The sequence below is a fragment of the Alosa alosa genome, chromosome 22 (genome assembly GCF_017589495.1).
Source record: "Alosa alosa isolate M-15738 ecotype Scorff River chromosome 22, AALO_Geno_1.1, whole genome shotgun sequence".
Taxonomy (NCBI): Eukaryota; Metazoa; Chordata; class Actinopteri; order Clupeiformes; family Clupeidae; genus Alosa; species Alosa alosa.
Window position 1 is genome coordinate 6,021,962 of NC_063210.1, and position 70,977 is coordinate 6,092,938.

General features: G+C 41.9%; 6 protein-coding genes across 8 annotated transcripts in view; 3 read left to right on the top strand and 3 right to left on the bottom strand.

Moving 5' to 3' along the window:
• Positions 1–8, bottom strand: part of sun1a (Sad1 and UNC84 domain containing 1a) — a 24,195-nt gene extending 24,187 nt beyond the window's left edge. Inside the window, exon 1 of the mRNA XM_048234108.1 lies at positions 1–8. This exon is cut by the window's left edge and continues 350 nt beyond it. The gene's annotated coding sequence lies outside the window, so the exon portion shown is untranslated.
• A 1,656-nt stretch (positions 9–1,664) lies between these two features.
• Positions 1,665–38,989, bottom strand: LOC125287354 (myoferlin-like). Of its 3 annotated transcripts, XM_048233074.1 has the most exons (54): positions 38,763–38,989; positions 38,228–38,283; positions 37,715–37,806; positions 32,988–33,096; positions 32,531–32,627; positions 31,115–31,260; positions 30,730–30,858; positions 30,448–30,510; positions 29,913–29,963; positions 29,693–29,723; positions 28,406–28,521; positions 28,150–28,276; positions 21,875–21,978; positions 21,645–21,713; positions 21,477–21,520; positions 19,937–20,019; positions 19,557–19,595; positions 18,682–18,806; positions 18,356–18,469; positions 17,795–17,972; positions 16,745–16,869; positions 16,445–16,554; positions 15,263–15,455; positions 14,485–14,640; positions 14,161–14,292; positions 13,600–13,763; positions 13,127–13,241; positions 12,149–12,251; positions 11,616–11,752; positions 11,176–11,346; positions 10,767–10,851; positions 10,525–10,602; positions 10,069–10,250; positions 9,403–9,561; positions 9,156–9,257; positions 8,584–8,745; positions 8,188–8,353; positions 7,785–7,858; positions 6,905–6,916; positions 6,578–6,676; positions 6,306–6,434; positions 5,909–6,064; positions 5,551–5,642; positions 5,290–5,460; positions 4,763–4,911; positions 4,315–4,454; positions 4,136–4,224; positions 3,963–4,058; positions 3,382–3,523; positions 3,135–3,234; positions 2,809–3,002; positions 2,599–2,708; positions 2,303–2,450; positions 1,665–2,085 (listed from the first exon to the last, which is right to left on the bottom strand). In XM_048233074.1, exons 1-54 carry the CDS (start codon positions 38,848–38,850, stop codon positions 2,041–2,043), a joined length of 6,147 nt encoding a protein of 2,048 aa, XP_048089031.1. In that variant the 5' UTR covers positions 38,851–38,989; the 3' UTR covers positions 1,665–2,040. The 3 variants fall into 3 exon arrangements, with proteins under 3 accessions (XP_048089031.1, XP_048089032.1, XP_048089033.1); XM_048233075.1 differs by lacking the exon at positions 19,557–19,595; XM_048233076.1 differs by lacking the exons at positions 32,531–32,627; positions 32,988–33,096; positions 37,715–37,806; positions 38,228–38,283; positions 38,763–38,989 and adding an exon at positions 32,386–32,468.
• Positions 38,990–39,733: 744 nt separating this feature from the next.
• cep55l (centrosomal protein 55 like) lies at positions 39,734–46,156 on the top strand. Its single transcript, XM_048234004.1, has 8 exons — positions 39,734–39,847; positions 40,227–40,429; positions 40,694–40,966; positions 42,344–42,388; positions 42,673–42,823; positions 43,145–43,233; positions 43,830–44,153; positions 45,463–46,156. The coding sequence occupies exons 2-8, from the start codon at positions 40,241–40,243 to the stop codon at positions 45,646–45,648; spliced, it is 1,257 nt and encodes a 418-aa protein (XP_048089961.1). The 5' UTR covers positions 39,734–39,847; positions 40,227–40,240; the 3' UTR covers positions 45,649–46,156.
• Positions 46,157–49,562: 3,406 nt separating this feature from the next.
• Positions 49,563–59,716, top strand: pde6c (phosphodiesterase 6C, cGMP-specific, cone, alpha prime). Its single transcript, XM_048232475.1, has 22 exons — positions 49,563–50,230; positions 51,937–52,089; positions 52,508–52,597; positions 52,877–53,017; positions 53,207–53,281; positions 54,023–54,087; positions 54,206–54,272; positions 54,410–54,457; positions 54,567–54,716; positions 54,955–55,098; positions 55,526–55,591; positions 55,725–55,871; positions 56,086–56,193; positions 56,550–56,659; positions 56,818–56,905; positions 57,217–57,317; positions 57,786–57,890; positions 57,979–58,042; positions 58,326–58,400; positions 58,643–58,726; positions 58,970–59,120; positions 59,400–59,716. Exons 1-22 carry the CDS (start codon positions 49,769–49,771, stop codon positions 59,444–59,446), a joined length of 2,541 nt encoding a protein of 846 aa, XP_048088432.1. The 5' UTR covers positions 49,563–49,768; the 3' UTR covers positions 59,447–59,716.
• Positions 59,717–63,023: 3,307 nt separating this feature from the next.
• The window catches only part of fra10ac1 (FRA10A associated CGG repeat 1), an 11,656-nt gene continuing 3,702 nt past the window's right edge, over positions 63,024–70,977 (bottom strand). The window contains exons 7-14 of the mRNA XM_048232480.1: positions 70,729–70,813; positions 70,490–70,535; positions 64,944–65,057; positions 64,564–64,606; positions 64,298–64,446; positions 64,062–64,112; positions 63,459–63,549; positions 63,024–63,141 (exon numbers count right to left, since the gene is read on the bottom strand). Coding sequence (XP_048088437.1) covers positions 63,099–63,141; positions 63,459–63,549; positions 64,062–64,112; positions 64,298–64,446; positions 64,564–64,606; positions 64,944–65,057; positions 70,490–70,535; positions 70,729–70,813 — 622 coding nt within the window. The 3' untranslated portion in view covers positions 63,024–63,098. The remainder of the gene's footprint in view (positions 63,142–63,458; positions 63,550–64,061; positions 64,113–64,297; positions 64,447–64,563; positions 64,607–64,943; positions 65,058–70,489; positions 70,536–70,728; positions 70,814–70,977) is intronic.
• Positions 68,316–70,977, top strand: part of lgi1b (leucine-rich, glioma inactivated 1b) — a 12,541-nt gene continuing 9,879 nt past the window's right edge. The window contains exon 1 of the mRNA XM_048232477.1: positions 68,316–68,488. The gene's annotated coding sequence lies outside the window, so the exon portion shown is untranslated. The remainder of the gene's footprint in view (positions 68,489–70,977) is intronic.

Sequence of the window (70,977 nt, forward strand, 5' to 3'; positions counted from 1 at the left end):
AGCGACTCAGGTTCGGTCCTTAATTAATGACGTCAGAAGATTAAAGGTGACAGTAGCAGCCAGATAACGAAACAAAAGTCTGCATGGTCAGCTTATTATTTTTTTTAAATGTACTCTCATTACTAAGTTCCTTACTTCTGGGCAAAGCAAAACCAAACAAAAATCCAAACCTGTTGTACAAACTTGGGTCCACAAACACTAATGTTTCAATGTATGTTTTTGGTTTGATTTGGGTTTGATTCTTAATTGGTTTTAGATTAGATTAGATTCAACTTTATTGTCATTTAACAGATTACAGGTAGGCCTACAGAGCCAATTAAATGCAGTTGACATCCAACCAGAAGTGCAAAAAAGCATTAAATACCAAGTGCAGGTAGAGTATGGTTGTGTAGATTAATAATGTACAGTGTATAGTTGGATAAATACAGGTTTTCCAGATGACATGTCTACAGAGATAAATATGTATACAGAGTATATATGTTGAGTATAAATATACATTCTATATAACTAATATATATATATATATATATATATAAATATATATATATATATATATGTAATATATATAGATACATAGATAGATACTTTATTGATCCCCAAGGGGAAATTCAAGTGATATTCAATAAGTGTCATCATAAGTGTCAATCAAGTGTACATTCAATAAATGTACAGTATATAATATGTGTGTATATATATATATATATATATATATATATATATAAAATAGTATGGGATGTTAGCAGTGCAAGGACATAGGTAAAACAGTGTAGGAGTAAATGTAATCAGGTAAACAGTGCAGTAGTAAAAAGTAAACAGGTAAACTAGTAACAGCTAAAGTGCAAATGCTAGACAGGAGGTGTGGTTTTGTTCAGCAGTGTTACAGCCTCTGAAAAGAAGCTGTACCTGAGCCTGCTGGTGCGGGAGCGCAGGCTCCTGTATCGCCTGCCAGACGGGAGTAGACTGAAAACACCATGGTGTGGGTGGGTGGGTGGCATCCTTGACAATGGATTTGGCTTTGTTTGTACAGTGTTTATGATACGTGTTGTGGATGGAGGGGAGTTGGGAGCCAGTAGTCCTTTGGGCAGATTTTACTACTCTTTGTAGTGCCTTGCGATCAGAAGCGCTGCAGTTGCCGTACCATTCAGAGCTGCAGTTAGTGAGTATGCTCTCAACGGTACAACAGTAGAAGTCTGTTAGAATCCTAGGACATAGGTGTGCTTTCTTCAGGGTTCGTAGAAAGTTAAGGCCTTCACCAGACTGGAGGAGTTGAGACCAAGAAAGATTTTCAGTGATGTGTACCCCAAGGAACTTAAAGATAGACACACGTTCCACCTCAGCACCGCTGATGTGGAGGGGGATGTGTGCCCTGCTCTTGGCCCTCCTGAAATCCACAATGATCTCCTTGGTCTTCTGGGTATTGAGTGCCAGGTTATTGTTTTTGCACCACATAGCTAGGTGCTGAACCTCCTTTCTATATGCTGCTTCATCCTCCTCTCTGATCAGGCCCACCACTGTGGTGTCATCTGCCAACTTGATTATGGCACTGGAGCCATAAACAGGGGCGCAGTCGTGGGTGAAGAGGGAGTAGGGAGGGAGGTCTACTAAATTGCAATCTGTAATGTAGGCTATTTACTGTATATGTAATAAAATAGCAGAACATGAAGTATTTTAATTATTCATTTATTTCATTAGGCCCACATATAATTCCATATAAAAAAGTATGAGACAACATTTCAAAGTGCAAAACTGGAAAAAGGTGCTCAAACTTTCCTTAACCTTAACAGACAGATGTGTAAGAACCAGCATGAGACCATTAAAAGGATGTGACATAATGTAATTGAATATAGAACATTTAAAACCACTGAAGTGACATATTTTATAAAGATCTGCAGACAAATGTTAATGTTAAAATACAAGCATTCCATAACAGTTTAAAAAAAAAAAAAAAAAAAAAAAAAAAAAAAAAAAAAAAAAAGTCGGCAGTTAGTGCTTTAAATTTTATGACGGCTTCAAATTCTTTGGTTCCTCATCTGGAACAGGTCATCTTGCTGAAAACGGCTTCACAATCTTCATTGAAATGTAGTTCTGAAAGCAGCCAGAAAATAATATGCCACCATCAGACAGCTGATCTCACACATTAGGAAACCTACCCATTACAATGGTGTGAAGGTAAAGACATAACTGTGCTTAACTAATCAGTTAACTACTGAAATGAAAACAAAGCCACATGACCTTCAAGAAATACAAAACAGAATCATGCACAAGCTGATCCTTTTCTGCTGTAACGTAGATTGGTGCTTACCGGAAGTGAATACAGCAGGATTCCAATGAAGAGCAAGACCACGATGAGCAGGATCAGCCCAATGAACAACCATTTAAACCTTCGCCACACAATGAACTTCATGGTCTTACATGGATTAGTGAACCAGAAGAAGGATGTTTCAGGACGGCTGTTAAACAGCAGAAGTAACAAGGGATATTAATTTCCTTCATCATTAGTTTCAGTATACCATTAAGATGCTTTACACTTGTTAAATAGCAAAACTAAATAGACTTGTGGATTTACATGTATTTTTACTTAAGTCATGATAATCTTACTTTGGTGGGTCCAGTTTTGGGTGCATGTTTGGGTCATCGCGGCCTTTTCCTGTCGGTCTTTCGTCTGCCTCAGTTTCAGACACTATCTCCAGAGACAACTCCACCTTCCCCTGGAGACCACAAAGCACACACAAAGTGTAACCGGATGTAACCAACTACTCCAATAGATAGCCTCTAGAGATCCCCTTTGTAAAATATAGATGTACTTACACCAAGGTCTTTTTTGCCATCCTTCTCAACCACACAGGGCCACCACCCTCTAACAGCCTTCTGGTGGAAGAGTGACTTGGTCACATCCCACTTCTGGTGAGGAATTTCACCCTCTTTTGACAGCATGTCAATACTGCACTTGTGTGACATCTTTGTTGGTGCTATGAGGTTATGCAAGTCAAGTTCAACGGAACCTGTTACAGAGAGAGAGAGGACAAAACTCCATTGATTATTGTCAATTACATCCCATGACACATCAGCTGGGGACTGAAATACATTTTGAAAATTATGCAGGACTAAAAACAGTTCCCCTCATCAAGACTCACCAAGGTAGTCATCCAGTGAGAATTTGTCATTATCCCATATCTGAATGATCAGCTTAGGCGGTATCCTAAACTCAGTCTTGTCAAGACTCCAAAAGTGTTCCTATTAGAAATAAAAATGGATTTAATGACAAAACGTGGATAGAAAGTGTATACTCAACAAAAGAAAAAACAAAATAATGTAAAAAAAATATGAATAAAGAATTCATCTAAAATATAGAATAAAAAAAATGAACGAAACAAAACTCACCTTTTTAGAGACAAGGCACAGCTGTTCAGCAGGCAGGTACTCAAAGGGAAACACATATCTCCAGTTGAAGTTGCCGTCTCCATCCAGGGAGCGGTAGTGCACATCAGTCTTCTGCTTGTCATCCTCCATGCCTGGCATCCAGCTGAGAAAGTAAATAAAAACAAACAAATCACTCTAGGTGATTGTATCTGCACTGAAGAGGTTAATTCATTCACAAATAAGTTCATTACTACGTCTAAACACAACACAGTAATACATAGACTTCAGGATTTCACACACCATCTTATTCAAACTGGCTATCCCATCTAATAGCAGGGATTTCTTTTCTAATTTGTCCAATAGACCTTTTATGCAGCAGTCGTTTTTGACACAAAACAGTAGGACAAACGCAGGTTTTACTAACAATGTGAATTAAGGTTCCGATTCTAATATAGTTCAATTGAAGAGAACGTAATTGGTCATATCTGTTCTTGCCCATGACTTCATGTCAGAATAGCAGCTCTGATAAAAGGTCTAGTCTGATACAGTACTCACAGAGGCAATATAGCTTGAATGTTCACCTCCCCGGTGGCGCCTCTTACCCTTTGACATAGATGTCGCTCATCCTCTCCCCTGTAACACTTGTCTCATCCAGAATCACATCGGTGGTGTTCCAGACGACGACACGCAGGAAATGTCTGATGCAAAAGAAGTTGTATTCAATATTCAGAAATAATGCTTTGAACAGCTAAATGAATGTTGGCTTGTGTCTTACTTTTGGGCCTTGCGGGGGGAGATCTCAAAGGGAGGTCCTGGAAGGCCTAAGCTTTTGGGGAAAATGTCCACCCACATTTGAAGACTCCCCTACAAAGCGGAAAGTATTTGAAACATAAGACGGGGAGATGAGGATTTTTAATTTCAGAACCATGAGTAAGCGCGTCTGCGCGTCTGTACCTGAGAGAGAGTGGGCTGGAAGCTGCTGTAGAGGGTTCTGGTCTCCACGTGTTCTGGAACTAGGCCATGAGTTCTAAGCACATGCAGTGCAATGCGCTCAGCAGGTGGACCCAAGTGCTGGTGCATCACCTTGTTCGCCTCTACAAACACACATCACTACATGAGACTGAAAACATACACAGACTTTCAAAGTCCAAGGCCAAGATATTATATGGAGAGGCTGTGATGCTTTTTCTAGATACAACAAACCATGTTGGAATAAAAACACTCAAACTGTTACCAAGAACACCAAAACTAAATGTATATCTGCAATATTTTTGGACTTTATAATGTACAGTAAGTGAGCATACTATACCCACTCTTCAAAAACAAATCAGGCACTATGATGTTTTCCTTAATCAATAAACTCAATAATCTCAAATGAGTGTGCATATTAGGAAAGGCTCACCAAATTCTTCCAAGCTGTGCTGTTTTCCAGCGAAGTGCAATGTGTTTCCGTTGTCCTCAGTCCGGGGCGGAGAGATGCCCTTGAGCCGGGCCAGATTCTGGAGGATCTGAGAGGGCTTCAGCTGGTCCCTCCACTGGTTAATGCCAGAGCTGCAAGAGTCAGGCATCATAGAAGTTAAGTCATGATGGGGCTTTATGGATATTTCTCCCTAAATCTAGCAGACACACCAGCAAACTGATATCAGACATGCCTTGAATACAACATAGGCATATCTGGAACTGATAGATCGTAGCTTGCTAGTTGCCTTGATAGATCTCATGGTGCTGTAAAAGCTGTTATTACTTTTTTGATTTTGTACAAGGGTCACAAAACTTTGCAGTCAATACCCTGACAAGTAAAACTTAAGAATGCTTCATCTTCTGATCAGTGATCCGTGACTAAGTTAGACCAGAACAGACATTCATTCAAACAAGGTCCATAATGTATGGAGTTCAATTGTATAAGTGCAACTGGAAAAGGGTTCTTACATGCAGTAGGTCTGAGGCAAACCACAGTAGGAACCAAAACGAGAGAGGAAGCGGTTTTCCAAGTCAATCACCGTCTCTCCGACTTTTTCATCTCGGGTCAACAGGTCATAATCATAGACAGAAATCTTCAGGTCTTTGTCTTGTGGGAGGAAGCATGATAGCTCAAACATCCTGCAGCAGACAGGGAGATTCAGTTCTAGCATGAAGCAGGTGCTTGGTCATAAAACAAACAAATAAATATCTTGATGTTGCACACATTACCTTCCAAACACAGGGCTTGTGGTGTTTGGTAAATAGTTGTCCCGGTCATCAATAGTCTTCCTTCCCAAAGATAACTTTATATATGGATCACACTGAACATGGAGGAGAAAAAAAAGATCTTTAGACACAGGACATTGAACAGGTGAAATAATCCTGAAATCTCCTGAAATAGAACAAATGGCAATAATCAGATCTAAAAATGATGCTTGATCATACAGTAGCACCCACTATACAGTATAAACTCCTGATTGAGGCCTAGAGCTGCTCAACACCATAGATGACGGTTTCTATATGCTTTAGACCCCTCTGAGCATAGATCCCCTGAGTTAAGAGAGAAGATGCTAAAAGTGTGCCTGACCAGGCCATTGTTGTCTTTGGGCTGGAGGTCCAAAGCCTGCACCACATAGATCCGCACCAGGCACTCCTGGGGCCCACTCTCCGGGAGCTCCCGAAACTGGCGGGGTGGGGGGGTGACCCCAGGGTCATCAGAGAGGGGGTACACCTTAAACGAGCCCTGAGGGACACAAGGGACGAAAGAGTCAGTGTGCCACTGGAGGAATCTTAAAAAATTAAAATTAAAAATTAAAATAAAAAAGTTCTGTTTTAAAACTCCTTCCACTTCCTCTTGGTAGCAAGCAAGTTTAAAACAATCTTTCTAAAGGTTTTCTATCACGTTTAGTTCCGATAAACGTTAAGTAAGTCAAGTTTTAGAACAACTTTGTACACATTTTCAATAACAACAAAAAGGGCCTGACCTTGAATTCTCCAACAACTGAGGGGTCATTTTCCCCATGTTCATTCTTGCCCCTTAGCAGCTGGAAGGTGCTACAGAAATCTGTTAGCCCCTTGAACTCCTCAATTTTCTCCAGTTCCTTGTCATACACCTGACAAGCCATTCAAACAACACGGATATTAACTGATGACCCAACAGTCAACCAACGTTTGTATATGAATAGTGACCAATTATATTACTTGAGGATGACATGTGACATTTAAAAGAAACACTGAAATGAAAGGTCCTACTCACTTTAAGAGTGTCATATCCCTTCTGACTGTAGGGGCCGCACTTCTCATGCTGTCCAATGGAGGCGTAGAATTTACTCCACCAGTCAACCACCTCTTTTTCCTGCAATAACATTTATGGGGTTATTAAATGGGAAGACAAACAACAGGGTAAGGGTGTGAAATAATATGGACTATTAACTGCCCAAGCCTAACAGGATTTCAACAGGACTGTCTGAAGTATAAAGTATAGTTTTAAAGTTTAAAATACTTCACTTGAGTCCTCGCTCATGTATTTACTTAGTCGACTTATCACAAAATCAAAAAATTAATTTTAAAGACAAATTCTTACCTTCTCCACACGCTGACAAAGAGTGAAGAAAAAAGAAGCAGCATTAGAATCTAACAGTTGAACAACAATTGAAATGATAGTAAATTTCATACATGCTGAATTTAGATTAATTTAACGCTGGTGCTGATTTCATGTTGATTGATAGAAATGATTATCATTGTTTTAAATCATAGATCACAAACGAACCCTGTGAGAGATGCACAACAAAGAACACTTCCAGAATTAGCATTCATTCAAAATAATGAATTCTAATTTACATAATCATTCACCATGTCATGGAAGAAAGCAAGGTCATTTACATGGCATGTAAGTTAGGCACTTATAAACTAGAGGCAAGCAGAGCAATAAATGTTTGTGTGTTTTTATGCATGTCCTGTTAAAATCACCTTTGCTAACTGCCAACTCCCCAAAGATAGCAAACAATTGTACACTTCTCCTTTGAGCCAGGAAGCATCAAATGAATTAAATGAGTCAGGAACTGAATTTCATGAACCAATTCATGAAATTGCTTCAGAAAATGAGAACCCCACGTTGGAGCTCATGTTTTCTTTACTGATTAATCAGCTACTCATGCTTGGGACTGTGGAGTACATACTATATGGTGAGGGGTGGGGACCATTTTGTCTACTGCAGCAGACATACCATGCAGAAACTGGAAGTCAGAATGTTGACCAACAAGTGAAATGAATGTGGGTTATATGACGTGTTTGGAGACCATCATAAAAGACATATGGGATATATGATGTTAACATGCTTCAAATATACACCATAAAAAGAACAAAATATGGACACTACAAAGCTTTAAGTACTGACAACGAAGGGCAAATGTCACATAAAGATAGGTGGGTTCAAAGAATGAGTATGGTCTAGTATATTATACCTCTGCTGCCAGTAGTGGTCTGCTGTCATCCATATTTATAGCCAGGTCACGAGGAGGAGACGCCATCAAAGCCACTGCAACACAAAGTATTCATGTACACTTAATTATTTATGTGTAAATACAGAGACAGACTTCATTACTATGGTGAGGCAGACTTCAGTCTTTGGACTGCTCTGCTATGGATGTGCTATGTGGAGACTGTATACTACATCAAATATTTTTGTAACGCTTGAAATCAGTGCCAACAACAACAACAACAACAACAACAACAACAACAGATCTAGCCAGCCGACCTTACAATTCCATTGGGAGATAAAATCCTCTGAAGACCACATCAGACAAAGCACAAGTCAAAAGAGGACAATAACAATCAATCACACTGATAATGGATAAACAGTCATACTTTTGGAGGTCATGGACATATCGGATGTGATTTCGAAGGGGTCACAGCGGAACCCCTCCAGGGACACGATGGTGCACTGGCCCACCACAGGCTTCCTGCCAAATGGCCGGTGGTCGATGACTTTCATCACAATGGGGGGCGTGTACATCTCCTCTTTGGGAAGGAGCTGCGGGAACACAGACAGCAGTGCTGGTCAGACACTGCCCTTGGGTGGAAGGTTTGGAAACTGAACTAGAAGATTCAACTGTTGTCTCTATTCGGAAGAAAACCTTGGGGGTTGAGGGGCGAAGATATACAGAGTCTAAGAGAAATTAGATTTCTGTGGATTATACCATTCCCACAGTGTTACGACCTTTTCTATATTTTAATTGGACAACATAAATTAATTCTTCTCACCACTTTGAGGAAGAGGACGGAGACTGGGAAGTTGGGGCTCTTCTTCATGTTCTTGATGGTGGCGGAGTGGACCACCTCGCCCCCGCACTCCACCACCAGACTGGGAGACGACACGCTGGCTAGCTGGTATGCCTTCATGTTACGTAATCCCCACGCCAAAATCTGATACCAACACACAATGGGATTTGAGCTGAGCTTTCACCTTACTTTACTTTTACACAATAGCTGGGACGGTCTGCACATTCCCCATACTAAAAGTTGACAGTAAATGACTACAGGATGCTGCAACCAATTAAATTTTAGCATTTTGTCATTTCAAACCTAGTTGTTTTTTATATTCACACTTTTATGTATTTTATATTCAAACTTATATTCAAACTTATGACAGGACTTGTGCTCAACTGATCCAACTCCATGCAGGATTTTATATCATTAGAGACAGTCTAGCACCCAGTTTCCCTATACACAACATATGATATATAGGCAGATGTGGACTATAGGCACATATAGGCAGAGCTTCTCCTACATTAAGGACAGAAAAGGCCCTTTGCTGACCATTCGACTCCTCTTACCTCAATGGCAGTGAGCTGGACCACAGGCCTCACACCCTGGGGCACCATGTACAGCTTCTCCCCCCTCTTAGGAGGGACCAGGGGCAGGTCTGTGTCATTGCCCTGCAGAGGGGACAATCACACAGTCACCACTGCTTACAATGTAGATGAATATACACTCATTTATCTAACACACACACGCACACACATACACACACACACACACACACGCACACAAACACACGCACACACACACACACACACATACCTTATCCTTCAGAATGAGCTCTGCGGAGACCAGGATGTCCCCTACGTGCTCTCCCTTCTGCATGACTGGCTTCCAGAGTAGTTTGGGGGAGCCGTCCATGCCTGGGTGCAGCTTCACCAGGGGCTTGCACAGGCTCCTGCCCAGCAGCTCATCCTTCCCCTGGGGGGAGAATCAACACTGAAGATGTACAAACAGCTCCAGTAGGCTAGATCCAGTGTTTAAAGCTACTCCTAAAGGAGTTCATGGCTCTGACATACTTTCTGTAGGAAATATGCATGCTGTGGCAAATCTATGGATGAGTCCAAACATTCACTTAAATACTGTAGGGCCAAAGTAGAATTTTAGGTAAACAAACAAATGCTGTTCTGATAGAAAATGTTTCCACATTTCTCACAATTATTCTTTAATCCACAGACCATCTGCACCATAAATATAAATATATTTCCACAATCGGTGGATGTCTGTTTATTAGCTTTACTGCTTGCTTGAGTAGAATCTTGCTCGATTCATATTTTTTTGTCATGGAAAGTCAGCGAAAAAGACATGGAATTTTATAATTGACTTAGAGTGGGAACCCTGTAGTGTTAAAATTATTTTCTATGCTGTGCCATATATGCTCATATGCAACCGATATGGCTTTGTTTGTGGATCCATGCAACTACCCACCACTTGGTCTTTATCGTAGATCTCCAGCACCACGGGGGGAGGGTTGTGCTGCAGGGCTTGCGGGTCTCCGTAGACCTCCACACTGTTGAAGATCAGAGTCTGGTCCCACGTCGGGTTCAGGGAGGACTTCACCGTCTCCGTAGTTTTGCTCATGTGCAAGAAGGACACGTGCGTGTAAGGATCTTTTCGGGGTGACAGGAGGGATGGGTTACGTTTTTTAGTAATCGCAGAATAACAACAAGAATAGCAAACATCCCCAATTGCTGTAGCATGATAATCGGGTGGAGTTATCTTCTTCATTGAAGTTCATGTTCTACAACACAGTTGATCAAATACAAACCACCCTGTAATCACACCATGATCGCATCATTGATATTGAGATAATTATTGAGCTTACAGTACATGCTAAAACTGCATGATGCTGTAAAAATCAAATTGAGCAGCATGCTCTATTACCAGAGAAGCTGTCTTTGTCCAAGGCCATGAGGTTCCTGGCCTGGTAAACATACACTCGCAGGTGATAGACAGAGGCTCCTATAAGACAAGGGGAAGAAAATGTCAACATTACTCGACCTTCATCCGTTCATCGAAACATAGCACACAAATGCATCTGTATACTGAGCAATTTAGACCCCTAAATCATATTTTGCACTACATATATGTCAGTAATGACATACTGAAAAATCAAGTGTTCTTACGGTCAAATGTACAGGAGACAGTGGGAGTGTTGGCACCGAATGCTTTGCTGGCTTCCTTAGAGCCCTTGTCCTCATGATCTATGCTCTGCAAACACAGAGGAGAGGAGAGGCATCAGCAATCCCTGGAGTTCATGCATCAACAACAGCAACACTTCACCATACCATTCATTTTCAAATACATTTATCCAATTTGACTAACATTCTTTAAATTAATAACAGAAAAATCCATGTACTTATGGTGAGTTTTACAACCAGCGATGACCGCTAAATGATACTGTATTGAGATGTTGAAATTTCAAAAATGGTCTGGTAGATTGATTGACCATCATGAGTTTCTTTGTAGCCCTCTAAAACTAGCAATAAAATAGAGATAAACAGTGTGGACAAGACCCTGAAAACAGCTACTCACCAGCGCCCCCTCCAGGTTGAAGATGGCTGACGCTCCAACACGGTTGGCTGGACCCATCTTCCTCCTCCATCGCCGTCGGCGGAATGTGTCTGACGAGCGCTCCTTCTTGTGGAACTTCCAGCCAATCAGAGAGGTGTATTCCCAGCCCTCTGGATCTCCAACATCTCTCCTCTACCAATCAGAAAAGAATATGAAAAATATCAAACAGTCAACGAGCAACCAATGAACACCAATGTTTTAAATCCTTACTCACATAAAATCAGTACACAACTAAACCAGTAACGGCCTACTGTAATTTCACTAGGAAGATTAAATTAGAGACATATCCCATTAGCCAACACATTAGACCTTTGCAGCAGTCAAACACTCATCTAAATTCATGTTTTGAAACAGTCCAATGGCAGCACAGTGATGGTCCAGAGGGCCCACTCTAAACTGACCTCAGTAGAGGGCCCAGCAGCTACCCTCTTCCTGGGCCGGATCAACCTCTTCCGCCGGTGCACATGGTACATCTTCTCAGCAGGCACCCAGGACTTGGGCTTGTCATCTGGAGGGATGGTGATGCCATACTCCCATCCTGCATACCAACATATATCACACATAGACATTAGACATAATTGGGACAAAAATGTCAAGAATAAAATGGGTTCTGTAAAGTGCTGACATTGTACTAGTCATTGTTTGCTTCCACACATTCATTATCAGTGTAAATAAAAATGAAGTCCAACTAAACTGAAATATAGAGGCAAGCGGCAATCATCAGAGCCCAAGCAGAATTGAGGACCCTCAATGTGCATTGAAGAATTTACAAACTGAGTTAAGGTGGCATAATCAGGTTCTAGCTTAAGACTGTTGAGAACCAAGATTCAAATATTGAGATATAGGCCCCTTCTGATGACTTCTCATGAAAAGAATCCTCAAAAATGCAGCTTGTAGAGTGTTCACAGTGGTCACGTGGCAGTGAGTGTCCAACCTTTCTCATCCACAGCTCGATTGATGTCAAAGCTCCAGGCGTCCTCCCACGCCCAGCCAGATGGACACTCAATCTCAGCCGGACTCTGGGCCTTCTCCCCGTTCTGAAATCACACAACACGCACAACTGAAAGCAACCAACACACACAGTGAAACGGAACACAACTTATAAACTTCACACATCTCATTGTGCTGCTTTATAGTTTACATTAAATCAGTTTAGCGGATGCTTATAAAGACATTTCCCATCCAGCAGAACATACAGTATAAGGTTTTGTGTGACTACTGCACTCATCGACTGTATATGGCTGTCCGCACAACAAACAATCTGGCTACATCATGTTGAACTAAAATTACATTTCAGCATCAACAATGGCATGACAAAACAATAAAAGCAGACGTATGACTAATTTACTTTGAAAACAACCATAACTATTATGCCTACAAAAGCAGCTTAAAATGACCAGGCGGTAAAGTCATTCATGACAGTCCTTAAAGGGGTTTTATGTTGTGTTATCCATGTTGTTACGAGTGCTTGCCATTACAGGGCCCTAGTTCATGTGTTCATGCAAAATTGAAAAAAGAACAGAGTCAAATATCTGTTTATTTTGGGGAAGAAGTAAACTACATGTAATGAAAATAGCAGTTTATCTGCATTTCAGTTTGCTGGTAGTTCCTCTTACTATATATTTGTGAGGAATGAGGAAGCTTTTGAAAGGAAGAAATCAGAATATGCAGAACTGGTAGCAGAGGTAAGAGAGTGTGGCTGACAAGCACACACAACACCAGAGGATATAGTGGCAGAACAACTGCACACAGGGCCCTGGGGCAGAAATGGATCATGGGCCCTCCCTACCCCCAACACACACACACACACAGGGGCGTGACTTCCCATTTTTTGAAGGGTATGGAGCAACAATATATATCTGAAAATGTATGGATGTATGTTGTTGTGCTTGGTTGTGTCTGAAAGGCTCACCACGTCTGTGTAGGGCTCAGACGCAGGCTTCCACTCTCTCCCTGGGAGACGGGTTTCATTCTCAAACACCTCGTCCAGAAACTCTGTGTGTCCCGCGTCAGCCTCCGTCAGAAGACTAGATTGCAGGTGCACACACACACACACACACACACACACACACACACACACACACACGTCAGTGGATATAGCTCTTTGAAGATCTGCCTGTTGTTAATCCTTCACCTCCACAACAAAAGCATTTTCATTGTGATAAGTCATGAGAAGTTTGCTATTTATAACAGCAGAGTATAATATAAATAAATCGTGACTCTAGAGGGAGCTCTACAGTCGCCAAAAATACCTAAACCTGCATAGTGTACCTCAAATCACATGACTGCACAATGCTATGCTAAGAAATCACAACTTCAAGGTTAGATTAGTACAAGTTTTCTTCCACAAACATCTACCAAACCCTTTCCCATGGGCCTCCTCACCTCCTCTCTGGGTCGATGAACCAATCTGCTTCCCACTCCCATCCTTTAGGGGGCATAAAGTACTCTTGCTTCACCTTAATTCTGCCCGTCACATCAGAGAACTTGGGCCGTGTCAACAGGCCTGTTGTCCCCCACTTGCCAAACACCTCCGCCTGGTTCTCATACTAGAAACGCACAGAGAACATGCCATGTTTGTAAATCTGTTTGATATGTTACTTTTCAGATGCTGTAACACTGAATTGAAAGAATGCAGTCTACAATATTGGCAGAAAAGAAAAAGAATTTGCATTTTCAAATTTGAAATTCAATTTGCATGATATACTGTATGCATATGTCCTTCAGAACATTCATAAAACATTCAAAACACACCGGTATGACACAATCACTGAAAATAATAACTGTATGTAGATATTCTGGTTGAGAGATTTCCCCCCTACATAATGATCAGATGTATCAAATTGCAAAGGGTTATCAATTCGAAAGGGATCACAGACACTGTACCCTGAATTCCTAATGGTCTAAAAAGCATGGGGTGGTCAAATCATGTCAATGGTAACTAACCAGCTCTGCAAACACACTGTACGTTCCCTCAGCGAAGGCGTTAAACTTCTTCTCATCAGCAGACAGGCCCAACCACATGTTCAAGCGCACCTGCACCGGGACCTTCTGACCTTTGTTTTTGTCCATGGGGTACTGGGGGTGTACACAGAAAACAGGGCCATTCATGACATTTCCCTCAAGAACTGACAGAGGCTATATGCAAACAAAGAGTGTAATCTCACACACAGACACAGACAGATAGACTCACACACAGACACACAATTTGTATTTAATGTTTCAGATGCCACAAGACTGACAGACAGAAACACTAGCCAGTGAGTGTACCTTGAGAAAGATGTTGTGGGTCTTCCCGCAGTGCTGTCCACATGCCTCCTCGCTCTGGGTGGAGTAAAGCACCTCGTGGGCAGGGATTCGAGCATAGGCCACTCTCTTCTGACCGCGCAGCATCCAGATGATGATGTCAGGCATGCTGTTCTGGGGCTGAGGCGGGACAAAAGCACATTCAAAACCAATAACATTACAGAGATAGATGACTGGCAACTCTGTAGTCCAATGGAAACTGCTATATGTTAATACTCTTGTCAGTATTTATATGAATCTTTGTATAATTACTAAACTTGAGGTGAGACCATGAGATGCTTGACCCCAATGAGTGTTGTCTGCCATTAAGTTCATTTTTTTTTATTTATTATTTTAAGTGCATTTTTTGGGCCTTTTTGCCTTTATTCGCATAGGACAGTGAAGAGTGAGACAGGAAGCAAGTGGGAGAGAGAGATGGGGTGGGACCGGGATATGACCGCAGGTCGGATTCGAACCTGGGTCCCCGATTAAGTTCATTTTTAAAATAATATTCTTGCCTATTTTTACTTAGAACCTTAACCTCAACAATATGAGAATTTCACCGGCCCACTGTCAAAAATCAAGTTGAGACAGCAGTGAAGATAATGTAGGTTGACTTAAATACTATACTAAAGTACACTAAAATAATATGAAATAATATATACTAAGTATATTAAAAACCTTTCTAAAAGGCAAAAGCTTGCAAATAATGCATATAGATTATACATTAAAACAAATGTAACGTATAGGAAGTTTCTAGAACCTCTTCTGCGAGCTCCTTGAGTTTTTCCAGCCAGCCCTCGATGGTGCCCAGCGTGTCCCGGATGTCGGAGGCCTCCTGCAGCATCCCCTGGGCACACTCCTTCATCATCCCCATGGACTGGGCACGCAGCTTCCTAATCTGGATGTCCAGTGTCGTCAGGTTGCTCGTCCCCTCCAGTTCCGGTAACTGGAGACTGGAGTAGACAACATAAACATTTAGCCACGGAGTCCTGTAGTCATGAGTCAGACATGTTGTTGTGGACAGGTTTTTAGAGCAAAAGACTAGATTTTCAGCCTCTAACTGGGCACAGTGCAAAGTCGGTCAAGAGACTGAGCAGGGACTAAAGGTATTGTGTGGTGTGTGTGTGAGCACTATGCTTAGGATCGCGATCATGGTATCAAATTAGCAAGTCATTTTGACAATACATTTAGCTTTAGTCAGATTCAAGGCTTTGCACTTTGTCATTTAAAGGAGAAATCGGTCGGTTTTTCACATAGATCTCCATTTCTTGAGGTCACCGAGTAGGCCTACTGTCGGTAGGAAAAAAAAAGAAAACAATTGGTTTTACCTAGCTCGAGCTGCTAGTTCCAACAGCTAAAATAGCCAGGCAGCTACAGCTGTACACTCTGGGGGCATGAACATGGGGGCCCACGGACATGCCCCCAGAGTGTAGCGCTGTAGCTGCCTGGCTGCTGGGGGGGGGGGGTTCTCGTACCGACAGTACTTGGGGACCTCGAGAAGCGGAGATCTATGTGAAAACCTGTCGGATTTCTCCTTTAAATCAGGGTCTGTAGAGTCTGAAGGGCAGTTCTGGACTGTTTTTCTCCAAAAGGCAACCTTGTTTGCAGTGGATTTTAAGCCTCTGACCCAGTGCCAAAACATGGATCTCTCACAGACACATCCTTTTGTTATAAAATATGCCAAGAAGAAGTATGACACTGAGAATAATAGCCTGATTTTGGGACTAGTTAGACTGCAGAGGTCAAGAATCTCTATACTGTAGGTCTTGTCTATGTATTGTCATTGGCTATTTGCTGTATTGCTATAGAGTGACACCAACAACTGGAACCAAAACAAACATGCTTTGCTAATAAAATCTTATTCTGATTCTGAAAGTCATGTTCTCAAATTAGGATTGCATATTTGAAAGTGTCACAGGCGTTTGAGAGAGGTGTATTTTACCTGCTCAGGTCATCCACCAGCTGGTTAACAAGCTTCACCCAAATCTCATCCAAACGGTTGTCTGGGACCTTGGCATCAATACCTATCTTCAGAGCATCAATGTTCTCTTCCTAAAAGAAGAGTGAATATATTAAGCTTTAAATAGCAGAATATTTGATATACCGGTAATCAGATATCACTCTGTACCAAAATATTAGCCTAGATTTCTAGTAGGCAGTCAGATTGTGTGTATTCTTCTGTGTGTAGCCTATTATGAGAGAGACTGTAGTAAATCTCCTTGATAGACAACCATTTCCTCACCAGCCTGTTAGCAATGTAGATGATTATGTTCACTGCACCCAGCCTGTGGCTGATGTCTTCCCAGAAAGAGGTGAGGACAACCACAGGCTTGGTGTCAGCCCAGGGAAGGTAGTAGTAGTGATTCCCTTAGAGATGTAAGGAGAGCAGTAGGTTATACATACAACATATGGTATATCAAAAACACAAAGCAAGAGATAGAAACGGGCCGTTTCAGTAGAGTAGCCATTAGTATGGGGCAGCCATGGCCTACTGGTTAGCACTCTGGACTTGTAACCGGAGGGTTGCCGGTTCGAGCCCGACCAGTGGGCCACGGCTGAAGTGCCCTTGAGCAAAGCACCTAACCCCTCACTGCTCCCCGAGCGCCGCTGTTGTAGCAGGCAGCTCACTGCGCCGGGATTAGTGTGTGCTTCACCTCACTGTGTGTTCACTGTGTGCTCACTGTGTGCTGTGTGTGTTTCACTAATTCACGGATTGGGTTAAATGCAGAGACCAAATTTCCCTCACGGGATGAAAAGAGTATATATACACTTATATATACACTTATACTTATCTATAGTAGGAAAATGTCTAGAAGCAGCTTCCTAAATGTCGACGGGCTTTCTAAAGACCAAAACTTGCAAACAATGCAGAAAAAGTATACATCAAAAACAAAGCTTTAGACAATCTAAAAACACAGTCTAGATAGAACCTACACCAAAGCCGTCCTTTTTGCTTGCACACTGCTCCAACAAACACCAACAAACATTTTAAAGTTGGCAGCTGTTGGAAATAGTCTTTAGAATGCTCATAAAACCAAGTGCCAGTCCACACTGTGGTGTCTCCATCCAAACAACGCCAACAAAGACAGACGGCCGGCCCACACTGAGACAACTGTTGGTGTTTGTTGGAGTTTGTTGCCGTTTGGAGCAGTGTGCAAGCTCCTTTAATTCCACTACAGCAAAGGCCATTAACACATTACCTATGGTGACATTTAACTTTACTGCATGCTGGATACCTATTGTAAGAACATGTGTCTGAGTTTATGTGTCCACATTACAACTCGTGCCTTACCATCAAAAACAGCACAGCTGTACTGGGTGGTGGACGCCAGGGGCTTGCAGGTGGAGTCCAGCTTGTTGCCATAGTTACCGATGCTGACCTCAAACTGGATAGGCTCGCCGGGTTCCTGGATCATGCAGGCCCCGTGGAACACTGCACAGAGGCTGTACTTCCTCCTGCGTTGGTATTTCTATGCAAAACACGCGTGCAAAATGTTCCCTTCAGTGGGCACTGAACAAGGCACGCAGTGGACGTCTGGGATGGTGTGCAGGCATTTGCATCACAGAGGTTTAAAGCTTTGTGCTCATAGCCCACAGAGCAACAGAACAGTCACACTACACAGTATGACAGTCTGGTGGCCGGAGAAATGCTGGACACATGTTATCTTTATTTCACCTTGAGAAAGATGTGCATGTTGAAACAAGCTGCAGGTTTACATTTCTACTATTTATTATAGCAGATAGGAATTCATTCATCAATTTAAGTGATCTGAATATTTTGTGCATGAATTTGGATTTTAATTCTTTTCACATGAAATGAGAGGTTGTTTTGAGTAAAGGCGGTCATTTTTACCTGAACAACCAAGATGTCATCACTGGATATTTTGTCTATCTCTCTGTCCACTTTTCCCTCCAGTTGAGTGGACAGCTCAACAAGCACTCTCCCTCTGTATGCCACACCTTCACCCTGAAACAACAAATGTATCAATTCATTCACTTCAAATCACAGCTCATAATACTGTATGATCCAGGTCTGTCATTTAACAACTGACAGCTAATAAGCTGCCGCTAATTCACATGAACCCATCCCAACAAACAAGTGAAATTAAGAGAAATAACATCATACAAATAAACTTAAGACATTTTCCATTTGTTTTGCTAGACAGGAACGTATCCCACCTTCCCGAGGTTGAGGTCATCATAGGGGTCAGGCAGCCCGGTGAACTCTCTGGGACTTCCGTAGAAGTTGACATAGCAGGGGCCAAACGTGGGGAGGAAGCCCACCTCCGACTCGCCAGATTGCACTGGGAGGAAGTGACACGAGAGGTCAGCCTATGGGCCTCCAGAGTTTCATCACACATATGTGAGTAGTGGGAATGAGATGTGGTGCTAGTGAGCTGTTATTGAGCTGGTGCACTGCGCAAGCTAGATGGCTTAGGTCAGCACTGTTAATTAAAGCGTGTCATTAAGAAGACTGGCTCTTCAGCATGCCTATGTCTATAGAGTTGTGATGTCTAATGCTCAGATCATAGAGAAGAATGCCAACCCAGAATGGAGAATAGAGGCCGAGTCACAGCTTGGGTTAAAATATCAATTAAGAGAAGTTATTTGCTAAGGTGGCATTCACTAATAATGCAGTGACACAGACACACACACACACACACACACACACACAAATATACAAATGAATGAACACACGCATAGACAGCTACTCTACAGAAACTGAAACATGCAAGTCAAACGATACAAATAGGAAAAATCTCGATATGTGAAGCACAGAAATAAATGCGAAAAGACAGCAGCTGACAGTAAAGATGCACGACCAAGTCCAAAAGACTGAGATGGGTTTGGACTGTTTGAGTAGAAATTACTTTATTGGCTTTTAATTATGGTACTTTAAGCTTTAGATTGTAAAATTTAACTAAAGCAGGGTTGTTCTCAAGGCTCAAGTAGTTACTTCAAATAAAGCAAAGAAATGTAATTGCAAGTCAATTAAATATCAATCTTTTGGACCCAGAGAGAGATAAACAGACACCAGAGATCAGTGATTGAACCTTCATGTGGTGATAAAGCCCCATACTCTGAGTTTTCATCTAAACCAACCAAAGGAATAGAAACAGAGAAACATTTTAATCAGCCAGCACTAACATGATCCTCAATCCATTTAACTATACTAATGCTATTATATGGCATAATTTATTATTATAGCTAATCTATTATTTAAAACTATATTTTACTTGGAAACCATGTATGCATCTTGACTATTAATGAAATGAAATGTCATAAAAAAAAAGTTAAGTTGATAGATAATGACAAATGTGATCATATTTACAATGCTTCACCAAAGAACCCCACAGACCCAAATACACCTTATGTACTGTATGGATGACTTTCCCATAGCCCTGATTGGGTTTGAATGATCTGCATGTACTACCTTCCACTTCACCACCAGAGGACGCTATTTTGGCCAAGTTCAGGTAGGTGGTGCCAACTGCATCGTTTCTTGTAAGACGATCCCTGCACAAGACGACAGATGTGGCAGACACACACACACACACACACACACAGAAAATAACCACACATGCTTTTGAAACACATAATGGGTGGAGGGCCAGCTAGTTAGCTGGCTTTTCTTAATTATGCTTGGAATCCCAAGTCTGTCCAGGGTATTCTGGGAGAATAACAGCGAGGGAGGGACATCAGGAGAGGACCATGACTCATCCAGCTGGGAACAATCCAGGAATGTGCTGGTCAACCTCTGGATCCTGCATTAGAGGAGAGCCCAGGGAGTGTGGTTCTTCCATGGAGCTGTGCAGAGCTATAGGTGTGTGTGTGTGTGTGTGTGTGTCAGTAAGTGTTCTTGAGCAGTGGGGAACTGGGGGAGGAAATCACTCTCTGGCAGCTCTGTGGGCATTGTTATATGAGAGAGAGAGAGAGAGAGAGAGAGAGAGAGAGAGAGAGAGAGAGAGAGAGAGAGAGAGAGAGAGAGAGAGAGAGAGAGAGAGAGAAAGAAAGAAAGAAAGAAAGAAAGAAAGAAAGAAAGAAAGAAAGAAAGAAAGAAAGAAAGAAAGAAAGAAAGAAAGAAAGAAAGAGAGAGAGAGAGAGAGAGAGAGAGAGAGAGAAAGAAAGAAAGAAAGAAAGAAAGAAAGAAAGAAAGAGAAAAAGAAAGACAGAAAGAAAGAGAGAGACAGACAGAAAGAGAGTGGTAGAGATAAATAGATAGCAACAGAGAAAAAAAAAGAGAGAGAGAGAGGGGAAACAGCTAAGAAGGGAACTATGAGGAGGTTTGTGGGATCATTCCCAGCTAGATGAGTCACCGTCCAGCCACCCTGCCTCCCTCACACAGGAAAACTCCCTAAAGCCTGTGACCGCTCAAGGACCAGCTGCACACAGAAACCCCAAACACAGCCCAGTCTCAACATATACTGTATACATTCAGGAGGCAACTCTGATTACATTAAAACCCTCTAGAAGAGAGAACATATAGCACTTTGTAGCTCTACAGATATTTTCTAACAAAGGAGCTTAAAGCTCATCTCATGCCATAATCAGAGGAGGAATTCTGCATGTTTTACATGTTAACATGTTGTGGGCATTGTGTGGAGATAATCATAAAACGTATCCAGTAACCAGGTCTGTAGGCTGTGCATGTGTAGACATGCATAGTGTAAAGATTACGCTCACTGATCATGTTATCTCTTGTCGTCATCATACAGGAAGACACCCTAAAAGAAGCCCCTGGTAAAGACAAAACTCTTTGCACAGGGTGGCCCCTCCCACACACACCTTGAGCCACACCTTGAGTTATGTTCTTGGTTCCTATCTGTATTAGTCACTGGGGGCAGTGGTTTGGGAGGATGTGGATAAATGAGTCAGGCATCTCTATGAGCTTCTCTTATCTTTAAGAGTGCATTAGATGTAGGAGGACCAGTTGGAGTAAGAGACAGAGACATTCCACTGCAGGTGCTGCTTACCAGTCAAAGATGGTCAGTTTGATTCTTTCACACATAGATGGGAACTGCAGAAATAAAAAAGTGAAGATCATTAACTCTTAATTACAATTAATCATGGTAAACACACAGGTAAAAACAACGTGCATACAGCACAGCTGATTATTTGCTATGTCATGACATGTACTGTACCTTGACTTGCAGATTGAGCATTTCGTTCCATTCTGGGTTGGCATTCTTCTCTATGATCTGAGTGCACAGCTATGGACACCAGGTAAAGTGAATTAGAGTCCAACAAACTAATAATGACCTGAGAGGAGCCTTGCAATCACATACCAAACACAATTTAAAAAAGGCTGTTTTAAAATCCAATGGAATGAGGTCAGTACCACACACACACCCAACAGTGAGCAGCAGAATACCTTTTTCCCAGCAAACCATGCTTCAACAAACGGGTCCACGAGATTCTTCTTGTTCCCCTCACCGCCAAAGAGCTCCTTGACAGACTGGGCAAAAGCATCGTCCACTGAAACACAAGTCCGACACAACTCCATTCAACGACTGAGCTACCGAAAGATGCTCGGTCACGTAATCAAGTAAGTGTGAACCAGGAAACTGCACACTCAACAATACAATAGATTGCTGGATCTCAGAGACATTCCAGCTGGATCTCAGAGACATTCACAGAAGCCAGTCACAGCTATTGATATGATCAAACGACACGGTTTAATAGAAGTTAAGTCACTCCAATCACACCGGGTCCCTCATGTCTGGAAAGAGTCAGTGATTGTGCCTGTGCCTAAGACCAAAAGACCTAAATCACTTAATGCATTTAGACCAGTGGCCCTCATTTCCCTCATTATGAAAGCTTTTGAAAAAAGTATTAAAAAAGGAGATTTTAGCAACAACACAGCCGACAACTCGACCCCTTACAATTTGCCTACAGGGCAGGAAGGGGAGGGTCGAGGATGCTACAGGCAGCCTCCTCAACACAGTTTTTAACCACCTGGAAGGGGCAAAGAATTTTGTACGACTACTATTTATTGATTTTTCATCAGCTTTTAATTGTATTCAACCCCACATTTTAGCAGACAGACTTTCAAAGATACACAACATTAACCCAGGGCTAATAGTTAGTTGTTAGTAAATGGTTAGTTGACTTTTTTACCTCCAGATCCCAAAGGGTTAAAGTTAATGGTGTTTTATCTGGCAATCTTTTATCTACCGGCTCCCCCCAAGGATGTGTCCTCTCCCCTCTCTTTGTTTTATACAAAAATGAATGCTGTTCACAATATGATGGAAGGTTTTTAAGTTTGCAGATGACTGTCATTGAGTCTCTCTTCAGTGGAACCGTGATTAACCATAGACCAATAGTGAAGGATTTTAATGATAGGTGTAAGCGCTCCTTTTTAAACATAAATGTATCAAAGACTAAGGAACTAATTATTGACTTCAGGAAGCAGTGCCCCCCTCTTCCCCCCACTATCATTGAGATCTCTCTCTCTCATTGATTGATACTCCATGCCCAGATGCAGGTCCAAAAGACTCAGAAACTCTTTTATCCCGACTTCCCATTTCCATTTTAAACAAACCTGCCAAAACTGTTTCAACTATGTTTATTTTTATTATTATGTTTTAGATACTGTGGGTATTTTTATGTTATGTATTGTTGTGCGTCTTGTCCTTATGTCTGTCTGCTGGCTGTGCAAATAATTGCCCCTTGGGGACAACAAAGTTACCTTGACCTTGAAGTTACTTAGTAAGTTAATAACACCTGTTATTGAAGGAAACTTCTATCTAAAACAATGTAATGATTACAAAACCAAAAACAAATGCCCTTGCAGCTACAGTAAGTTCAAAAGTCCATAAACATTAGGGTGACCAGATTTATCGGAACTAAAACGGGACACTTTGTGCGTGACCGCGTTTAACGTGAACATGTGGCAGTTCAGACAGACACAAACATTTTGTGGGGCAGTCGTGGCCTACTGGTTAGCGCTTCGGACTTTTAACTGGGGTTACCGGTTCGAACCGCGACCAGTAGGAACGGCTGAACGGCCCTTGAGCAAAGCACCTAACCCCTCACTGCTCCCCGAGCGCCGCTGTAGCAGGCAGCTCACTGTGTCAGGATTAGTGTGTGCTTCACCTCACTGTGGGCCTGATGTACGTACATTTGCGAACGTAGCGTTATCAGCGTCATGGACAAACCGCAGATTGCAAACGCTGTCAGACCTAAGTTTCCGTCGTATTTATCAAACTAGTGTTAACTGCGCCTTTCTCTGCCCATAAACGCAATTTACGAACGTCCACAACTGATTGGCAGAGCTTATACAAGTGCAGTTGAATGAAGTTAACTGATGAGAACACTAAACGTTTGATTCTTTTTAATGATCATGAAATTATACCATACATGATAAGATGTCAACAAGCAGGGAGATAATGAAGATCAGTAGTTTTACTCAAAGTACTTGCACACGTAGGCTATGGAAAATTGGTCAAATCTAGCAAGTAGGAAAGTTTAAGTGAATGACGTGAAAGTAAGACATTCAAAAGGCCAACGAAAGTTAAGGTTGCTTTTGATAGTACAAATATTTACAAAACTGGTGCTCTAAATAGCGATTCTGTTGTCTTTGAAAAGGTTCTCTTATTGACGCATTGAACTGCAATTTGGATTAACACCTGCTTTTACAAGGCGGAAGTATTTAGGCGCAGAATAGACGTGCGCCTTCAGGAGCAGTCTTTGTACATACCGCAGAATACATAATTAAGCGCTCTTTACGCTTCCCCTCCCATCTTTTTACGCTAAACTCCCACATGTTCAGCTGTCGCGACAGGCAGTTTGTGCCTTTACATCATTGCGGCCTGTTTGTACATACCTCGCAATGATTTTACACGCACGTTGCGAAACAAATACGCCTGAAGTGGGCGCAAACACGTTAGTACATCTGGTCCTGTGTGTTCACTGTGAGCTGAGTGTGTTTCACTAACTCACGGATTGGGATAAATGCAGAGACCAAATTTCCCCTCACAGTGTCAAAAGAGTACAGTACCCTCCAGAATTATTGGCACAATCATTAAAACAATCATCCAGATCAAAACAAATATGGTTTACTGAACACAAAATCAAGCTTCGGCCATTGCCATCTCAGTCCCCTGATCTAAACTCCATAGAAAAATAGTGGGGCGAGTCAAAGAGGAGAATGCACAAGTCTGGGGAAATTTTGTAAAGACTAACGGTCTTAAATCTCTGGCTTTGTATTCTCCAACTTTATGGGGTGTCATAGGTGAGTATTACAAGCGGTTGTATTGGGAGGCTTAAGAAGGTTTTATTGGTTTTAATTAACTGAGCTAATTGTCTCTGGCAAAACCTCTCCGGCCTTCTCCACCGATGCCCTGGGTCCCCTTGCCTCTAACATCAGGCCCTCTGTCAGAAATCTGGGTGTGATTTTTGACAGCAAATTCAAGTTCGAACAGCAGGTCAGTGCAGTAGTTAGGAAGAGCTTTTTCCACCACAGAACCCTAGCTAAGACCAAAGCCTACCTGCCCCAGAGCGATCTTGAGAGTCATCCATGCATTCATCACATCACAACTGGACTACTGTAATGCTCTCTACACTGGCATTGATCAATCCCAGCTCCGCCGCCTGCAGTCGATTCAGAACTCAGCCGCGCGACTCCTCACCTGCACTAAAAAACGTGAACATATCACCCCAGTTCTGGCTTCACTCCACTGGCTCCCCATCCGCTACCGCATCAATTTCAAACTCCTCTTGTCTGTATACAAATCTCTCCATGGTCTGGCCCCCACCTACCTGTCTGATCTTCTCCACCACCATTCCCCTTCCACTACGCACTACGGTCAGCAGACCAACTGCGGCTGGAAGAACCCAGGGCCAGGCTGAAAACTAGGGGGGACAGAGCCTTTTCAGTGGCAGCCCCTAGACTCTGGAACTGCCTCCCCCTCCACATCCGTTCAGCTCAGTCTCTGAATGTTTTTAAGCCCCTTTTAAAAACCCACCTCTTTTCACTTGCCTTTGGCTAGTGTCTCGCTTTATGCCCCAGTGTTTGGTTTTAAATGTTCTTTTCTCTGCATTTCTTATTTTAACTGTAGCCTTTTTTGTTTTTGTGCCTTCCTGTATTTATTTATTGCACTTCACTGTGAAGCACTTTGGTGCGTCTGCCATCTGTAAATGCGCTATATAAATAAAATTGACATTGACATTTATAAGCAGGGGTGCTTTTATTTATGAGATTTTCCTTTTTCTCAAAATAAATTTGCTTCCCTTCAAGGTTGGATTTTTCCTATTTTTTTTTTCATTGTGAGATTACAATAAATCACCAACAGATAATTTTTTATACCGTTTTTTTTTTTTGGCCTTTTTATGACTTTAATGACAGGACAGTGAAGAATGACAGGAAGCGAGTGGGAGAGAGTCGGGGTGGGATCCGGAAAGGACCACGGAGCGGGATCCGAATCCGGGTCGCCGGCATACGGTGCAGGGGTGCTAATAATTCTGGAGGGTACTGTATACTATACTTACTTACTGACTAGAAACCCTGTTGTTCAAATAGGTCCACATAACTACATAATTGTTCTTTGGGCATTTTGCGCAAATTGAAGAAGGCAAGTGCCACGCCTCCTGTCATGACTACATTCTACAGAGGGACCATCGAGAGCATCGTCTCCAGCAGCATCACAGTGTGGGGCGGAAGCTGCACAGATCAGAACAGGAAGACCCTCCAGCGCACTGTTAACACAGCTAAGAGGATCATTGGAGCACCGAGCACCACTCCCCTCCCTGCAGGACATTTACACCACCACCTCACCCGCAAAGCACTAATGATTGTCAAGGATACAACCCACCCTGCACACGAACTGTTCAGCCTCCTGCCCTCTGGAAAGCGGTACAGGAGCCTCCGCTCCCGCACCACCAGACTGGCAAGTAGCTTCATCCACCAAGCAATCAGGATGCTGAACACTCTACCCACTCTCCCATCACTGACAGCCCCCCCCACCCACCAGCCAGCCAGGAACCTAGGATCCTGTCTACCCTAACCCCCCCCCCAAGCCTGATATACTTGAAATTACTGCATATCAATGTAAATATACAGGTCACACAAGCACAAGTTTAAATTTCATGTAACTGTTAAGACTATATAAATATACAACACAACTACCTCTATTTTTTTTATATATATATATGTCCTATATTTCTATTTCGATACATACATGTTCTATATTTCAGTCTTGCACTTTAATTTAATGTTTATTGTCTATGGCTATGTCTATAGTATGTCTATGTCTGTATTTAAAGCATGTCTATGTCTGCATGGGAAAGTAAGAAACTAAATTTCAATTCTTTGTATGACCAGTGCCTGTAAAGAAATTGACAATAAAAGCCGACTTGACTTGACTTGACTTGACTTGACTTTGGGCATTTCTGGAAATTTGGGCATAAAACCACCCAACCACACAGTAGTGTGTTAATGTTTTATCAGTGGAATGGGAGCGGCCCAACAGGAAGCAGACATGGCGTTTCTCTGCTCCACCAGCCGTACAGTCTGTCAACGGCAGGAAGTCAGCTCCGTGCCACATTAAACAATGCAGCCAAATGAGCAACTGTTAGGCACTCTACAGGCCTAGGATCCTATGACCAAGGGCCACGTAACCTTCTCTCAGTTGGATTCCTATTAACTTGCACCACAAACAACAGGTAACCTTGAGGCAAAGGGAGAGAACAGTCATCCCATCCGGCCTCAAACCTGGGTCTATGAGGCACCAAACCTGCAGCTTGCCCTCCAGCCATTGTTATGGCAGTCAGAGTACATGCTCAACTTTAGTGATAGTAATCCCATCATATTCTCTCAGTTGGGTTCCAAACAACCTATTACACAAGTCACCCTCGCTCTCTTGTGTTCTTAGCTCCAGCCATACAGCAAATCCCTTAGGGCGAATCCATAAGTACAAGTCAGACATGTTAAACTAGTCTGCGAGTAGTTCATATACAGTTAAGAACAAAATTATTCATACCCCTGACAAATACTGATTTAATGCTGATTTTCTCTTTATCAGTATGTTTCTTCTGACTGAAAATGACGCCGTCACATGCCAAAAGTTTGTAAGACAATGTGGGAAAAAAATGGAATTAAAAAAAGAAGCATTTCCATCTTTTTTAACATTTTTATGAAAAATGGCAAGTCCAAAATTATTCATACCCTTTTTAGATAATCAATGGAAACATCTTTATTTGCATCCACAACTCTCAAAATGGTTCTTATAATATCTACCAAGCCTCTCCATGTCTCCACAATGATTCTAGACCGCACCTTTTTAACAGCAATCTGGGTTTTAAGTCATTAACGATGCTTCGCCATCACTCTGGCCTTGTGCTCACTTTTTTGATGGATTGAGGTCTTTGACTCTGGCTCTGCCACTTTAAAATGTTGATATTGTTGTGTAACACTTCTCATAAAAATGCTACAACCTTTTGGCATGTGGCAGTGTCATTTTCAGTCAGAACAAACATATTGGTCAAGAGAAAATCAACATTACATCAATATTTGCCAGGGGTAGGAATAATTTTGTTCTTAACTGTATATATATATATATAGTTCTGCTGGCCCCCGCAGAAACAACTGAGGCACTATTCTAGAACTTTGCAACATTCTACACCAGGCAGGAAGTGAGGTGCTCTTACTCTGAGGGATGTCCTCTGCTCTGAACACTTTGAGCTTGAGGGTGACCCAGCGCAGGGTCAGTCCGGCCGGCAGAAGCAGGTTGCTCTCGATGTCATCCTGGTCGCTGTCACGCTCCCGCTTCTCCACCTGAAGGAGGTGGGGGAATGCAGAGGAAACCAGAGGTAGCAGCAGTGTTTGGACAAACCCATGACTGACTGAATTAATGTCAGACAGACAGACAGACAGAGCCATCTATGAGGAGGAACTCTACATTACCGGTGGTTCATCCCCGGTGCCCACGACGAAGATGCTGACTTTGAGGTAGCCCTTGGCCCCAGAGCTGGAGTCATCAGGGTCATTCAGCAGCAACCACTTCCTCAAGATGCAGTGAGCTGAGCAACACAGACACAGTTACACACACGCGCACACACACACACAAATACAGCTAAACACATAATTACAGCTACACACACACACATAGACGGTTACCCACATTAACACACACATGCATACACACACAGACGGTTACCCACATTAATGTGCATGCACAGACACACACGCGCACACACACACACACACACACATACACCTTTTCAAGTAAAACCTTTAAAAGGAACACGCCACCCAATGTCAATAGTAATATATGTTCTTACCTTAACTTTCACGAGTTGAGTCATACCTCTCCCGTGTCAGTACGTGCACTCAAACGCTCTGGTGCGCAGCTCGACTGTGTTAGCATGTTGCTATGCTAGCGGGCTCAGACTTAGCCAGACGTAGAAGTAATCAAAAACATCCACGTTTTCCCGACTTAAATACAGTTGCACGAGTAGTTGATAAAAATGTCTACGGTCACACAACATGAAACGTGGCGATTTTCCAAATAAATCGCGAATAAGCGAATAAACAGGAGAACTACAATGTGTGGCGCAATAGCACTGGGAGTACTTCGACCTAGCATAGTAATAGCCTAGCCTACATTAAAACAACCAGCGGATGGTGGGCGGGTGCGGTTTTGAAAATTGGTCAAAAAAACTTTGGTGCTGATGAATGATAAGTTTTGCTATGCAGTTATGGTTGAAATAATAGCCCATCAGCGCATCTCTAGTGTGTGTGCCTCTCTCGCTCAGAGGGGAGGGGGAGGCTGAGGGGTCGATCAAGCATGGATTCTAAACTCTGTGGTGGATAGGATCTACAATTAGGTGTTAATTAATATTAAAATATTAATTAATTATTACTCCCAGTGCTATTGCGCCACACATTGTAGTTCTCCTGTTTATTCGCTTGGAAAATCGCCACGTTTCATGTTGTGTGACCGTAGACATTTTTATCAACTACTCGTGCAACTGTATTTAAGTCGGGAAAACGTGGATGTTTTTGATTACTTCTACGTCTGGCTACATTTGAGTCCGCTAGCATAGCAACATGCTAACACAGTCGCTCCTCGCACCAGAGCGTTTGAGTGCAGTACCTACACAGGAGACGTATGACTCAACTCGTGAAAGTTAAGGTAAAAACATATATTACTACTGAGGTCTACTAGCAAGAGGTCTACTGTAGGCCTACCTGGCTCATCATAGACAAAGCCGACATCAACCTGCAACAAAAGACAGGAACTTGCTTAAGTTAAGTTACTTAACTTTCAGGTGCACATGGGTTTCCTTATTCCTTAAAGATAATTTGCCTACGGCCAGTAAATTAATGGGCATGGAGGTGAGCATCTTATGATGTGTCTTATGATGAGGGTGAGGGTGTGTGTGTGTGTGGCCGAGGAACACTGTCTAACCTTGAACTCGCCCATAAGACTGTCTGCCCTCAAGGACGATGAGTCATACACCTGCGTGAGGAGACGAGAAACAACCACATCCTGATACAGAACAACCAACATGCTTTCCTAGGTACAGAGTAACCAACGCGCTTTCCTAGGTACAGAGGAACCAAAACGCTTTCCTAGGTACAGAGGAACCAAAACACGTTCATAGGTACAGAGGAACCAAAACACTTTCCTAGGTACAGAGGAACCAATGTGCTTTCCTAGATACAGAGTAACCAACATGCTTTCCTAGGTACAGAGGTACCAAAGCGCTTTCCTAGGTACAGAGAAGCTAGCACGCTATCCTACGTATAGAAGAGCTAACATGCTATCCTAGGTACAGAATAGCCAACACCACCCTAGATACAGACCCACTAGCCTTCAAACAGTACTAAACACACAATGCCATGGGCTACTGGCAACTAACAAACAAAACAAAGTGCTCAGACTTTTTAGCTTTATCATCAGGATTAGTGAGTGACTATTTGAGATGGCTGGTTGAGCTTACCCGTATGCTGATGTACTGATCAAAGAGATCGGACGGCAACATGTGGACATTGTAGAAGAACATCTGTAGAGATGACCATTCAGGAGAGGGAAAAGAAACAGTGATAAATGCTCTGTTTGGATACATTCTTGCACAAACCCCAAAGGGGTTATTTTTCTGTTATATCAGTGAATGCCAATAAATGGAGAAACTAAATGTTTGACAGGGTGAGTACAGTATATGTGTGTGTGTGTGTGTGTGTGTGTGTGTGTGTGCGCACACGCGCGTGTGTGTGTGCCGTACCTCATCAAAGAATGGGTTGTTGCCCCTTTTGATTCTTGTCCGATGTGTGTCGCCACAGAGGTTCACTTTGACAACGGGTTTGATGTTATTCCCTGGCAACTGGCGACCCTCTATGACTCGGAAGCGAATCTGATTGAACACACAAGAAGATCCATCACATTAAGCAGCAAAGATCTTCTATTAAATCTAATGTATGGGACAAATCACTATCCACTGCCAAACAACATACAAATGTGTCAGAGGTTTTTTGATAGCGCACACACATTTGTCAAATCATTTCCATTGATTAATTTAGCAAATGCTATCCAAAGTGACTTACCTTACCAGTAAAAAATGCATTCTCTTAATAAGTTAACCAAATCACCAACCCATCTCTCCAAGTCACCTGGAAGTCTTGAGGCTTGTTGACCAGGGCCCGCTGGCGTTTGCGGGCCTTCCTGAAGATGTTCTGATGGGGCAGGACTGAGGTTTCCCCGGGGCTTCCAGCCTGTGGGCCGTCCAACTGGGTCTCATCCCCGTCAACACCCACATCTGGACACAACGCACAGAGGCAGCAGAGCTCACTTAAAGTCCAGTCACATTTCTATCGCAGGGAGATAGGGCACTGCCCAGTTTGGTGGGGACATTTAGAGGAACAGCCCTTAATCAGCCCTTGAGGCCTTTAAGATAAACAGGCAAATGCATGGAATGATGAGGTGCAGACCAGCTGAGACGAAACTGCAGTTGTATAAAAGGTGTCATTCTACACTTACTTTCACCAGTCAATGACACTGATGACAAGGGATTTCTTTCCTGCTTATAGAACTGTCTTTAAAGTTGGAGTGTGCAGCCAACCTGCAGCAGTGAACTTAAACCCAAATCAATGCTACTGATCCCTACCTGGCAATGCCTGTCTCAACACACAGTCTTACATCCACATTGTGTTTTCACAGAGTCCATGACATGCATGAATTATGCAATAGACACTATCTATTGCTAGAAAGTAACACTATACTAGAAAGTGCACATATCTGTTAACCAGTCTCCATTATTACACACACCCTAATACAGTACAAACACATTGATATTAGCGAAACAATGACCACGTTGCTTCACAAGCAGACTTCAGCATCTCTAAACCGGCCTGTCTCCCTCCATAAAAACTATATCAGTACTATTCTGCACTAATGAAAACACAGATATGCAAAGACAAAGAAAACGGACACATGTCCTGCATATCTGTATCAATCTCAACTTCACAGATCTCTATTTACCCTGTCTTCCTTAGTTTGATTTTGGCTGTTGAGGAATGAAATATTTGGCAATCATGTAAGGGTGTGTGTTGTTTCTCGATGTTTCTTCGATAAGAACTGGGTCAATGTAAGCATTTCAGCTGAATAGGAATCACAAAGTTACTGTTTTAGCAATGGCAGAGATGTGTAAAACCATTTCAGAAGCCTTAGTCACTGGAATGACAAAGAAATACATTAACCATAATTCTCCTCTGAATACCAAGTACTTAAGCATAAGAGACATGAAGCATGGTCAAGGCCTAATCCCCACACATTCCACAGAGGGATAAAGTCAACATCCATTCAATTCCAGTTACCCAACATTCCAAACAAAATCGTCAGAGCCCATTAACAGGGCAGAATGGCTTTAGCGGCAGCTACCTACCTACAAAGTACTCTTCCTGCAAATAGTACTCTTCCATTTGGTGGAAGGGGTGTGAGCACAGGGGTGTGAGCACAAGGTCAGCTCAGGAGAGTGATAATGGCAGCTAACTGGCAAAACAAACATAGAGATAGAGGCTGCACCATACCTGCATCTCCAGCACTGAGGTCTCCATCCTTCTGCTCATTAGGGTTGGGCGGGGCATTGGCAGGAGGTTCGTATCCAATCGTAAGATCAATAGTCGCCTGAGTGACATACCAGATTAAATATAAATATGGTTGCACAATTGCTACACAGTTTTTTGAAAACTAAAAAGAGTCTAAAGTATCATCTGGTTTTTGATAAATGTGCTAATGTTTGATGGTTTGAAATATTCATTTGAATGTTTGTTAAGACTGACATCCAGGTGCTGTCAGTTATGCTGATTGAGTTGCTAAGTAACAACAGCTCTAATGCAGAGGCAATCAATTGAGTTGTAGCCCAGAGGAACCCTGATATATGTGTGTGGTTTTTTCAGCTGCAATGTTTGATGTACAGCAATGTCAGTCATTCTTTTATCATATTTACTAGTAGCATGTAAAAATGTATTCACTTCAAACACTTACCCCAATGTTTTGGCCACTCTCACTGGAAAGCGCTAAGTTTTTGGAAGGAAGAGATCTGACCTGGCCACTGGCTAGGTCTCTCAAGGACACCTTGGCTGAGCCAAGGAATCTAAAACACAATCAGAGTACAAAGACAGGGCGGACCTCAGACTTTGTTGGGAAAGCATGTTGGTACTGTTAAGAAGTTCAGCCATTTAAATTCCTACGGCAGTAAGTAGCGCCAGTCAATCCATTTACTGCTTTGTTTTGACAGCACTGTTAACCAAGAATACTGAGCTCTAGAGTTGTGTTTGGCTGATAGAAATATTAGACAAAAATATATGAAGTAGATGGGCTTAACTCCAATATAAGCAGCACAATTGTGACCACAATCACTGAACTGAACAAAGACGACAAAAGACTACATACAGTAGCAACACTTTTACATCAGAAATGGCAATGAGGCCCAGACAATCTGAAGGTGTCAGAAAATTGAAGAATAGAGTGAAATGGGGCAAGATCATGTAGTGGCATAGCACACAAGGAAGCATCTGGGATATTGTGGCAGTCCAGACAGAGCATTGCAGCAAGCTAATAAAAATGGGTGTTGTTGAGAGAAAAACCCTTTGTGTGGTGACAGCCCCTGACATCACTCACACACACTTATGGACACATGGGAGACCTCCTCCCATAGCAAATAGCCACTTCTGATTCCCAGCATGCAATGTGGCTAGGCCCACAAAAGATCCGGGAGCATTCAACAGAAGGTCAATGCTTTTCAAAACTAAAATGAACCGCGAGTAAATGTTTGTACTGCAGTGCTAACACACTTGAATGTAAGTGCAGAGTTTAAACAGTGACCTCCAGAGCTTGCATGCAGATATCCGACTTAATATTAGTAGTATACACAGTACAAATGTAGACCCAGAGCTTGCATGCAGATATCTGACTTAATATTAGTAGTATACACAGTACAAATGCAGACATGCTAAGTCTTGTCTTTGACAGTTTGCAGTTAACACATCTTATAACCATACAGAACAATGAAAGGACGAGGTTCTTGTACTCAAAGACAACACAGCAGGTAGTAGTAGACACAGATGCTGATACACAAGGAAACTATACAGGGCATTTATACATAACATACAGACTTCAAAACGCTAACAGAAATACACACTAATATTACAAAAGGGCATTCTAAAAGCATTCATTCATCATCACACTCAAATTGCTTCATGTGGTGAACTGTTGTGCATATAGACATACAGTAGATGCATACAATCTCCCTTGCATGCAACTGTACATTCAAATGGAATCCATGAAGTTTTCTTGGTAGTTGATGTTTTGCAGTGACACAGAGAAATCCCACATGACAAGCCAGGGGTAGCCCTGCTGCACGAGTGTGTAACATCATCACATCCTGTTCCATAATGCAGAGGGCATGACTCTGACACTGATGTTCCAGAACCCCTGAGTACCCAATCACAGACTACACTTCCTAATCAGATACAGACGGGGAACCAAAATACATTCCTATATCAACATTCAGCTGATCTCTCTTGTGGCATTGTCACTGGACAGAATGAGGGTCCACTTATTCTGTCCAGTGACAATGACCACACTGCCGCAAGACAAACTCTATATGCACAGAATTCAAAGTGTTTTCTCACTGTTACCCAGAAAACTGGACTTGCACTGGAAGAGACTCCTTCAATATTAGATTAGGCGGGTGAACAAATATTAAACGTGTGGGTACCACTTGTGACTCACTTGGCAACCGCACGAGTGTGTTGCTTGTTACTATGAGGAAGTGACAAAAGCCCTGGGCAGTGAGGAAATTCACACCGCTGTAATGGCTCGCTGTGCCAGCTGCCCACTGCATACCACCTACCCACACAGACCTTATCCTGCATGCAGGCTACTCACTGAACACAATAGGACAACAGATTTGGCATCACACATGCCATCCCTGCCATTCTTCCCACCAGGCCTGGATAAGGTACAAACTCCTTCAAATGGCATTATATATTTTGTACTGTTCTCAAGATAGGAATTTGTCCGTAGTTAGCTTGTATTGTTCTGTCAAATGAACTATGTGGTCACATGAAAAAGTTAGGTTTTCTAGCTTGATATTGCCAAATATGGCTTCTATCATTGACAACTACCATTTGTAAGGCTATACTGTTTACAAGGCTTGACTGTTGCCACTTGTTTGACACTTGACACAAAAAACTCTATAATGTCTCTGATTAAGTTACAATAATAGCTATATTTCATCACCCCACCCCTTTTGAAAAATGTAAATATGTTGATTACAAATAGACAGTCTATTATCAGAGATATGGTTGATTCATGACATGGTATGAATACAATGCATATGGTGAATGAGCCATTCTTTTTACAGTCATCAGGAAACAGACGTTGATGGAAAGTTTGAGAAACGCTGGTGCACCAGTCACCCAGCTCACACATACACACTGACCCTAGCACTAACTCATCAAAGCATGCTTTTCCCAGGCTAAGCATCACGCGTGATCTTTCAACACACATCACAGCGCTGCACAGCGCATGTGTGCTCTTTGGCAAACAGGAGCTTATAGGCCCAATGAGGCAACAATGTCTAGTCACAGAGGAGTGATGAGGTCTATTCTTCATCCAATCACAGGACCACAGGACTACACTGCTTGTTCACTCCTGAGTTCAGGCATGCTGTGATGAAATCTAATAAGGCTGGCGAAAACTTTTCTCTCCCAAGTTGCTAAGTTACCACCAAAAAAACACACACACACACTCCCTCTCGCCTCTCCTCCCCCCAGCCTCACCAGACAGAGTAACTGAGTGGGAGACTGAGACAGAGAGAGTCAGACGGGGCCATGGAAGACTTCACTGGGGTGAAGAGAGCGACTCTCCAGAGACACAGAGCAGAGCAGAACAGAGGGCTGGATTACTGGCTAAAATAATGCCTCACATGAGACTGATTACAACCCCATGACCAGAAATGAGAGCTATGTAGGGTAGTGATCATGTATGATGGGTGTGGCAATGTTGTATGATAATGTATGGTAATGTATTCTGACATGGCGCGCTACGTCGTAGAGTTTCATGTTAAATATACATAACCACCCGCCAAAGCAGTGTTACACACATAGTTGTGGTTAGTCCTTGAGTGATCTTCCAGATTGGTTCCACATGTGCGTCTTAGTTGGTGGAAACTTCGACAAAGACTGTATAAAACTCATTTGAAGGAAAAGGGGGAAGGACTTTGTTCCTTTTTTCCGTTTGACAGATATGATGCTTAAAGCTACAGTCAGCCACCCAGCGAGCAGGACAGCAGGACTCTTCAGCAATGAAACGGCAAACTCCCTACATTTTCACTATTTCCACTTGCTTCAGAAGAGCTCTTTGTGAAAAAATATTGGAAAGAATGTGCACATAAAATCCAGCCAGCACATGTAGCCCAATCACTGGTAATCATCAGTAGGCTTGACGTTTAAATACACAAACACACACACACACACACACACACACACTACTCAGTCAAGCATTTGACATGATCCGGGGTGCTCCTCCAAAAAAAGCCAACATCTCCTCCAGTCTCTCCCATCCGTGGGCATGTCTGAGCACAACCTGGTTTGTATGGACACAGGGAGGGCCCACAATGGCACATTCTCTCACCCATACCTGTACAGCTGGCCAACTGGATTACACAAGACTGTTCCTGGCAGGATACAGCCTAGTATATAACAATATATAGTGTATAGTATGGAATACTGTTTAGAAGGATATAATGCAATATTATATCACACATAATAACATAATATACACCTCATGTCAGATACTATGCTACAAATGCACATACACTATCAGTATCATATTCTGCATGCATCCCTTATGTCTACAGACTGGACTAAAAGTACCTGATTACCATTGTGCTCGCAATCACAGGGTCAAGTACCCGTAATTACTGCCAAGGTGCATTCTCACCATCACATGTTGTCGCTGCACTGTAACTGACCACGTGTCTTCTCTATTCTGTTTCTAGTTGACCAACTCTGGAACAGGCCTTGACCACCACACAGAAGCTGACTCTGGAGTGGTGATGGTCTGTCGCTCTACAGAATAATTACTTTAGGCTAAATAACATGGACAGCATGGCGTCATGCACTTGCTTTCTGAGGACATGTCAAAACTGGTCGACCATATTGCCAAAGTTGCAGCCTGAGTCTACACAGTAAGTGTTTTTGAAGCCATGCAGATCATGGGCAGAAAGTCTGCCAAGAACCACATCATCTTGAGCCTTAAGTGAACCAATGACTCTTTACCCAGATATCTGAACACAGAATCTCATGCCTAACCTCCAAACCAAAGTTCGCAAATTCGAGAGCCCTCTGAAAAGTAGTACCATCACTTCATCTAATAGCATTACACTGAGTTAAAATTACTCCAGTGGCATCTTCTGGGGAAGATTCAATTAAATCAAGTAGGGCACACCATGGCATGAGTCACTGTTGAATATTCTTCACTGTTATGCGCAGCAAGTCAGTGGTGCAGAATTCTGGCCTTGCCCATATTGTTACCTTGTGGTAGCCAAGTGAATGTAAATAGTACAGGGTCATGCTGTGTAGCTCTGAGTCTGCAAGAGCATATCGGTGAGAAACCAGACCAAATGCCTTACTGTGTACCTTTGTGAAGTTGGCACTGCTTTTCTGTGTCAACAAAGTAGGGCGTTACACCCACCTTGTACTTACTTGTCTTTGCCAATTGTTTCATAGTCCTTAACGATGACATCGATGAAGGCAGTGGTATCAAGTGGAGCACCCTTTAAATCAAACTCGAGAACCTGGAAGGGCATAAGCATATTATTTGTAGGAGAATGAAATGGTGGTTGAGCCATATCTAAATGTTTTGCTTTGAGGTCACTAAAAAGTTATTAATTAAAGATTTTGATTAAGACATGAATTTCTGAACTTCTAAAAGTAATACTGAATTGATGTTGAATTCACATGGATAATGTTGCCCTCATAATCGAATCATAACTGTTGGTCTAAGCATCTATGTGACCCTTGTGACATACTGTATGTGACCCTTCAATTAGTTCATGAGTTCAGCATGGCACTGCTGAGGCTGAGGTTGCAACTATAATAATGTGATGAAACTATGATAAATAGAAAGCAATTAATTATGTTTTTGTCTATGAATAATACATCAAGAAAACAAATAAAACTGGCCCACAGTGTATTTTACAGTGTATGGTTACTTACTTCATTCCAAACTGGATTCAGTTCATTGTTAATTGATTTGGTCTTCTTCTTTTCTCCTGAAATATTAACATATATATTCTGAAATATTCTAGACCTACTACTGTATAGCCCTTGTCAAGTTGAAGGCCTATTATTCCGAACATTGATGAGTAATTTAACATTACAGTGAAATGTCTACGTGAGCGAACACTAGCAGACAATAACAGAAATGTTAGTTTACACCCTATCAAATAACTTCTGATCCTATCTCAACATCACAAGCAGACCATGTAATCCTCAGTAGCCTATAGTCGTCATCAATGTTGGTACAGGGTGTTGGCAGCTGCTAATCAAAGGATGTGTTTTTCTCTTTTCTGGTCATTTAAAGAACATTTTATATTCTGAAAGGCCAGGTAAATCAGTCAGTGATGGTCTACTCACAGTAATTGACACGAAATCTACTTTAAGACATGTCAAAGAATAAGTAGCCTAGGCGATAAGCATTTCTCATATTGTTTCCTTACTTTCTCATTTGCATAACCCCCAACTGACTTACCTTTAAAAAATATTGACGTAATGGGATCGGGGGAACCAAGTTTCTTTTTAGGAAGTCCTTTGGCACATTCCACAACAACTCGCAACATATTGGTAACAGCATATAATCCTAGTTATGCGCGCAAGATGATATCTCATGCCTTTCCCTCAAGGCAGTGACATTACTGTGGATAAGCGGAACTCCAGGGAACTGGTCCGGGTTTAACTCAGGGAAATGGGTGGAGGAGGAGGCTGATGATTACAGTGGTATAAGTGGTACTTCACCTGATTGTAGCGATATTCACATTACATTAGGGACTCATGCTCCATACATTGGCTACTAGATACTAAGTTCATCATTATCCCTGTTGCTGTATCTATCTGAATAAATAAAATTTAGACCAATGCCTCAGGTATCATAAATCGCAGCCGAAAAGTTCCATAAACAAATCTGTAATGAAGATAATTACATGATGCAGCCCGTACACTAGGCATTTTGGTGCCATCTTCTGGCTAATGTACGGTACGTGCATCAGATGTGCAGTTAGCCTCGTAAGACCATCCTGATCTCGCGAGCTTTCAAGGTTTCACTCGATATGCGGAGCAAATCCATCTGGCGGAGTCAGGTTAATGTGCAGTTGCCTGACTTTCTCATTTTCTTGTTTTTGCGTCTACAATACATCACAACCTGATACTAGCCTACTACAGTCCTACTTGAATGTTACCGAAAAATCTAGCCTTTCTACCAGGTTAGCATGCCTATTTAGCGTCTGCCAAATCCCATATCCATAACCATAATTTGTTTCTACTTACAACTTCAATAAATTTGCGTTTAAGGCCACTACCAGGCATTTCTCTCTTTATATTATTATCATTATTAGTAGTAGTAGTAGTAGTAGGCTGTAAAAAAATATAAAACCAGAGCCCGTTTAGACATTCTCTGATAAACCAGAGACGTACAGGCGTAAATTGCAAAACCGGATATTACGTCAGACGCGCCGTATTCAAACTTGTTTTCAATACGGAAGCACGGCCAGACCGTTTAGAAGAAGGGTTTCCTCAAAAACGCTGTGATGCTGTAAACATTTTAAAACATAACTATTGACAGTGAGTTGCTTTTCATAAACGTATCCGATACTGTTTTGATAACTAATACCGCTTTATTCCATCAAGTATGTATATGTTATTGTAAATCAGGTAATGCTAGTTTGAATAACAGGGTGATAACTGAAAGCTTTCTTAGGTCCTTGAGACAACAAACATGCTGACGTTATATTGTGTTTTCCTTTTCAGTTTTGTTATATTATTGACAGGATAATTTAAATAATTTCCGCAAAACCTGTGAACTTACACCTGACTTTTTGAATGGACCCTTTTAAATAAATCTATTCACACTTGAAATTATGTGTCAGTTTCCGTTGAGTTTAAAGCATATATCGTTATTGTAATTAACATTTTAACATTGTTTTTACTGTCGTTTTCGAAGACTACACTCTTGCAATGGCTGCCAGAGGTGCAAAGGATGCTATTGTTAACAAGTTGGGCTTTAAATCAAATGGCTCCAAGATGGAATTGGAGCTTGATAAACTCCGCAGAGAAAATGCACATCTTAAGAAGAACTTGGATGAAATGTCCAGACGGCATGGACATGGAAAGCACTCCGATTCGGACAAAACGAAACTACTCGAGGTATGTCACCTGCAGCAACATTAACTTGATACATGAATATTAAGAGGGGGCCTATGTAAAGAGGATCCTGTACAGACGAACCTAACAAATATGAATAAAAATCGAACCCCACAGGGCGAGGACCTCGTCCTGTTTTTGTTTATTATTATTGTTGTATTATATTACAAATTTGGGGAGTTAATTGGTTGTTATTGTGGGCATGGAATGAAATTATAGACCTAAATGTTCTCCATCGTTCTCTATTTTTGTCGCATTTCCTTTCAGAGGATCGTATCTCTGGAGACCTTGAGGGAGAGGAACTCCCAACAGCTCCTGTCGAAGGACCAGGAGATCGCAACGCTCCGACAACAGCTGCGCTCGGCGCAGGGCGAGGTGGTCGCGTCGTTGCACTCCCAGCTGGATGAGAAGAAGAAAGAGGCCGAGCAGAGAGAGAAACTCTTCCAGTCGCTGACTGTAGAGACGGAGAACCTGAAGAACAGGTTGGCCTCAGTGACGGAAAGATGCCAGGCCCTGGAGAAGCGTGACCCCGCTGCACAGGTGAGAGAACCAATCATTCAAATGACTTTTGTTTGTTTGGTTTCGGAGGAAAATGCTAGTAGGCTACCTAACTATTTTAAGAAATTCCTTAGATATGTTGTCTAAATGTAATGTTTTTTTTTGTGTCCGGAAGATGGCTTTATCCAAAGCAATATTTCAGAATTGAAATTCAAATAATACCATGTAAGGGGTAATAACGCATTTGAAATGCATCTCGCAGCGTTTAGTTTCACTTTCACCCAACGGAAGCACCATAACGTTTCAGGATAAAGGCCTAAGTAAATGCGAAATGATAATGATGGGCATATTTTATTCACCTGTTGACAATTGGGAAAATGTACGTTTTCTGAGATAAAATATTGCTTGCAGAGGAATTTCTCCGATGATTGGGTAGGCTATATTCTTTATTAATTCAAATATTATGTCAGAGCCCTTATGTCAATGGAATCCTGTTGCATAATAATCACCAGTAGGTGGCAGCATGGCCACTCAAAAGAAGGATGAAACGTCCCTGTAGTTAGTGCGATGGTGACTATATGTCAAATGATAAAATAACATGATGCTCCTCAGTGTGGGTGAACACTTAGACATAACCTTAATAATTATTTGTTTTTAAAAAATGTTGAACAAATGTTTGGCGCTTTTTATAGAATTAATCAGTTAATCAACAAATCAGTCTGTCACAACTATGCTGGTTTGGTAAATCAGTTAGAAGGAAGCTGGAAAACTGCTGTATGTTGAACAATACTCCAGGTGACATCATTATAGTAATTCCCAAAGCCTTCCTCGAGTGCTGGGAGACACTGGGCAGACTTTCTTAAATCCATAATCACTAACAGTCAGTCAAGAAGAAGGGAATCCCCGGTCATCTGCGCATCCCAGGAATGATGACCATCTGACCCCTAAAGCATGCTAATATTTGTTCTAAGCAACTATGGGATGGTTTGACCCCGCAAGTTTAAAGTTGACAGGCTTATAGTTAAACACGAACAGACTTAACCGTTTATGAGAGGCTCAAGAGGCATTACTGCGGATGAGCCCGGCAGTTGAGTAGTTATGATTGGCCCTGTCAATCAGACAAAGATGGAAAGGCTATGAGACGATAATAGGATGAGAAGGAGACTAGGGGTGTAGCGGTACAGAGTGAGATTTTTCTCGGGGTGGGACAGACAGTGTCATTTACTCATGGTCGACAGGCAGATAAACCTCCAGATTATTGATATGTTTTCCATGGTAGTCTGCTGCAAGGCCCTGTAATAAAGTGGCGGTAGATTAAAACTGTCAGGGTCATTTCATCATCAGTTCACAAACACTGACTGAGAAACAGTATACACAAGTATTTTGTACATGATTAAGTATTTTTCTTTTCTGTGGCAGGTCCAGACTGGTGATGTGGCAGTGATCCAGGACCAGCTGAGAGATGTAATAGAATAACACCGTCATATCCATCAGCGCATATGTCTTCATAGCTGTGCATCATGTAACTCCACTGGCTGTAGCTAATTGAAGGCCTCTGGAGTCCTTTTTAGAAATGATCTCTCACACCATTTCCTTCCATTCTGTACAACATGTAAAATTCATGTATTCAATCGTTCACCATACCACTATAATACATAGTTAATGTAGAGAAAGCCTCTGTGCGCGCAGCATACAGTGTTATCTGAATTGACCCCCCCCCTCCCTCCATGCTGGTTGTTGTGTAACAGGCCCTTGAGAAGAACCAGCACTGGCTGGTGTACGACCAGCAGCGGGAGGCCTACGTCCAGGGGCTGCTGGCCCGGACCCAGGAGCTGGAGCAGCAGCTCAGCCGACCCAACCAGACTTTCCCGCAGCAGGGCAAAGAGGGCCCTTCAGAGGGTAAGGACACTCCCACACACCCAGGCCTGTGCAGGACCAGAGGAGCCCTATTCTGGAACATTGCAGCATGCACTGACCAAAACTGTTGTTGCTGAGCATATCTTGTGCTTGTCATGTTGATTTCACACTGCTTGATTTCCTCGTTTGTGACGATACATCAGTTTGCTAATTTTATTACTAAACACCTTTTGTACAACATTGCTAAAACTTGACATGACAGCGCTCATATGGCTTACACCCTGTGTTCTCTCCTCTCTTTTTCTCTCTCTCTCTTTTTTTTCCTCTCTCTCTCTCTCTCTTTTTCTCTCTCTTTCTCTCCAGCGAACAAGACCACCACGGCTGCCCAGCAGGAGCAGCTGCTGAAACAGCTGCAGGAGGCGCAGAGGGAGGCCGGTACACTGAGGGAGAAGGTAGGACTGCTCATCCCAGTAGGCCTCATAGATATAGAAACCTAGATACTATCTTCGCCATTCAGACATATGCCTACGTGACACAACATATCGAGGTGGTCATTCCACTTAATGTGTATTGAAAAAATGCTGTCTTCTCTCTCAATACTCATTGAGCAGGTTGTGACCGCCCCAATATGGCCGCCAAACAGACACGTTGTGGCCACATAGAAACAGCAAACAATGTGGCATCTAGTTTTCTATTTATATGGTTGGCTTACCAGCTTCTCACCTTTTCTTCACTCCTCAATATTCTTCCCCTTTTCTCTTCTTCTATTGTGTTCTTCATACTCCAGCTTCAGAGAGATGGGTCTCCTCTTGTCTGCTGGGGTTGGCTAAAATGTTATTCCATGTTACAAGGGAGTTTAACTTTTGCACTTGTTCTAATGGGCTTTAGGCCTTTGAAACTGTAATGTATCTTTTCTTTATCAATAACATTATATGAGTCATACAATACAAGGAACTGTAATAGAACTACATTGAAATCAGAGTGAATGAATAAAACTGCATTGTTATCAGATTGAATGACTAAAAACTGCCCCCTAACCGACTCCCAGGCGATGCAGGCTGAGCGGGAGCTGGCGGAGCTGAGGCAGCGGTCAGGCCGGGTGGAGGGGGAGGCGCAGGCGGAGCGGCAGAGGAGCGGGCAGGCCAGCCGGGAGGCCCAGGAGCAGCGGGAGAGGGCGGCCAAGGCGGAGCGAGAGGCCGAGGGCTTGCGGGAGAAGGTAGTGCGGGCCCAGGAGGAGGCGCGCGGCCTGAGGGGGAGGTACGAGGAGAAGCGAAGAGAGCTGGAGAACGCCGACACGCTCCTGGAGGAGGAGCGGAAGAGGGCGTCCGATCTACTCTTACAGGTGTGTGTGTGTGTGTGTGTGTGTTTTTGTGTGTGTGCATTGATGAGAGGTGTATGCTCTCTTTTGTATGGCTAGGACTATGTAGGTACGTATGATATGACATAGTAACATAGCAGTCTTCACCAGAGTAAATACAGTTGTGTGCAGAATAATAGCAGTGTGTTTTAAGAAATTGAATAAAGCTCAAAATCCTTAGAATAGCTGTTAATTCCAGAATATAAATGCATTGGGAACACTGCACATTCAATTTCAAATAAAAACATGACCAAAATTGATCAAGCTTGTGTTATACCTTTACAGAAAGTGAAGAAAACCATATAAGAAAAAGAATGTTAGGCAGGCAAAAAAAACCATGTTTGCATTTTTCTTTTACTGACTTCAGTGTACTGTGGCTTGAATTCAGTGCATGTGGATCGTTGGACAAACTGTCTGCGGCCCCCATGCACTGAATTCAAGCCACAGTGCACTGTGAAGACAGTAAAGCATGGTGGTGCACAATTCATGTTATGGGGATGTTTCTCATACTGTGGTGTTGGACCTATTTATCACACACCAGAGATCATGGATCAGTTTCAATACATCAACATATTTGAAGGGTCATGCTGTCTTATGCTGAAGAGGACATGCCTTTGAAATGGGTGTTTCAACAAGACAATGACCCAAAACACACCAGTAAGCGAGCAAAGTCTTGGTTCCAGACTAACAAGATTGACGCTATGGAGTGGCCAGCCCGATCCCCAGACCTCAATCCTATAGAAAACTTGTGAGGTGACATCAAAAATGCTGTTTCTGAGGCAAAACCCAGAAATGCAGAGGAATGTAGTTCAATCGTCCTGGGCTGGAATACTTGTTCACAGGTGCCAGTAGCTGGTCGACTCCATGCAACACAGATGTGAAGCAATTCTCAGAAATAATGGTAATGCAACTAGATATTAGTGCAGTGATTCAAAGTAAAGAATCAAAATCTGCTATTTTTTAAATAGCCTAATTCCCTTTTCTTAACTTTCTGTAGGCCTAAAGGTATAACACAAACTTGATCAATTTTGGTCATGTTTTGATTTGAAATTGAATGTGCAGTGTTCCCAATGCATTGATATTATGGACAGCTATTCTAAGGATATTAACAGCTATTCTAAGGATTTTGAGCTTTATTCAATGTTTTAAAACACACTGCTATTATTTTGCACACAACTGTGTTAGATGTACAATAAGTAAGTGTTGAACATATGACCAACAACTCTGATCTGATCTTGTGTGACTTGTCTTATCTGTGTGTGTGTGCGTGTGTGCGCGTGCCACTGGTTTATGGTACACATCCTCTATTCCTCCCAACCTGCAGAAACACCAGTCTCGCTTCTCGGAGCCCTCCTCCTACACCCGGCTGGAGCGTCTCACAGTGGACGACCCCACCTCCCCCTCCAAGGTGCTGGACGAGAGCTTCCTGGAGTGTCCCAAATGTCACACCACCTACCCTACCAGCCAGCATCGTGAGCTGCTCACCCACATCGACTACTGCTGTGCCTGAAGCAATCTGAAGTGTTTTTGTTTTTGTTTTGTTATTTAATTTCTTCTGAATGTTTACCATATAAAAGTATTTTCTAGAAATTTTTATGACCAAATATCTTGAGTATTTTTTTATTTTCTTGATTGATCTGTGGTGGGTATCAGTAATCCACATGTGTTTGCTTTACTACTGTGTGTATATGTTTGGTATTGGGCATTTTAAGTTGTACTGTATTTTCATTGAACAAGCCTCCAGAATTGAATGTGTTCCCATAAACCTATTATGACTTATGACATTATGACATACACAATCATTGATATGAGATTCAGTCCCAAATCTGTCTGCTATGCTTTAAGTTATGTGTGACTTTATATAACTTCTTTGTCTTTGTTTTACATATTTCAACATCTAGCAATATATGGGTAGAATGGTAATGTTATTTGCACTTGGGACTCTTGTTTATGACTTCACCGTTTTTGCTTCCTTGTATATCTTACTGTGTGCAGAACTTCAATTAAAAGAAAGACAGTAAAACTGGAATTGACGCCATTTCTTTTTCTCCTGGTGCTAAAAGCAATACAGTGCCTAAAATCAAATTCAAATGTGTTTCAGTGGAGAAAGATACCACTGTGTGGGTGTGTCAGGGTACAAATATCAGAGCGTGAAAGAGATCTTTGTGATATGAAGGTGTGTGTGTGTGTGTGTCCAAGAGAGGGTTTTCTCTATTAATGATGCTGTTTACCATAGGGCAGGAAAGTCCTCCCACACCTGATGTCTACCATTACAACCCTGATCTAAACCTTGAGAAAGACTGCTGGGGGTAAGTCCTTGAATTAGATGCTAAACTATTCACAGCGGAGGATTACAGGAGTTCCTGCATTGCTGAGTGAAGAGGCTAAGGAGGTCTTCTCTAAGACAATGTGCTCGGGGGGTGTTAGGGTATTATAACCAGGCTTGGAATTTCACCATTCTGGGGGCAAGGCCACTTGGCCTTCAGTTGGGCATATTTGGTGGGGGGCCACATGTCAGGGCACCAAGGCCAAAGTTAACTATACAGTAGTAGGCTATAAAAATGATCAAAGTTGTATTTAGCCTATTCACTGCAGTAGACCTGCATCACTGTATGAAACATTACAAAAACATGAAACATGACATATTACATAGAACTGTAAATCATCTGATCATCTAATATTTACAGATATCTAGGCTATATATAACATTTATTTTATATTTGGCCTGTTATAAAATCATGTATTGAACAATTTAACCACAGCTCAGCTTTAAGAAACTCTAATAGCCTAGATGCATGCTTAGCATTTTGTGATCATTAGGCTAAGGCTACGTTCACAAACTCAGTCAGCTGTCCTCTGATTTACCAATATCTATCTAGGCGATATTTGTAACATTTATTTTGTATGTGGCCCGTTATGAAATCATGTGGAACAATTTAAACACATTGTAAAACTTAAAGCCCAAATTTGGAGACATCCATGCATGTCGAAATTTACTGCAAATTCAAAACTGGATTACTCTAGAACGGCTAACTGTACAGGGGACTGCTTTACACCGTTGTGTTCGGTGTCTGCTGTTTATTCTGATATATGGTTTGACGTGTGTTAAAAGAAGGGTTCGTGAAGTATTCCACCGAGATGAATGGGTTGGGAGATCATGGGACGCAAAACCTTCAGTAGAATGTATGACTAAATTGAATTATGTTATGTACTTTTCTCGCGAACCGTTCAACTCAGCAATTATCGGGTAACATCGTTTAAAAGCTGAGAAAAAGCTCTTTCATGTGATACTTGTGATGTCTGTGTGATGAATAGGCTACTTCGCGAGTAGTTCAACTGAGATGAATGGGTGAATTTGGACGCACTTTATTTCTTGCGCTGTCACTTTCTCCACTGCGTAAAAGACTAAATTAATTTGCGCTGTGAATGCTAAGATTATTTTGACAGACCACAGGCTAAATAAAAATCACTATTACTAGGGCGCAAAGCAGAATATTAAAAGAAGGGTGCACCAAGGCCACCGTGGCATAAACCTCTGATTTTCAAAGGGGCCTCACGGCCAACGCAAGGGTCGCCGTGAAATTCCTACCCTGATTATAACTGCAATAAAACACCAAAATGGTACACCAATTATACTGTAGTTTCAGAAGAATTTTTGTTTGACAATATTTGTTTCCTTTTGTTTATCAATTCCTGCGACCATGATACATTTTGAATATGAATTTATTCAGGACATACATGGACATACATTTCTATACGTTTGTATTGAGTTATTTTATCAATTACATATGCATTCACTGCAACAAATGCCAAAATTTGTGTTTTTATCAAATGTTCATTTCATTGAAATAAGACTCATCAAAACGTGGGATGGTCCAAGGCCTACAATAGAACATGTAATTTACAGATGAAACTCCACAACTCACTTCAATTCCACTAAAAGAATATGATCATTTTATTGTTTTTTAAAGAACATCTCAAAGATGTTGGTGCTGTTGTATTCAACAGGTACATATGGATACACTTGTCCGACTTTCAAAGAGTCACAAGTGACTTCAGCATTTGTCACCAGTTTCATCCACTAACACCTATTGCATCATCAAGGCAGGCTTTCCCGAGATGGTCGGTGGTGATGCGTCAATTCAACATCCCAAACTGCTGGCCTCTCTCGGTCTCTCTCTCTCACTCACACATAAAGAGTATGTTGGCACTCCACAGCAGTGGCACGGGCCGCCTGGCCTCTGTTCCAGCCAGGACTCCACCTCTCGTTCGTGGATCCCTGCGTAACGATGACGCTCGAGATCAGTATGACAGCAGGCTGGGGTGCCAGTGCCAGCACTTCTCACATGTCTCCTGGGACATTAGCAGGTGCCAGCCACTGCCTGCAGGGGGAGCTCCAGAGCCCTGGGTCATACCTGCCATATCTGCTGGCACCTACAGTAGCCTACCTGCTCTCAAACTAGCGCTTTCTCCAGTTTTGACAACAAAAATAATTCTTTAGAGACTTTGTTACAAAGTGGTCCCACAGGTTGTTTGTAGGTGGACCCTCATAACATTATATGGCAAGTGGTAATTTAGGTCTAATCTGGAGGTTTTCATTATGGGGAATTTATATTGTTCATTACTGCTGATAAATACTATCCTACATACAGTCTTTGCCCAGAATAACCTCTGGCTAATCAAGGTCCCCCCTCTTATAGTGGGAAAGCCATGGTCCAACAATACCCTCCTTAATCTTCTTTACCTGGAGTGAGGAGATACACCTTCTACCTTTTCATTTGCTATATCTGTTGTTCGGTGGCTGGATGGTTGCCTCCCTCCATGTCTTCAGAGACAGTGTGAAAAGATAATAATAGAACACTGTTTCCACCATGTCTTTTCCTGGAACTGTCCTTGCCATACTGGATGCTTGCCAGCTAAAGAGCCATTACACTGACAAAACCATTGAGCACAACTCTCCACATTTAGTTGTTTAGTTATGTTTTCCCTCCTGAAAGATTCACATGTCTATGTCTATACAGTGTTGTTTATGTTGCTTATGTTGTTGCAATCTATGTTGTTTAATAAGGTAGCTTAGTGCAAAATACCATGGATACTATGGAACACAACATGTTGCAGTGTAGGCCTAATATATGAGGCCTGAGTAGGGTACCACATCTATTGTGTGATGTGCCATTTTTTTCTTTTTAATCAAGTAACACTGTGTCACTTTTCCCCCGACATAGTATCTTAACCTCAGGTAGAAAACAACAGTAGGCTTGGCTTCTGATCGGATTGTCCACCATAAAATGATCAGCGTTGGGATTTGCAGGTTAAGAAAGCTTAGTTGGGGTTTAATGTCATGACGTCACATTAATTAGCGCTCCTCCCTGATCCTATCAGCTTGCTAAGCTACGGCGGTCTGCCTGCCTTGCCTGTTTGACAGTGGCATCAGAGATATCAGAGAAGAGAGTTGTCTGAGGCTTGTGTTTGTAGGAGAGCTGACGATGCCCAAAGGAGGAGGACGAGCCTGCTGAGCACCGACGTCCACTTTCCCTCTACTTTTTCCCCCCATGCAAGGGAGGCTTCTTTGAGGCCCCTGAAAAGAGACTCTCCGAATCAAAGAGCCGCCACACGTCAAACGTGCAACCATGGCAGACAAAGACAGCGTGGAGAAGTACCTGGAGAACAACCCTCAGTTCGCCAAGGAGTACTTTGACAAGAAGGTCCGGGCGGAGGTGATTACCGCCGCTTTTGCGCAGAACTTCAAGGCCGAAGGCTCGTTCGCTGAGGTTGCACAGATACAGGAGGCTGGGATCATCTTCGACCTGATTAAGACCATGCAGACCGAGACTGTGATGGAGAAGGCCATGCACACGGCGATCCAGAGACTATGCCTGCTGGTGAATGCAGACCGCTGCAGTTACTTCATCCTGAGGGGCCGAAACGGCATCCCTGAGCTTGCCACCAGCTTGTTCGACATCACCCCCACCTCCAAGTATGAAAACAATTTGGTGAACCCCAGTTCCGAAATTGTTTTCCCTACCGATATGGGTGTTGTTGGACATGTTACCACTACCAAAAAGCCAGCCAACATTCCTGATATCACGAAGGTGAGTTGTAGTTGGATAAACTTTGAGGCAATGATCAAGGTCATGGTACATGGGCTAACTTATTGTGCAGTGTTGCTGGACAACCATATAAATCGTTCCATGTGTTCTGATAGATGATCCCGATAATTTGTCTATTGATGATTATTTTTCTCAATATCAATGGGGACATGCCAGAACAGCAACATTCAGTAACATTGCACAGCACCATTCAAAAAGTAGCCTTGTGTATCGTGAGCTAAGACCTTACAGAAGATAAATATTAAGGGACTAACAATGCATCCATAGAAGTATCCTTATAGTGCACCACAATGTTGAGGTGACTATCATACCACCAGCTCAAAGGATTTCTGTGTAGATAATCTGATAGGACAAAAAAGAGCTTGTAAAAGGCACAGGATTCGACACAAACAATAGACCTCTAAAGAATCAGACTATTCTTTTAATGAACTGACATGTACTTAATTTAATCTTGAACCAACATAACCCCCAATGTCAGTTACTAAGAGAGCACAGGCATTAATGGGATCAGATGAGACAGATGACAGCATGATGGGCCAAATTCCATTCTCCTGCTACATCTTAAAGAGGCAGCTCTAGATTTTCTGCAAAGCAGCCCTGCTAAATCTGTCTGACAGCGAATCATACGATGGCATTAATTAACAAGCTGTATAACAGTGTTATAACACCAACAACTATCTATCTACAACAACTAATGTCTAAATATGTATACCAGATCAGGAGAACTTTAAACAGTTCACACTGTCTAGTATACACATGATCAAAATGGCATCAACGGCATTGAGTATCCTACTTTTAAAAATGTGTGAAAGATATAGGTCTGCACCATACAACGGTTTTGAACAAACATTTTCTACAAATAGCAATGTTACATTGGTTGTTTGGCAGCTCATTTGAAACAAGGGATTCAAGTGTATTTTGTCAAATTGATGCAAATTGATGCTGGTCCAAATTACCATACCTTTTTGAGAAAACACCTTACCGCTGACCTACAGAGCTACAGTGGGACAATGTGAAGTCCGGATGTAGGTTGAAAAGGTCTTCTGCAGCCATAAGGAAGTCAACGCATATGGGCAATTCCACGGAAAATTGACTTTTTGTGACATCCATAACGCTAGTGAAATGCCTTGGCATTTGTATGATGTGAATGATAAAATTCATTATTTGTGCATGTACATTCTTCAGCCAAAAATAGCAAATGCTCAAATTTCATGTAATCATTCACATCATACCATACCATCACATTTTATTGGCGTTATGGATGTTACAAAAAATAATCATTTTCCATGGAATTGCCCATATACAACAGGAACAAATACAAACGTCAAGGGCAGCGTCATCAGTGGGGTTTAAACATACTTAAGTAAGTTTCGGTTATGAAGCAAATGGCTCTCACTTACCCCAGAGTACAGGATTAAGCCAAAGGCAGGATGAGGAAGTCAGGGAGGGAGGAGGATGCTGAGTCAGAAGGCATGGAGGCCTGTGTACGGCCGTTTAAGGGAAAGGGGTTGGCTAAAAATCTATGGAAAGCAAAAAAAGGTTAAATAAATGTGTGATTTGTGTGTAATTGAGCTGACAAGACGTTCAGTATATCAGAAACGTTGGACATGGAGCCCATGCAAATTCCAATAGTTCCTCTTTTTATTTTTATTCATTGCATTAACATGATTGTTTCTCTTCTCCGTCAGAATCCAAAATTCAGTGACTTTGTTGACAAGCAGACGGGATACACAACCAAAAACATGCTCATCGCCCCAATCCTGCATGGCAAGGAAGTGCTGGGCGTCATCACAGCACTGAACAGGGTTGGTGCTACCGAATTCTCCAAGACAGATGAAGAGGTAGGTCACCTCTACTGGTCTGAATAACCGTAGCTCAGTACCAGCCCAGCCATTTCATGCTATATAAATAAATATATAAGGCAATTCCATGGAAAATTACATTTTTTGTAACATCCATAACACCAATAACATGTGATGGTATGGTATGATGTGAATGATTACATGAAATTTGAGCATTTTCTATTTTTGGCTGAAGAATGTACATGAGAAAAAATGCACAAAAAATGAATGTTATCATTCATATCATACAAATGCCAAGGCATTTCACTGGCGTTACGGATGTGACAAATAGTTAATTTTCCGTGGAATTGCCCTATACAGAAATAAAAAATTAAAATAAAAACAAATGATTTGCTAGTGCTTACTACCTGTGTATAAAACATATGCAGGAGATAACCTTTGATTTGCTGTTCTACAGTTCTTCACCAAATACATGAACTTTGTCTCCGTCATCGCTCTTCAGCATCATATCAACTACCAGTGGAATGTGGAATTACGAAAGGCCAATGTAAGCTGAAGTTCATTATGCTATATGCACAAAAATGACACATTCATAGCACTTAGTATTCTTTATTAACTCATTCTAACTAACAGAGTTGTCGTTTGTACATGTTTATGGTTATGCATGGTTATTACTATTATGAATATATATGTAGGCCTATATATATATATATATAGATGTGTGTGTGTGTGTGTGTGTGTGTGTATGTATATGTATATATGTCAATGTAATGTTATTGATGTTAATGTCAATGTAATGTTATTTGATTAATTTTGTTGCCTGTAGGTTCTTCTTCACTCGGCCAGCAAAGTCTTTGAAGAACTTACAGATATTGAGCGACAGTTCCACAAAGCCCTTTACACAGTGAGAGTCTGGCTGAACGCTGAGCGCTATTCTGTGGGTCTTTTGGACATGACCAAAGAGAAGGTACAGCTACCCAGATAAGAGACATTATGCTGGGAGTAAGTTACAAAGCATGTGGCATAGCCACATCATCCAGCAAGAACCATAATGATGCCTTATATTAGTTACAAAAGGATTGGGTTGTGTTAAATATCCCTTTGAGGTAAACAGCATGGCAGCCATGTTAAATATTGTGTTGTTGTGGTTTTGTAGGAGTTCTACGATGAATGGCCAGTGAAACTGGGAGATGTGGAACCATACAAAGGCCCCAAGACTCCAGATGGAAGGGTGAGCCCTCACACGTCTTACTTGTCTCCTGCTAAACACAATCTGGGTTGTTTAAGATCAGCACTACAGTAATTTCCTGTGTATTAGCAGTATTGTATATAAACCGCAGGACAGTGTTTTATGCAAGTTCAAAAAACCATATTAAAGGTTGTTTTAGCGATTGCAGGCCCAAACATAAATGATTACATTCATCTAATCTTTCCTAACGATCCACTAGCTGCCCGCCCCATAAGCAGGCCATCAAAAAAACACGTCTCTCTAGGCAGCCTAGGCTCTGAGATCTGCACACAAAAACAATTGCCACCAACAAGTGTTGCCAACCACTCAAAGGCAAAATAAAGTGTTTCAACCAATAACCGACGAGATTCAGGAAAGTTTCAATTGCACGGGAGGGAGGGGGAGGGAGTAGCGAGCTAGCTCTCTGTTTTTCTTTGAACGTCAACAGAAGTGACGTTACCCCGCCATTGCTGATACAACCTTTAATACCATATTAACTGCCTCCGTGTATTAACCTCGTAGTGTATTAACCCCGGCTAATAGTTGGGAAATTACTGTGCAGATTCAAAGTCAGCACTTGATGGTGCTTTACAACCTTGACTTTTGTCTGCACACTTGACATCAATTGTTTAACTCTGTGTTTCGAACTTTTGTTGATTGAGCAATAACTGTTTTTACAGTACTTAATGCAGCATTATAACAGTATAGAATGATAATTTCTGTTTTAACCTAATGCAATTACAGGAAGTGAACTTCTACAAAATCATTGACTATCTCTTAGAAGGCAAAGAGGAAATCAAAATCGTACCGTGAGTATCTACCCTCTAACAATTCTATATAGATGTACAAATATACATCTCGAGAACTTTTCCTGTCAGACCAGCATTGTGTTGATGCTCTTGTATGTTTTTTTTTTTTTTTTTTAAGGAATGTTACCCCAGACCACTGGGCACTAGTTAGTGGACTCCCCACCTATGTGGCTGAAAATGGCTTTGTGAGTTTGGCACAAGAGAAAAAAACACCCTAAACACATTTCTATTATTGACTTAAAGAATGGCAGAGGAAAATATTTCACTCGTATCTTCTGATGTTTGCATGATGTGTTGTTACTTTATTTTTCTTAAACTGTAGATTTGCAACATGATGAATGTCGCCGCAGATGATTACTTCACATTCCAGGTGGATATAACGGATCTTTGTTTTTTTCTCAAAATTTCTTATGGACCGACTTTTGCACCATTTTTACATGTCAACAATTTGTCATGTTGATTTAATTTCTCCATTTCAGAAAGAGGCCGTGGATGAAACAGGCTTCGTCATCAAGAATGTGCTGTCCCTGCCCATTGTCAACAAGAAAGAAGAAATCGTGGGTGTGGCGACCTTCTTCAACCGCAAAGACGGCAAACCATTCGACGAGCCTGACGAACAGATCACTGAGGTGGGTAGTGATGAAAAAGCAGAATGCACCACCCCGGGGCTCAACCCCTGGTCTACACCATACTCATACATTCTGTCAGCATGCACAAGCCAGCCTGAGTCTAATACAATTCTTGAGAAACATCCATGGTCAGCACATAGGCGTAAACTGGACTCATTTCTCTCTAAAAGGTCAGCCACAGCATTTGAAAACAACCATCGAATTTTGTTTTCGAGATTTCGTTTGTCGTCCTCTGCAGGCCCTCACCCAGTTCCTGGGCTGGTCTGTGTTGAACTGTGACACCTACGACAAGCTGAACCGCACCGAGTGGCGCATGGAGATCTACAAGGAGATGCTCATGTACCAGACCAAAGCCACAAATACAGATGTGCAGTCCATCCTAGTGAGTTCTGTGTCCAAGCGTCCACAGCCACGGTCCCCCACCACTGAGGAAGGGATTCAGAGCTGTATTCAAAGCTGCATTTGCTTGATATCTGAATATTTAGCACACACATACTAAAGCACTCCATAGCAATCTTATACCAATGTTATGCCATCACCTGTGGCTTAAGTAATCATCTAGAAGTGGGTTTATAATTTACACCCTCCCAGGGTCACCACTGACCAATAATGTGTCACTGTCAAGACAAGAACATCACCATACAGTAATGGAATACACAAATGGGCTCAGATTCAGGTCCGACCTGAGGCCATTTCCTGAACCCATTCCCAGTCTCTCTCCCACACCTGGCTGTCCTGTCAAATACAGGCTAAAATTCCCCAAAAATAGAACTTTTTTAAAAAAGTGATGACTATTGTTTGTCTTACAGAACACAGTGGAAAAGTTGGGCAGTACACCAGAGGAATGCGACCTGAAAGAGATGTACAAACTTCTGGTAATAAGCTGTGTGATCTCCCTGCTTCACATCTTGGCAAATGACAAAAAAATCTACCATTTACATATTCTGAGATCTTAAATTCTTAGATCTTAAACATTCATTTATTAATGTGTTTGTTTGTTTTGCACAGAGGTCCAACATCCCAGAGGCTAAAGATTGTAATATTTTGGATTTCGGCTTCAGTGACCTTCCTGTAACTGAGTTTGACCTTATTACGTTCGGCCTCCGCTGCTTCTTTGAGCTCAACGTGATTGAGAAATTCAAAGTGCCACCTGAGGTAAGTGGAAGAGGCTAAACAGAAACTTGGAATACAGAGCTGAGAATAACCCCTCAATAATTCTCTTTAATAATTCTTTAGCTCTTGTTTTCAAACATTCTCGTAGGGACATTCCCAAGTGGCCTCTCACTTTGCTCCGACCTCTGACTCCCGGTTGTGATCTTTTCTTTTTAAAACGTGCCATGTTATAGTAGGTTTCTTGTCCTTCTTTCAGATCCTCACTAAATGGATGTACACAGTAAGAAAAGGTTACCGTGACATCACTTACCACAACTGGAGACATGGCTTCAATGTAGGGCAGACCATGTTCTGTCTTCTGCAGGTGAGCTCCACCACCTAATTTATATGGCAAATGCCAAAGTGACAACCCTTTTATTTGTACTCTGTGATTCTAGCAAATGGCTAATATTTGTTGAACTTCAAAGCCAGTCAAATTAGATTCTCTCTCCTCTGCAAGGAGCAATAAGATGAATTTTGAAGAAAAAATGCAAAATCAAAATCACAGACTTTGTCTTTAACATAATTTAGATGTTGTTGACCTACACTGACTTGGGATAAACATTTGAACAGTGAAGTGGACTAGTGTTGCACTGGCAGTCCAATCATGTTTTGGATAAATCAGTTGGTGTTCCAAATATCCAAGTGACCTCTGCTGTGTACACCTTTACTGTCTGACAGACGGGAAAGCTGAGAAAGTACTACACTGATCTGGAAGCCTTTGCAATGGTGGCGGCTGCTTTCTGCCACGATATTGACCACAGAGGAACCAACAACTTGTACCAGACCAAGTGCGTGGTCACCGCTAGCCTCTACTTTCTAATCTGAAAGAGCCATAATGACAAAATACAGAAACTACGGAATTATAATACATTTATATTGTTTTCCTCTACTGCTACCCTGCATTCCCCTGAAGCATTGCACTGTTCTTATTCCCATTCTCCTGCAGGAGTGCATCTCCCTTGGCAAGGCTCCATACTTCCTCTATTCTTGAGAGGCACCATCTGGAGTACAGCAAGACCCTGATGGCTGACGACGTATGTGTGTGTGTGTGTGTGTCTGTCTGTCTGTGCAGAAATGGCAGACACCATTCTTAGTTGTTTGTTTAAGCTGTGGTTCCAGGGCATTTTTTTGCCATTGCCTCAAACCCATCGTCTACAAACTTGTGTGTACTCACTGCTTCCATAAAACACGTCTGCAACAAGAGAGAATGTTTCTGTGTGTATACGTGTGTGTGTGTGTGTGTGTGTGTGTAGTAATGTCAAATAATATTATAATGTCATAAATCTGTGTGCTTTGCAGCAAGTCAAGTCACTTTTATTTATATAGCACATTTTTGTATGCACAGACTGTGAACATCTTCCAGACCCTGCAGAAGCGTCAGTTTGAGACTGTGCAACATTTGCATGATGTCTGCATCATTGCCACTGATCTGGCTCTCTACTTCAAGTGAGCGCACTCATATTCTTGTTAATCCCCCTAGCATGCCCCTTTCCCCACTCAGATATATGGATAATCCCTATTGGTCACCTCCCTGCAAATGCAGGGTGGCATGAAGAATCTCCATTTGTCACCTTCCTGCCAATATAATGGCATGGAGAATGCCCAGTGGTCACCTCCCAGCCAATACAGTGACATGGAAATATATCTCCATTGGTCACCTCCTTGTGCAAATGCATAGAGAATATCAATTGGACACCTTACTACTTCTAATACAATTGCATGGTGAGTCCTCATTGGTCACCTTGCCCCTGCACAGAGAACCTGGCCTCCCCATCCAGTAGCATATAGCGTACCCATTGGTTATCTGGCTGTTAATCAGCTAGAATGGCGATTCTCTATTGATTGCTTGCACCTCTGTTGATTGTCTGTATTGAAGATGTCTGTGTTCACGATTGATATATCTATCCAATAAAGGAAGAGAACAATGTTCCAGAACATTGTCAACGCCACGGAAAACATGCCGGAGGAAGAAGCAAAGAACCACATCTCCAACAACCCCACCAGGAAGGAAATCATCATGTAAGCATCTGCACATAGTCACTGATATTCCTGTCCGCCATTCTGTGGTGTGATATTTTCTAAAGAGTATTTCTTGTCATGTGTCCAGGGCCATGATGATGACAGGATGTGACTTGTCAGCTATCACCAAGCCTTGGGAGGTGCAGAGTAAGGTATGCAGTGGGGCTAGGGTGAATTAGTGTATTTAGTTTCTTTCTATAGAAATACTTCACGATCGGAAACTAATTTGTATTTTATATTATTTAATTCATAACAGCAAACTAATTGCTATGATTTTCCCCCTGAATGTCCCGGTCACTTTGAATAAAAGCTGGAAATTGCTCACCCGTTGCCATTGCTTTACCTTTACCCTTTTGCAGAGAGCTCTCTGGCTGTTTGTATGGTCCTCTCACATCTCTCCTCTTGTCTTCTCGTCTACTTCCTGTTCCTCATTAGGTGGCTCTGATGGTGGCAGCTGAATTCTGGGAGCAAGGTGACTTGGAGAGAACTGTCCTTGAACAGGAGCCCATTGTGAGTGTCTTTAGCTCATGCTTATTTAATGTCTATCTATTAGTCTTTATATATTACTCAGTGTATATACACTGGTTATACCAATTCTAATTAGAATTCCTCACCAGAAACTTATCTTTGCCTCTTGTGAGCTCTGTAATAACATAAAAAAAGCAAAGATTGGTAAGGCTATGGAGGCCAGCAAACCAATATAACATAATTGCAATGTTGGAAGTACTTCAATACGCTGTCCTCCTCAACAGCCCATGATGGACAGGAACAAAGCTGCAGAGCTTCCCAAAATGCAGTGTGGTTTCATCAACTTTGTGTGCTCATTTGTGTACAAGGTAAGCACTTAGCCATTTTCTGTTTTTGTTTTCATTTTTGACATTTGAAGTTATAGGGACCAGGGAATTGTGTACCGTAAGTGCCCTGAAAAGGTAGTAAACACATACACACACACACACACACAAATGGGATCTCAAGGAATTGCAAGGCCATTTATATAGTTGAAAAAAATCATGGGTGAACACTTTCCAAGTTATGGTTAAAGGTGGGAAATTATAGGCTTTTCTGCTTTTGTTTCCCAGGAATTCTCCAGGTTTCACAAGGAAATCACACCCATGTTTGATGGCCTCAATAACAACCTCAAACACTGGAAGGAGCTTGCTGATGTTTACGATGCCAAGATGAAGGCCATCGAAGATGAGAAGAAGAAACTGGAAGAGGGGGACAAGAAAGGTCTGTCACCACTCGTTAGGAATCAAAATGAGAAATATAATGGTTACTATTAATTCAACGATCAGTGCAGGGATGCACTAATCTGATACTGATACTGACCGGACCAACCAAAGTCCAAGTATCATTATCGCTATCAGGACTGAAAAATCAGATCAGTGCATCCCTAGATCCATATGCAATGCATTGTTGGCAATACGTTCTCTTCAGTGTTTTGATTCTGGTTGAAGGGCATGAGGTAACATTTTGTCCTTGTCTGTGTATTTGTGTTGTGCTCTGCAGACGATGGTGGCGAGGGAGGAAAGTCCAAAACCTGCTCGGTCTCGTAAACTTCTGTCATCATGGCTGGCCGAGATGAGGTGGTGGTCAGGGAGCTTTTCAAGAGAGTCGGTCAAGGGATCAAACTTCTCTATAGTTTGAGGATAACAATTGTTATAACAATTGTTTATTTACTCCTCTGTTTCACATCACCTAATGCAGTGTTTCTCAAACTTTTTCAGACCAAGGACCACTTAACCAATACAAAACCTGGCAAAAAAAGCTAAAAACTAACAAAACAGTAGACCTACTTCAACAGTATATTACACAATGGGCCTACTCAGTGAACCACCTTGCTTATTGTCTTTGCAACTCGTCAAAATTATATTTTACTACGTCTGCTCGCGGACCACTTAGGATAGCTTGTGGACCACCAGTGGTCCCTGGACCACACTTTGAGAAACACTGATCTAATGCATCAACAATGCACATTTAGTTACTTGGTTTATAGGTAAAGCCCAGTGGCCAGTGGGTCTGTTGTGGAATTTCAAGTCATGTATAACAGAAAAGCATTTACCGAGCAGAGTTTTCCCAAGCAGCAATAGGGTACTGGTTATGTAAATCTTGAAAAAAAAAAATCAGTGCTTCCTTGATGTTTTGTTTTGTTATTTTGTTCTGATCTTTTTCAAAAGCAATCAAGAAATCTATAATCTTTGCAGGCTATCTATAATACTTTGCAGGCATCCATGTATTCAAACTTTTTTGCATCTTAGTGTTTTTGAGATCACACAATGTATCAAATATACTGTGTAGTCAGGTAGAAATGTTTGTTTCCAGTTCCCACAAGGCTTTGGTTTTAGGTGCCATTTGGTTTTGCCATTGTTTAACTGTCACTTTATTAATAAAATCACTAGATCTGTGACAATTTTGTTCACGGTGTAGTGATGAAAAACTGAATTTTCAGTATTTTACATTGGAGGTCTGGTCTCAGCTCAGAAATGCTAAACAGACATGTTTAGACAACAGAATGTTTTCATCCACTGGTCATATGGAGCACAAATTCAATAGACAGCATTGAAGTAGTTAAGTGTATTCAGCTAGGCTACAAACGCCACTGAATCTGTGCTGTATTGATTTTGATCAAATTTGATTGATCAAATCTGAAGAAAGGACAGAGAAATAGCCTTGGAGGACAAATATGATGGTTGTTCAAAGAATATATTTTTAAAGCTTTATCAGATACACTTTTGTACTTTTTGTCTTTTCAAAAACTACGAAAATGACATAGAATGGGATTGATGGTGCTGTTTATTGTACTGTGGATGGCATTCATGCCATGGAAAATTAGCGAGCACCTTGGTGGGCTCAGGCCATGTCACTTTGTATTGGCAGACAGATTGTTTATTCCTCTTGGTTCATTTAAAATTATATGAAGCTTAGGTTGTGTCGTAAGCACAATGAGAATGGCATTCTATATATTTCCAAATATAACATACATCTATTACTTAGTTCTTAATGATAATCAAATGTGGACAATATATAACAACTATCTATGTGAAAATTGCACTTTGCTTTGTACTTTGGCAAAGGAAAGTCAGAAGTCTCAGGTACAAACACTAAGGGTTTAAGGAGAGCTTGGACAGGGTAAAGTTGGATCGGAAGCCAATGAAGACTTATACAGATTTACGACTGATATATCCCCCTAACAGTATAAAGAAGTCTTACCATGGTGTTGGGGTGGAAGATTAACCTTTGTGTTATGAAACAATGTAACCTCAAAACTTCAGGGCAGTACACTTGACTAAAAAGCCCCATTTCAAGTTATGTTTCCAATTTGGATTACTGGGGCACAAACTGTCCCTGCAGCATGTGCTTCCTTGTGATGGGTTAGAGGTGGGGCAGGGGCAGGGAAAAGTGTTATGTAAAAAGTTTAAACAGTGTCACATCCTCTCATTTATCCAATGAGAAGGAAATGATCACTACGGTCATCCAATTAGCACGTCCTAAGTGGCCTCCATCTTAGATAATGTTTTGCTAGAACTGGCCTCTCGATTCTCAGAGGAAAGGGCAGGGAGGTGATACGTGGGCTAAACTGTGATCAGAGCAGGGGGACCATGGTGAAAAGTGAGTTAATCCCGTCTCAGGTGATTCTGGACAAGTGTTTGCGTGTGTGAGTGTGTGTGTGTGTGTGTGTGTGTGTGGTCACACTTATAGGGTGAATGCTTGCGTGAGAGAGTGTGCGTGTCTGGGCTGTTTTTCCTCAATGATCTATGACTTTATATAGCTCCAAATTACAATGTTTTTTTCTTCAAAGTTTCATAGTAGTTTGATAACTAAATACCACTGCATATACTGTATACTGTCACAAGATAATGTAAATGATTTAATATAAACAAATAAAAAGGCATTCTTTTAAAGTTTCAAAACTGTTTTGTGATCATTTCTGTACCCACAGACTTACTGACTGACCACCATATAACTTATTAGCAAACATTTCCCATTTTTTATTTCTAATGATGTATATAATCAGAGCTAGTCGCCCAAGGTGGAGAGGAAACCTTGAAGCAGTTAAGAGTCTTCCTCGACCGTATCGTGCCAAGGATTTCCCGATAAAGCCGGCTAAGACACAGTGAAAGACGATCAGATAATTGGCTGACGGCCTAGACACAGGACCGCCGTTCTCCGAGAGTGATGGTGGTGGTGGTTGGGATAATCTTACTGACCTCCATGTACCCTCTATCAGCTGGCCTGATCTGAGGATGGACAGGTCAGTGGTCACCTTTGCTGGAAGGGCTTGAGAAGCCAGACGACCCCCCCAACCCACTCTTTGCGGGGTTAACCTAGTTCAACTTTAATTCAAAGTTTAGTTTATTTTTGCAGATAGACAGCTTTCTATGTCTTTGGGGGAGCATCTGCCCTTTCCATAAAACCTGAAACATGAATGAGCAGAGATATGTTAATTAGGGGGCAGCCGTGGCCTACTGGTTAGCACTCCGGACCTGTAATCGGAGGGTTGCCGGTTCGAACCCCGACCAGTAGGCACGGCTGAATTGCCCTTGAGCAAGGCACCTAACCCCTCACTGCTCCCCGTTGATGCAGGCAGCTGATGCATGCCGGGATTAGTGTGTGCTTCACCTCACTGTGTGTTGACTGTGTGCTGTGTGTGTTTCACTAATTCACGGATTGGGAAAAATGCAGAGACCAAATTTCCCTCACGGGATCAAAAGAGTATATATACTTACATACTTATACTAATTGTCTCTAAAGCATGAGTGTGAGCTCTGCCCTTCAAAGCCTTTACCGCATGCTCAATCGATAGCAGACGTAATCAAATGAATCTAAATATGGTTTGAGTTGTATACCACAATTTCTTTGTGATTAGAGGCTAAAATACTGTCTTGTGCTTTGATGACCTCTAACCTCTTTCCCGCTTCAGCTATGTGGAAGGCTAGCTCACGGAAGAGGCTTCAGACAGTTGAAAACGTAACACATTTAGCATATTATCTGAAGACAGAGACCGTAACATTTTTTTTGTTATTTGGTGTGGGGTCGAGTGAGTTGAGTAAGTTGAATGTCGTTTGCAATCACTTTTCCTCACAGAGGATTCTGTGTTGATTTTAAAATATAAGCCAATCCTAACACGGAAAGTCAAAGTATCAGGAATTTAATTACAGTCATGAATTCAAATAAACACAAATATGATACAAAACATCCATTCTTGCTTTATAGAAACATATCTTCAAAGTAGTCATCAAACTCCTCCTCCCTGAAAAAGAAGGAAAAAAGACAGAAACATAAGCTACAACACCAGCAGCAATGCAGATTACTTTTGCCTCCCCTTTCAACACATAAACATGAGTCTGGAGTTCAGTGTCAGTCATGAAAATGCTCAGCATTTTTAGTGGTCCAGAAAAATCTGACACTTTTAATTTTCTCATAATTTCAACAAATTACCTATTTTTCCAAAGATGTTTTTTGCCAGAGGTTGGATGTTGTTATTGCTTGTCAGTTATTACTCTGAAAAGTTGTATTTGGACCACCCTGTATGGTGAGACTGTTAAGCCGTTAAGGTGAGGGCATTACCTGGACTTCTGTTCGGTTTCTGGGGCGGGGCCCTTCCAGTGGTCCGACTCCGATGGTCCCTCCTCTGCCTGCTCCTCCCTGTTGTCCGTTTCTGTGTGTGTGTGTGTGTGTGTGTGTGGTGGTGGGTGGTGGGGGGTTAAGGTAAGAAGTCAAAATGGCTGCCATGTTGACATGGCTAACAGCCACCTAGGCAGGCAGCACTGAACTGTTCTCCACTGCACTGTGATTGTTCTGCAGCTTTCTATTCATGGGTTTCATCTGGTCCCTTTACACAGGTGTATTAATTAAGCCCCATGCAGTCTGCATTCATAATCTAGGTGCTTGATTTTATACACCTGTGGAAAGGGACCTGATGAAACCCATGAATAGTCGTTACAGGAAGTGTGGTTGCCAAACACAAAGATTTAAAAATCCCCCTCAATCTGATCTGTGAGGTCAGAATCTAAAGGCATGTTTTACAAACAACCAGAAATATGGTTATAGTATGCATATTGTGCAAAAAACAATCTTTTCTGTCTGACACAGAATGTAGGAAACTGACGCTGACACATGCACATAAGTGAACTGTTGTGGGATTCTGAATTAGAAACAACATGCACACACCTTTTTGTGAAACTTGGGAGTCAGAGTCATCTGATGATGATGATGATGATTCTGTGAATAGAATAGTATTTGGTGTCTGCTTTTAAAATGACATTTAAACTCTTAATAAAGACAATGAGTAGAGTGAATTAATAGACACAATTAAGTCTCAAAATGAGTTTTGACTGCTGTGTGTGTGTGTGTGTGTGTGAGAGAGAGTGTGTGTGTGTGTGTATGTGTGTGTCCATCTGTATCACCTCTGTGTCTCCTCTTGTGCTTCTTCTTGTGTTTCTTGTGCTTCTTCGAGTGTGACGCCTTTGACCTCTTGACCCGTGGTGTGTCTGCGTCTGCGTCACCCTCTCCGTCCGAGCGTTGCCTCTTCTTCCTCTTCGTCACTTCCTTCCTCCTGATACAACAAATGACATCGTGGTTTTTTAAAAACCGCACATGCACAAGAGCACAATGCGTTTATCAGACACAAACTATGACAATAAAACTCCATAAAGACTCCAGAAAGACTCACTTGTGGTGGTAGTTGAGCTTGAAGGAGCACTCCGGGCACAAACCTGTGCAACAAGATGGACTTCTTAGTACTTTTTAAAGTGTATGTATCAATGACACTACCAGTAATCATTTCATAAACAATCTTCCAGTAATTATAAATTTCAACATTGAATGGAACACCAAATGTGAAGAAAAAACAAATCTACAGCCTACTAACAACTAAGTGCTAAATATGCTGTTGTTATACAACACATACTCAATTTATAGAATTTTATGGAAAGCAAGATTTAATTTAAAGATTTAATATAAAAAGGTGATACACTATTTGCATAAAATAGCTGGATGGAAACATAATGTGTGTGTCCAGCTGTGCAGGCGGAGACTCCTCGGGATACTCACGGAGTTTGACCAGAGCATTCCTCTTCTCACCCAGCTCGACGTAGGCGAAGTTCACCTCCCAGCTCTTAAGGCCTTCCTGCAACTCACAGCGCTTGTTGCCACACAGGAACTGACCTGCAAGGCATGATGGGTACCCATAAGCCCCACAAAATCTTCTTTGTACGGTTATGGTGGACTGACCATACTAAATATCAAGCATCAGTATGTATGATGTTTGGACAATAACACCCACAGCTTGGAGTTATACAAAGATTTTGCACCAGCTGAAAGAAACACTACTTTTTTCTGTTTTACTGCTTATTCATTTCATACATGTGAGTCAGTCCTCAGTCATAGTAAAATTAGTCAAATTAGTGCCCACTACAACCACTCTGGTCCCCAGTCATGGGCATAGTGAAATTAGCAGAGCCGGACAGTAACGGAGTACATTTACTTGAGTACAGTACTTGAGTACAATTTTGAGGGATCTGTACTTTACTCGAGTATCATTTTGAGGAGTACTCATGACTTTACTCAAGTACATTTGAGAGGCAAATATTGTACTCTTTACTCCACTACATTTCTATCCATAACTGTGAGAACCAGTTACTTCTTCTAAAAAAAAAGAGAAAAATCTCAGAAACCCTCAATTTGTTGTTTCCCTCTCAAACGTAATTGGATTGTGCAGGCGCCACTGATTGTGACAGCCTATCAGCAATCACCTTCAGCTTTCCGCCAAAGTCAACTCCATGGTCAGATTTAGATGAGAGACGAAACCATGGACGAAACAATGGATGAAGACGCAGCAAGTCCATCCCGGGAATGTGCCAACCTGTGGCCCCACCTCGCCAGACTATTTCAACTTTATGAACAAGTTAATGATAGTTTTCGCTTCAAGTGTTTCAATTACAAAATAGTATTTTGTATTTGAAATACGTATTTTAAATACATGTATTAGAAATACTGCCCATCCCTGGCAACATGGTAAAATAATGAAAATTACTTGATTTTAGTTTCAATTTCTTTTACATTCTCCAAGGTGTTAACATTAACATTTTTCATAACTCCATGTAGGACGTTTCTGTACATAAATGTAAGCACTGTGGCAGTAGTAATGCAATATTTCGAAAATGTAGGCTACTCTTGTACTCTTGATACTTCAGTACTTTTACTTAAGTAGGCATCTGACTGTTGTACTTTTACTTGTACTTGAGTAAAATTGAGCAAAGGGTATCTGTACTTTTACTCAAGTAATAAAGCTGTGTACTCTGTCCGCCTCTGGAAATTAGTGACCACTACAACTATATTCTACCACTCTGGTCCCCAGTCATGGGCATAGTGAAATTAGTGACCACTACAACTATATTGTACCACTCTGGTCCCCAGTCATGGGCATAGTGAAATTAGTGCCCACTACAACTATATTGTACCACTCTGGTCCCCAGTCATGGGCATAGTGAAATTAGTGCCCACTACAACTATATTGTACCACTCTGGTCCCCAGTCATGGGCATAGTGAAATTAGTGAAATTAGTGACCACTACAACTATATTGTACCACTCTGGTCCCCAGTCATGGGCATAGTGAAATTAGTGCCCACTACAACTATATTGTACCACTCTGGTCCCCAGTCATGGGCATAGTGAAATTAGTGACTACTACAACTATATTGTACCACTCTGGTCCCCAGTCATGGGCATAGTGAAATTAGTGAAATTAGTGCCCACTACAACTATATTGTACCGCTCTGGTCCCCAGCTGGCCCCTCACCTCAGCACAGCAGCAAGGGTTTAGCTCCTGCAGGCTTCATTAAGGAGAGATTTCCCAGATTGCATCAGAGAAAGTGCGTCACGACAGACAAACCACACCCCCATTCTCACCAGGGACAGACAGATCCGAGAGTTCAGCTTCACGTGAGGCTGTCAGTCAGGTACACACAGCCTACACACACACACACACACACACACACACACACACACACACACACACACACACACACACATATACACATACACACACACACACAAACCAAGGACCATAGGGAGGTCATAGTGTTGTCATAATATTCTCTTAAACTTTACAAAGCCCTAATATATCTCCGTCTGTGTTAGACCATATAGTCTCTATATGTGTGAGTCTCAGTGCGTTCCCATACTGTATGTGTGCACACACACTCTTACTTACTTGACCACTGTAAACACTATGTGATAAGTGACGCTTTTGCACATTTATAAGAATGGCAGTGGAGGATGTCAAATTCAGAGATCTTGTTTACAGTGTGTGGTCGGGGAAGCCTTCTGTTAGGGGGGACAGTGAGGTGCTTAGCCTTTGATCAGCCTCAGAACCATAGCACTCACCTGCAGGATTAGAACGCGCGGGCCATTTATCCGGTCTAAGTGCTGAGGCGCTGACGTCCTCAGCACAGGGATAGGATAGGATAGGATAGGATAGCCTGCTCACGTGAGACTCGCTCAAGCTGTCAAGAGCACGAAAGATGAGGGGGGGGGGGGAGCCGTGTGGGAGAGCGGGAGACTGCGTCATAGAAAACCCCAACCAGCTGGCATGGGGTGTGAGGGTGCATGTGTGTGCGTCAAGACCAAAACAGCAGAGCCCACTACACATACACACACACACATCAACAAATCAAAGATTGACTTGGAAGGAGTGAGAGAGAAAGTGACTGGCTGCGTCAGCAGGGAACCCCTACCGGCTGCTATGCTTTGGCACACGTGGTCTCACTCTCTCTTTACACACAGACACAGACACAGACACACACACACACACGGACACACAGAGGTCTCCATAAACACATATTCTGACAGTCTCTCACACATCAGATAAAAGCCTTCCAGCTGCCTCAGTCAGCGATCTCAAAACTTTCCCAGAATCCCACACTGAAAACACTTTAACCTAAAAAACCTCAACCTAAAAAAATTAAGCTAACAGCACCACAGGAAACAGTGCTGCTCACGTAGGAATGTGGCCTTCAACTGGTGATACTTGGTGCAGCTTTAGGAGCAATGTTGCCAGGCAATAGATTCCTAATGTTCTTATTGGATGATCTCAACAAGTTGCCCACAGCTAATTTACATTCTTCAGATAAATCAGTGGGAAAGTGCCTGAACAGCATGGTTCGGTAACATTGCTTGGCAACATTGGCCAAACATTTGCCCTGTCAATCATGACCTTTAGAAGGAGAACCAGTGGTAACTAGAACTCATACATCTCTGGGAAGCTCTACATGACAGTGGGCAAACACACAAAGCACACACAAAACACACAAGACACACACATATTGTGTAACAGGTGCATATTTGCCCCTCCAGCATGTCTACGTCATGTGAATGGGACGCAAGGACAACTTGTGGACAACAATCCATGGACAAGCAGCGACAACCTACACAAAACAATGTGCCCACACATTTTATGCTGCAATCCACCTGGACTTGGAAGTCGGAATTTTCAAGTTCAAAGTTGCTGACACCACAACACCTGATGTCGAAATTCCACTCGGCAAGCTAGGAGAACTTCACCAACCCCGACCTCAAAATCCAAGCAGCCTTGTGGTAATATTCTATTCAGCACCTTCGTCTTATTTGTGCATCATTACAGCAGTCTTGCATTTTCTAATGTCCAACTTCTATTTTTAGGTATGTTGGTACAGTACTTCCATGTGCTAACTACTATGTAATGCACTATTATATCTGGTATTGCTATCGCTTTTATGGTTGCCAGTTTCTTTTGAACTGGAATGCGGTTAACTGGGAAGTGACGTCCGAGAGGATGAGTCTGACAAATGAGTCTGACCTCAACTGGAGTACAACTGGAATGCAGCCTAATGTCTGTTTGTTGGTACTGTGGTTTGCATTCCGATGCTAGTAGCTCAAGGGCAAAGAGGAAATACTGATTAGATGAGATGCTGCTCATTGCTCAGGAAACTTTTCAACGGCAGGGTAGTAATGCAGCATTTCTCTCATTGTTATGGCATATTCTATTGTGGTAAGATGTACGTTGTCCCAACTGTCCAATTTTGTCACTACATGCTGCTATTATGACTTATGATGTGTTCATGACGCTATGAGCCATCACCACACACACACACACACACACACACACACACACACACACACACACACACACACAGACAGACAGACAGACAAAGGTGAAATTTCCTCATCTCATTATGGGCATTAGAGATGCCAGAGGAGAAGTGACCTCAAGGTGACGGGGAACAGGTGGACGGAATCATCAACCATTTGTTGCACCTGTATGCCTCCCTACCGTAAAGTACTGTCCAGTCCAGTCCAGTTCCATTCTATTCCATTCTATTCTATTCTATTCTATTCTACGCTCAGATTAAGGGAGAATCTAGGATTTCATGGGCAGAATGGCCTCAGTGAGCAGTTGACAAGTGAAATGATTAAATGAGAAATAAATGAGAAAAGAAAACAACAGTTTGGTGGAAAGAAAAATGATATGACAAGTGTTCTTTAGGTCAGCATGAGAAGTGACCAAGAGTGAAATCAGTGACAGACATTATTCATCAAAGGACCCCGCTTACACACATAACCTCACTTCGAGAGAGAGAGAGAGAGAGAGAGAGAGAGAGAGAGAGAGAGAGAGAGAGGGGGAAAGAGAACCCCCTTATAAAAAAGAGAAATGAAAGCACAAAACACAACAGATTAACAGTTAATTTGTATCTGTTGTGATAATCCTTCTGCTGTGTGCATGTGACCCTGTGTATACATATGACCCTGTGTGTGTGTGTGCGTGCGTTTGTGTGAGTGTGTGTGTGTGTGTTATCTCGCTATCTCTCTAAATGTAATGACTTCCCACTCACTTAATCCAGTCTCACTTGCAAGGAGAGGGTGGTACTGCAAATAAAAATGCAGTAGTGGGATTAAACTAATCTTCTGCAGTACATAGCCTAATTGGTCTCCTGAAACACAAGTATAGCCCTCTGTGGTAACAGCACTTAATGGTGTCACTGAACTTTTGTCAGACAAGTGTCCCCACACTGGGAGTTGTTTTGACTCGGTGTCACTGACCAAATGGGCAGTGAAGAGTCATTAGCAGTGACACACTGTCTGGACGTGAAAGTACATTTGTTAGACATTTGTTACATGATTATTATTTTTAAAAATTATACATGCTTATTAATACATGCCCCAACATTCTATCAAAATGAGTTAAAGTGATAGTAATGATGTAAATAGTCAATCACAAAATCCCACAATTCTTGGTTCTGCTTAACCTCTTTTACCGCCTCGTGGTGACAACTGTGTTTAAAATGTACAACAATGCCATCTAGTGGTCATTCCAAGGATACAAGTAAATTTGATTCTTCATTCATGAAGCCAGTAAACACTGACTCAGAACTGTACTTAGAACTGTAAGTTAGTACAACTTAAATTCAGTTGTAGAGTTAATCTTTATTTACACACTTTTTAAACGTATTGGGTTTAACTATAATATTAATCAATTACATTTTTAAAACCACTGAATAGCTAGTCTGCTAATCTAATAACTTGACTGATATGCATGTTGGCTTGCAAAAAAAATCCTACCTTTTCCCGAGACGACTTCCTTTTCTGTGCGCCATCTGAATCCAAACTTGAGGGCAAAATTGGAGAGAAAAATAATATTTAGCACCATGATGAAAGAAAACAAAAGAATATTATGTGAAACAGTTCAAGTGTGTCACATATGTGACATGAGAACATGGGGAGGAGCATATAGGAGAGCTTACTCTGCAGGTCAAACACTCTTCAACACCATCTACTTTTTAAGAATATGTGATACCTACCTTGTTTTCCTTGTATCTACTTAGGTCTGCAATACAGTACTCCTTGAAGAGCTTATCATAGTACTTCTTGGCCAGTTCTTTCTCCCTGCAGATCAACATGGTGTAAGAATAATATGTATCACAGTGAGTTATGGGGGTCGCTTGAATAGCATATATGGACTGCAGTCAAAAATATATTTTCAATGTTATCTGACACTTACAATAACATTTATGAAACAATCAGTCATGAAAGTTGAGTTCTAATTAATT

What these genes read in the sequence shown, in the direction of transcription:
- LOC125287354 (XM_048233074.1), bottom strand. Translation starts at nt 38,850, where the DNA reads ATGTTGCGAGTTGTTGTGGAATGTGCCAAAGGACTTCCTAAAAAGAAA. An exon ending in ACAAGCCTCAAGACTTCCAG is followed by an intron (nt 30,859 to 31,114) that starts GTGACTTGGAGA and finishes GTGTTCAATCAG; the next exon opens with ATTCGCTTCCGAGTCATAGA. An exon ending in TCAAGGAGCTCGCAGAAGAG is followed by an intron (nt 14,641 to 15,262) that starts GTTCTAGAAACT and finishes GTCCCGCCTCAG; the next exon opens with CCCCAGAACAGCATGCCTGA.
- pde6c (XM_048232475.1), top strand. Translation starts at nt 49,769, where the DNA reads ATGGCAGACAAAGACAGCGTGGAGAAGTACCTGGAGAACAACCCTCAG. An exon ending in CCAAGACTCCAGATGGAAGG is followed by an intron (nt 53,282 to 54,022) that starts GTGAGCCCTCAC and finishes ATGCAATTACAG; the next exon opens with GAAGTGAACTTCTACAAAAT. An exon ending in TGTGCTCATTTGTGTACAAG is followed by an intron (nt 58,727 to 58,969) that starts GTAAGCACTTAG and finishes TTTGTTTCCCAG; the next exon opens with GAATTCTCCAGGTTTCACAA.
- cep55l (XM_048234004.1), top strand. Translation starts at nt 40,241, where the DNA reads ATGGCTGCCAGAGGTGCAAAGGATGCTATTGTTAACAAGTTGGGCTTT. An exon ending in CCGGTACACTGAGGGAGAAG is followed by an intron (nt 43,234 to 43,829) that starts GTAGGACTGCTC and finishes ACCGACTCCCAG; the next exon opens with GCGATGCAGGCTGAGCGGGA. An exon ending in GTGTGTGTGTGTGTTTTTGT is followed by an intron (nt 44,154 to 45,462) that starts GTGTGTGCATTG and finishes CCCAACCTGCAG; the next exon opens with AAACACCAGTCTCGCTTCTC.